General features: G+C 43.8%; 1 protein-coding gene across 1 annotated transcript; it reads right to left on the reverse strand.

The window, feature by feature from the left end:
* Positions 1–4,588: 4,588 nt before the first annotated feature.
* LOC311141314 (hyaluronan and proteoglycan link protein 1-like) lies at positions 4,589–35,770 on the reverse strand. Its single transcript, XM_084176608.1, has 4 exons — positions 35,657–35,770; positions 17,849–18,220; positions 7,596–7,898; positions 4,589–7,389 (listed from the first exon to the last, which is right to left on the reverse strand). The coding sequence occupies exons 1-4, from the start codon at positions 35,754–35,756 to the stop codon at positions 7,100–7,102; spliced, it is 1,065 nt and encodes a 354-aa protein (XP_084032734.1). The 5' UTR covers positions 35,757–35,770; the 3' UTR covers positions 4,589–7,099.
* Positions 35,771–72,089: the final 36,319 nt, after the last annotated feature.

Here is a 72,089-nt window from a genome sequence, read left to right on the forward strand (position 1 = left end):
TAGAGAAGTAAAGTATTAACAGCTGGCAGGTCTCCTATAGAGAAGTACTGTATTAACAGCTGGCAGGTCTCCTATAGATAAGTGTTAACAGCTGGTAGGTCTCCTATAGACAAGTATTAACAGCTGGCAGGTCTCCTATAGATAAGTATTAACAGCCGGTAGGTCTCCTATAGAGAAGTATAAACAGCCGGTAGGTCTCCTATAGAGAAGTATAAACAGCTGGTAGGTCTCCTATAGAGAAGTATAAACAGCTGGTAGGTCTCCTATAGAGAAGTATAAACAGCTGGCAGGTCTCCTATTGAGAAGTATATAAACAGCTGGTAGGTCTCCTATAGAGAATAACTGTATTAACAGCTGGTAGGTCTCCTATAGAGAAGTACTGTTTTAATAGCTTGTAGGTCTCCTATAGAGAAGTACTGTATTAACAGCTGGTAAGTCTCCTATAGAGAAGTACTGTATTAACAGCTGTTAGAACTCCTATAGAGAAGTACTGTATTAACAACTGGCAGGTCTCCTATAGATAAGTATTAACAGCTGGTAGCTCTCCTATAGAGAAGTACTGTATTAACAACTAGCAGGTCTCCTATAGTCAAGTATTAACAGCTGATAGGTCTCCTATAGACAGGTATTAACAGCTGGTAGGTCTCCTATAGACAAGTATTAACAGCTGGCAGGTATCCTATAGACAAGTATTAATAGCTGGCAGGTCTCCTATAGACAAGTATTAACAGCTGGTAGGTCTCCTATAGACAAGTATTAATAGCTGGCAGGTCTCCTATAGACATGTATTAACTGCTGGCATGTCTCCTATAGACATGTATTAACAGCTGGTAGGTCTCCTATAGAGAAGTATTAACAGGATGTAGGTCTCCTATAGAGAAGTATTAACAGGATGTAGGTCTCCTATAGAGAAGTATATAAACAGCTGGTAGGTCTCCTATAGAGAAGTACTGTATTAACAGCTGGTAGGTCTCCTATAGAGAAGTACTGTATTAACAGCTCGTATGTCTCCTATAGAGAAGTACTGTATTAACAGCTGGTATGTCTCCTATAGAGAAGTACTGTTTTAACAGTTGGTAGGTCTTCTATAGAGAAGTACTGTATTAACAGCTGGCAGGTCTCCTATAGAGAAGTACTGTATTAACAGCTGGTAGGTCTCCTATAGAGAAGTACTGTATTAACAGCTGGTAGGTCTCCTATAGAGAAGTACTGTATTAACAGCTCGTATGTCTCCTATAGAGAAGTACTGTATTAACGGCCAGTAGGTCTCCTATAGAGAAGTAATGTATTAACAGTTGGTAGGTCTTCTATAGAGAAGTACTGTATTAACAGCTGGCAGGTCTCCTATAGAGAAGTACTGTATTAACAGCTGGTAGGTCTCCTATAGACAAGTATTAACAGCTGGCAGGTCTCCTATAGATAAGTATTAACAGCTGGTAGCTCTCCTATAGAGAAGTATTAACAGCTGGCAGGTCTCCTATGGATAAGTATTAACAGCTGGTAGGTCTCCTATAGACAAGTATTAACAGCTGGTAGCTCTCCTATAGAGAAGTATTAACAGCTGGCAGGTCTCCTATAGACAAGTATTAACAGCTGGCAGGTCTCCTATAGACAGGTTTTAACAGCTGGTAGGTCTCCTATAGACAAGTATAAACAGCTGGCAGGTCTCCTATAGACAAGTATTAACAGCTGGCAGGTCTCCTATAGACAAGTATTAACAGCTGGTAGGTCTCCTATAGACAAGTATTAATAGCTGGCAGGTCTCCTATAGAAAAGTATTAACTGCTGGCAGGTCTCCTATAGACATGTATTAACAGCTGGTAGGTCTCCTATAGAGTATTAACAGCTGGTAGGTCTCCTATAGACAAGTATTAACAGCTGGCAGGTCTCCTATAGACAAGTATTAACAGCTGGTAGGTCTCCTATAGAGAAGTATGAACAGCTGGCAGGTCTCCTATAGACAAGAATTAACAGCTGGCAGGTCTCCTATAGACAAGTATTAACAGCTGGCAGGTCTCCTATAGACAAGTATTAACAGCTGGTAGGTCTCCTATAGAGAAGTACTGTATTAACAGCTGGTAGGTCTCCTATAAAGAAGTAATGTATTAACAGCTGTTAGGTCTCCTATAGAGAAGTACTGTATTAACAGCTGGTATGTCTCGTATAAAGAAGTACTGTATTAATAGCTGTTGGTCTCCTATAGAGAAGTATTAACAGCTGGTAGGCCTCCTATAGAGAAGTACTGTATTAACAGCTGGTAGGTCTCCTATAGAGAAGTACTGTATTAACAGCTGGTAGGTATCCTATAGAGAATTACTGTATTAACAGCTGGTAGGTCTCCTATAGAGATGTACTGTATTAACAGTTGGTAGGTCTTCTATAGAGAAGTACTGTATTAACAGTTGGCAGGTCTCCTATAGAGAAGTATATAAACAGCTGGTAGGTCTCCTATAGAGAAGTACTGCATTAACAGCTGGTAGGTCTCCTATAGAGAATTACTGTATTAACAGCTGGTAGGTCTCCTATAGAGATGTACTGTATTAACAGTTGGTAGGTCTTCTATAGAGAAGTACTGTATTAACAGTTGGCAGGTCTCCTATAGAGAAGTACTGTATTTTTCAGCTGGCAGGTCTCCTATAGAGAAGTATATAAACAGACAAGGAAGCTAAAGGGGAAATACATGTATTTTCTATAAATCAAATCAAATTGTATTTGTCACATGCTTCGTAACAAACAGGTGTAGACTAACAGTGAAATGCTTACTTACGGTCCCTTCCCAACAATGCAGAGAGAAAAAAGGATAAATAATAGAAAAATAAAAACACAATGAGTAACAGTAACTTGGCTATATACACGGGGTACCAGTACCGAGTCGATGTGAGTCAACATGATAGATAATCAACAGTAACAGCAGCGTATGTGACGAGTCAAAAGAGCAAAAAAGGGTCCATGCAGATTGTCCAGGTAGCTATTGGTTGACTATTTAACAGTCTTATGGCTTGTGGGTAGAAGCTGTTCAGGGTCCTGTTGGTTCCAGACTTGGTGCATCGTTACCTCTTGCCGTGTGGTAGCAGAGAGAACAGTCTATGACTTGGGTGGCTGGAGTCTTTGACAATTTTTAGGGCCTTCCTCTGACACCGCCTGGTATAGAGGTCCTGGATGGCAGGGAGCTTGGCCCCAGTGATGTACTGGGCCATGCGCACTACCCTCTGTACCGCCTTGCGGTCGAATGCCAAGCAGTTGCCATACCAAACAGTGAAGCAGCCAGTCAAGATGCTCTCAATGGTGCAGTTGTATAACTTTTTGAAGATCTGAGGGCCCAAGCCAAATCTTTTCAGCCTCCTGAGTGGGAAGAGGCGTTGTCGTGCCCTCTTTACGACTGTGTTGTTGTGTGTGGACCATGATAATTCCTTAGTGATGTGGACATAGAGGAACTTGAAGCTCTCGACCTGCTCCACTACAGCCCCGTTGATGTGGATGGGGTCGTGCTTGGCCCTCCGTATCCTGTAGTTCACGATCAGCTCATTTGTCTTGCTGACGTTGAGGGAGAGGTTGTTGTCCTGGCACCACACTGCCATGTCTCTGACCTCCTCCCTATAGGCTGTCTCATCTTCTTTGGTGATCAGGCCTATCAACGTTGTGTCATCAGCAAACTTAATAACGGAGTTGGAGTCGTGCGCGGCCACGCAGTCCTGGGTGAACAGGGGGTACAGGAGGGGACTAAGCATGCACCCCTGAGGGGACCCCGCATTGAGGGTCAGCATGGCGGATGTGTTGTTGCCTACCCTCACCACCTGGGGGCGACTCGTCAGGAAGTTTCAGGATCCAGTCGCAGAGGGTGGTGTTTATTCCCAGGGTCCTTAGTTTAGTGATGAGCTTGGAGGGCACCATGGTGTTGAACGCTGAGCTGTAGTCAATGAACACCATTCTCACGTAAGTGTTCCTTTGTCCAGAAAGGGCAGTGTGGAGTGCAATTGAGATTGCGTCATCTGTGGATCTGTTGGGGTGGTACGCGAATTGGAGTGGGTCCAGGTTGTCTGGGATGATGGTGTTGATGTGAGCCATCACCAGTATTTTGAAAGCATTTCATTGCTACAGATGTGAGTGCTACGGGGCGATAGTCATTTAGACAGGTTACCTATAGGCCTGGTCTTGAATGTCTTATGGATCACACAAACCTCCTCCACACTTTATAGACTATCATTAAATCAATACCAGGGTTGCACATTTTCATATCACAAAATATTGATTTGAAACTGGTTTCTGAATGAGTCTTTGCAAGTGGAATCTTTTTTATATCGATCCCTACATCTGTATCCTAGTTGTTGGTACACATGCAGTATTAAAGCCTTATATAGGCAATTTACTTTCAACAAAAAACTCCATTGTACACTGAAAATGGAGACAGGAGAGAGTGCCCTTCATTTGCCAACTCCTATGCTCCTGCCAGCAGCTTTCTACTGCACCAAGGGCAACCTCCGAAATTTATAGAAAGTAGAAACATAATCCATTTATGTTGGTCCAGATCAAACAATAACAGAAATACACAGAACTACCCTTAAATGGAGGGGAGAAAGTCACAGAGTCAAACGTTTTTTACCAAGTTTTTATTTTCAGTTCGGTCTTTTGTTCAAAAAGGTAAATGGCATTAGAATACAAAAAATACCTCCACCGAAGGTTGTGCGCATACAAAGGTGAAAAACACCAATTATGTGTATCATGCTTTAGAAAAGTCAGTCTATTTAAGAGTATTTTATGTAACTGCAGTTACTAAACCAGGTTCAACCAAATAACCACATGCTACCTGTGTCAATGCCATCTAGGAGAGAGAGAGAGAAAGGTAAGCCTAAATACAACACAAAAAGAAAATAAAGATGACCTCCATCATTTGTATGTTCAGTTTTACTGGCCAACATTGGCTCCAATAGGCTAGTGGTTGTGGCTATAGTCAACACAGCTCTCAATTGTCAACCTCCTACATGTCCAATGGGCCCATTTTAGTGTTCTAATGCTGAGAGAACACTGTAAAACATTTAACATATAGAGACATATAGAAGTCAAGTGGTATTTCTAGTCGCTCTCTTTTTTACCACTTTATATTTGCAATGCATATAAAATAACTCTGGTTACTGCCCTTGGACCATGATAATATTGTTATCATGCCAGAATAAACTTCACAGGAGGCTAATCTCAAGTCTTAGTTAAAATTGGTTGTAAATACTTTGTGATTTTTTGCTCTTTGAGTCTGGACTGGACCAACCTCTTCAAGTCAGGATTTAAGTCAGACCCTGTGTTTCATTGATTTGCGTGTGAAGACAAAAACTGCTCAACATTGTTTTTCCAAAATGATCCAATTGGAAATTCTTAAAGCGGATCTTGGGGGGCCTGGATGGATCAACCAAATCGGTCACCTGGCTTTAGGCACTGTTGCACACTAGCAACGGGGGCTTAAAGGAAGTCGGATGCCCTGAGAAGTGCAATGTAAGCCCTGTGTTTGCAGCTCATAACTTAAGTGATGTCGTACAATCAAATCTACAGTACGTTGAGATTTTTCCTTCACTGACATTTAGCTGAAATTATACCCAGGAATTGTTGCGATTTCAATCTGAGAATTTTGTCCAATATGATACGGTACACTAAGTAAGGTTTTGGTGAGGGGCAAGTGTGGGGAGTACATATTAAGATTCTCTCAAAAGAGTTACAAAAAAAAACAATTCAAAACAATTTGACCAAGCAATATGCCACACACTGACATAAAAAGAACATTAGAAAAAGGCAATGCAAACCCTTTGTAAAAAATAACAAAAAGGGTTATATTAGTTACAATAATTGCTCAGAATGACTTTTGATTATCTATTGATCTAAACTATCTATGAAGAGGGGTGACAGTCCGGGACACATACATTCATGGTATGCCTTAAACAGACGTTTTAAAAGATCGGATCACAGTTCATAAAGTTGAAAAGCACCCCAAAGGATTCTTAGTAAGAGGGGGAAGGAAGTATTTAGATGTAGAGGAGAGAAAGGTATTATTAAAGTATCACTTGCAAAAACACGTTTTTTTTCAGAGAGAAGGGTCTATAAGTTAGTAGATAAACTTTTCTGAAACTTTCTGAAACTTTGGAACAATATCATATACTCTTAGAAAACAAGGTGCTATCTAGAACCTAAAACGGTTCTTCGGCTGCCCCATAGGAAAACACTTTGAAGAACCCTTTTTGGGTTCCATGTAAAACCCTTTCCCCAGAGAGTCCTATATGGAACCCAAAAGAGTTCTACCTGGAACCAAAAAGGGTTCTACCTGGAACCAAAAAGGGTTCTCCTATGGGGACAGCCAAATAACCCTTTTGGAACCCTTTTTTCTATGGGTGTAGTTCACCGTTTCAGGACATACAGGAAAGTTAGCTAGCTAACTTGAATGTCCTTTGTGAAATGTCAGATGGAGATTCACTTGAAATGGGGATTAAAACGTGATTTTGTTGTTGTTGTTGTTATTTGTCTGTCGTAGTTTGTTGTAGCATTACTGTGCAAGTGTTACTGAAAACAGAACTGCCATAGTCAAACAGTGGTTATTATGTTAATGCCATTTAGCCCATAAATTGCTTGATATGCATGTTAGTTAGACGTGATGCATTTTGTCACAGACAATTTTTTTAAACTTAAAAACCATTCCCTCGTCAAATGGAGCATAAACACTCGAATAATTATTTCTTCACACACTCAATCTGTGGAGGACAAAACAAACGAGGATGATGTAACTCATCCAGTCCTTGTCTCTGTCACAATTTCAACCATAGTGCTGTGTTATTATATGACCAACATATTACATGACTGAAAATGTTAAGGAATATCTCTTGTTTCAGCTTACAAAATACATTTTGATAATTGCAGTATGAAAATGAGTTTTTACAATATTCATGGTTGGTAAGAATAAAAAAAAAAGGTTATCACAGTTTTGGTAAGGTAATGAGCTCATGCTAGTTCATGCAAATTAATTCCCGGCATGCATTGGTGTAATTGTTGTTGTTGTTGTCGTTGTTGTTTTTCTTTGGTGGTTATGTTGATTTTGTGCTCAGGGCTAAGTCCTGGCATTCCCTCTTCACTGCTGGCCCTTGAAGCAGTAGACACCAAAGAGCTTTTGCTTCTTGTCGGGGAATCCCACGAAGCGCACGGCCGCCTCTGTCGGGCTGCAGTTCCTGCGGGGTCTGGAGATGGGGTAGCGGACGCTGCCGTCAGCCAGCCAGCCAGAGTCGCAGCGGTCATAACTGTTCAGCTTCCAGGCAGCGTACATCTGGGCCACATTGGCGATCTCAGCCCCGTCATCCTGGCATGCCTGAACAGCCTCTGCGAACGTCAGCTTGTCGGGTTGCACCAGCCAGTAGAAACGACCTGGGGTCAGAGAGGAGAAGACGGCCAAAAGTCAACAGAAGATTTGGGTTGGGTTGGGGGCCTTCTGCCTCACTTTACAAAAAGGTCAATTAGAAATGTTGATGAACTCTGGCCTACTGTAATGTATGTCCATCTATTTCTGCTACTTGAATAATTGTGTCTTAATGACACATAACACACTGCACACGAAGGAGACACCAACTCACCCTTGAGGCCAGAGGTGAAGCAGAAGACATCGTAGTGGCTCTTGGACTTTTCACGCTGGCCGTAGTTCCTCAGGCCCGCCCCGGCATTGGCACCTCCACAGGGCCCTCTGGGTTTGGTGATGGGGTACTGCACGGACCCGTCGTTCAGCCAGCCAGCATTGCACCAGTCCATGCCACTCCTCCAGGCCTTATAGAGCTGGTCGAAGGAGGCCACCACAGAGTCCTGGTCCAGGCAAGCATGCTCGGCATCGTGGAAGTTGAGGTTGTATCGGCCCAGCCGTGGGGAGTAAGGGAACACCACACCTGGGAATGAGAAAGGAGCTGGGGTTAATGTTAGACAGTAGTGCATTTGGCTCTTACGCTGAATGGAGCTCCCACTCAGGAAAATGCCAACGTAACTCACTATTCTATTTAAGTGAAAATGCCAGAGAAGCCAGTGTTTGGAGGATATATTGGCAAGGGTGTTGTTTCGTCGAGGGCCCGGCAAACCGTGCCAATATATCCTCCAAACAACTGACTTTGAGGGCATTATCACGTTTATATAACGGGTTAACAACATATTCAAATAATGATTGACATATTTTCATTAAAAACGTTATTTTGTTTAATTTATTTGTTCGTTCTATCGGTTCGGTTGCCAGAGATGCGACCCAGTCATTAAGTATTTTTGTTCTAAATCTATGGACGAGACCCAGTCGTTTGTTCTAAATGTTCCGTTGCCATGATGGCTGGCAACGTTCTTATGCCTTGCTTGCTAGCTAGCCAACTTCGGCTAACACAGTCACGTCAAACAGTGCACCCAGAATAACAGCAAAGTAGCTGCATTTGCGTTTGTTTAAGCTGTTTTCTAGTACTTTTTTGGGGGATGCATCCATAACAATGAACTAATGATGCACGATTTCGCCTGGCATAGAACATTTGCTTTCTTGCCAGGCCACTGTTCAGAGGAGCTAGCCAACTACACAGCTAACACAATCATTTCAAACTGAAGCTGGAATGACAGCAAACTAGTTGTGTTTCGTGTTTTTTTATTGACATTCTTTGTACATATCCATGTAAATAATTTTGATTCATGATTTCAACTGGCTTGTCCCAACTCCTGACATGTTCATTACTATAGGACAGCTGGAGATCGAATTTCAATATTGAAACAATGTTGCAAATTTCGGAGAGACAGGTTAATACAAATCTCCGCTGTTGAAAACCAAATGTTAGTCCAAAAGAAATGGGAGATAACGTCTAAATACTTTTTATAGTGGAGATTAAGTGTATGAATTGCCTAGCTGGGCTGATGAGACAGAGGATTGCGCAGTCAGATAGAACAGTGAATAGGCATTTCAACGTCATAGCTTTAGCCGGGCAGTAACTTGTGGAATAGACACCGGTTGGGATGCGGTTTTAACCAATCAGCATTCAGGAGTAGACCCACCCATTGTATAATGTAAGATGAATTGTTCTCTTTTAACAAGTCAGAAAATTGTTTTTATCCTTTTTATGACATGTGCTATTTTGAATGTATCCTTACATTAATGTTTATTTTATGTCTTTAATGTAATCACCACAGTGGATAGAAACCCATTGCATAGTTACGCATGTTATATACAGTGAGGGAAAAAAGTATTTGATCCCCGGGTGATTTTGTACGTTTGCCCACTGACAAAGAAATGATCAGTCTATAATTTTAATGGTAGGTTTATTTGAACAGTGAGAGACAGAATAACAACAGAAAAATCCAGAAAAACTCATGTCAAAAATGTTATAAATTGATTTGCATTTTAATGAGGGAAATAAGTATTTGACCCCCTCTCAATCAGAAAGATTTCTGACTCCCAGGTGTCTTTTTATACAGGTAACGAGCTGAGATTAGGAGCACACTGTTAAAGGGAGTGCTCCTAATCTAAGTATGTTACCTGTGTCAACGACACCTGTCCACAGAAGCAATCAGTCAATCAGATTCCAAACTCTCCACCATGGCCAAGACCAAAGAGCTCTCCAAGGATGTCAGGGACAAGATTGTAGATTTACACAAGGATGGAATGGGCTACAAGACCATCGCCAAGCAGCTTGGTGAGAAGGTGACAACAGTTGGTGCGATTATTCGCAAATGGAAGAAACATAAAAGAACTGTCAATCTCCCTCGGCCTGGGGCTCCATGCAAGATCTCACCTCGTGGAGTTGCAATGATCATGAGAACGGTGAGGAATCAGCCCAGAACTACATGGGAGGATCTTGTCCATGATCTCAAGGCAGCTGGGACCATAGTCACCAAGAAAACAATTGGTAACACACTACGCCGTGAAGGACTGAAATCCTGCAGCGCCCGCAAGGTCCCCCTGCTCAAGAAAGCACATTTACATGCCCGTCTGAAGTTTGCCAATGAACATCTGAATGATTCAGAGGAGAACTGGGTGAAAGTGTTGTGGTCAGATGAGACCAAAATCGAGCTCTTTGGCATCAACTCAACTCGCCGTGTTTGGAGGAGGAGGAATGCTGCCCCACACCATCCCCACTGTCAAACATGGAGGTGGAAACATTATGCTTTGGGGGTGTTTTTCTGCTAAGGGGACAGGACAACTTCACCGCATCAAAGGGACGATGGACGGGGCCATGTACCGTCAAATCTTGGGTGAGAACCTCCTTCCCTCAGCCAGGGCATTGAAAATGGGTTGTGGATGGGTATTCCAGCAGGACAATGACCCAAAACACACGGCCAAGGCAACAAAGGAGTGGCTCAAGAATAAGCACATTAAGGTCCTGGAGTGGCCTAGCCAGTCTCCAGACCTTAATCCAATAGAAAATCTGTGGAGGAAGCTGAAGGTTTGAGTTGCCAAACGTCAGCCTCGAAACCTTAATGACTTGGAGAAGATCTGCAAAGAGGAGTGGGACAAAATCCCTCCTGAGATGTGTGCAAACCTGGTGGCCAACTACAAGAAACATCTGACCTCTGTGATTGCCAACAAGGGTTTTGCCACCAAGTACTAAGTCATGTTTTGCAGAGGGGTCAAATACTTATTTCCCTCATTAAAATGCAAATAAATGTATAACATTTTACATTTTACAGTTTCGTCATTTAGCAGACGCTCTTATCCAGAGCGACTTACAAATTGGTGCATTCACCTTATGATAGCCAGTGGGACAACCACTTTACAATATTTTTTATTTTATTTTTCGCTTTGGGGTGGGGTAAGGGGGGGGGGGTAGAATGATTACTTTATCATATCCCAGGTATTCCTTAAAAGGGTGGGGTTTCAAGTGTCTCCGGAAGGTGGTGAGTGACTCCGCTGTCCTGGCGTCGTGAAGGAGCTTGTTCCACCATTGGGGTGCCAGAGCAGCAAACAGTTTTGACTGGGCTGAGCGGGAACTGTGCTTCCGCAGAGGTAGGGGGGCCAGCAGGCCAGAGGTGGATGAACGCAATGCCCTCGTTTGGGTGTAGGGACTGATCAGAGCCTGAAGGTACGGAGGTGCCGTTCCCCTCACAGCTCCGTAGGCAAGCACCATGGTCTTGTAGCAGATGCGAGCTTCAACTGGAAGCCAGTGGAGTGTGCGGAGGAGCGGGGTGACTTGAGAGAACATGGGAAGTTTGAACACCAGACGGGCTGCGGCATTCTGGATGAGTTGTAGGGGTTTAATGGCACAGGCAGGGAGCCCAGACAACAGCGAGTTGCAGTAATCCAGACGGGAGATGACAAGTGCCTGGATTAGGACCTGTGCCGCTTCCTGTGTAAGGCAGGGTCGTACTCTGCGAATGTTGTAGAGCATGAACCTACAGGATCGCGTCACCGCCTTGATGTTAGCGGAGAACGACAGGGTGTTGTCCAGGATCACGCCAAGGCTCTTTGCACTCTGGGAGGAGGACACAATGGAGTTGTCAACCGTGATGGCGAGATCATGGAACGGGCAGTCCTTCCCCGGGAGGAAGAGCAGCTCCGTCTTGCTGAGGTTCAGCTTGAGGTGGTGATCCGTCATCCACACTGATATGTCTGCCAGACATGCAGAGATGCGATTCGCCACCTGGTTATCAGAAGGGGGAAAGGAGAAGATGAATTGTGTGTCGTCTGCGTAGCAATGATAGGAGAGGCCATGTGAGGATATGACAGAACCAAGTGACTTGGTGTATAGCGAGAATAGGAGAGGGCCTAGAACTGAGCCCTGGGGGACACCAGTGGTGAGAGCACGTGGTGCGGAGACAGATTCTCGCCACGCCACCTTGTAGGAGCGACCTGTCAGGTAGAACGCAATCCAAGAGTGAGCCGCACTGGAGATGCCCAACTCGGAGAGGGTGGAGAGGAGGATCTGGTGGTTCACAGTATCAAAGGCAGCAGATAGGTCTAGAAGGACGAGAGCAGAGGAGAGAGAGTTAGCTTTAGCAGGGAGGAGAGCCTCCGTGACACAGAGAAGAGCAGTCTCAGTTGAATGACCAGTCTTGAAACCTAACTGGTTTGGATCAAGAAGGTCATTCTAAAAGAGATAGCAAGACTCAAGAGTTTTTTAGAGAAAAGAAAGAAGGGATACTGGTCTGTAGTTGTTGACATCGGAGGGATCGAGTGTAGGTTTTTTGAGAAGGGGTGCAACTCTTGCTCTCTTGAAGACGGAAGGGACATAGCCAGCGGTCAAGGATGAGTTGATGAGCGAGGTGAGGTAAGGGAGAAGGTCTCCGGAAATGGTCTGGAGAAGAGAAGAGGAGATAGGGTCAAGCGGGCAGGTTGTTGGGCGGCCGGCCGTCACAAGTCGCAAGATTTCATCTGGAGAGAGAGGGGAGAAAGAAGTCAAAGCATAGGATGTCGTCAACCTTCTTTTCAAAATGGTTGATGAAGTCATCCACAGAGAGGGGGGAGGATTCAGCAGGGAGGAGAAAGTGGCAAAGAGCTTCCTAGGGTTAGAGGCAGATGCTTGGAATTTAGAGTGGTAGAAAGTGGCTTTAGCAGCAGAAACAGAGGCAGAAAGATGCCAGGTCCGCAGGGAGTCTAGTTTTCCTCCATTTCCTGTTCTGTGAGCTCGCAATGATTCGTCAAGCCACGGAGCAGGAGGGGAGGACCGAGCCGGCCGGGAGGATAGGAGACATAGAGAGTCAAATGATGCAGAAAGGGAGGAGAGGAGGGTTGAGGAGGCAGAATCAGGAGATTGGAGGGAGAAGAATTGAGCAGAGGGAAGAGATGATAGGATGGAAGAGGAGAGAGTAGCGGGATAGAGAGAGCGAAGGTTGCGACGGCGCATTACCATCTGAGTAGTGGCAGAGTGAGTAGTGTTGGAGGAGAGCGAAAGAGAATATGATACAAAGTAGTGGTCGGAGACTTGGAGGGGAGTTGCAGTGAGATTAGTAGAAGAACAGCATCTAGTAAAGATGAGGTCAAGCGTATTGCCTGCCTTGTGAGTAGGGGGGGACGGTGAGAGGGTGCGGTCAAAAGAGGAGAGGAGTGGAAAGAAGGAGGCAGAGAGAAATTAGTCAAAGGTAGACGTAGGGAGGTTCAAGTCACCCAGAACTGTGAGGGGTGAGCCATCCTCAGGAAAGGAACTTATCAAGGCGTCAAGCTCATTGATGTACTCTCGAAGGGAACCTGGAGGGCGATAAATGATAAGGATGTTAAGCTTGAATGGGCTAGTGACTGTGACAGCATGGAATTCAAATAAGGAGATAGACAGATGGGTCAGGGGAGAAAGAGAGAATGTCCACTAGGGAGAGATGAGGATTCCTGTGCCACCACCCCGCTGACCAGATGCTCTCGGGGTATGCGAGAACACATGGTCAGACGAGGAGAGAGCAGTAGGAGTAGCAGTGTTTTCTGTGGTAATCCATGTTTCTGTCAGCGCCAAGAAGTCGAGGGACTGGAGGGTAGCATAGGCTGAGATGAACTCTGCCTTGTTGGCCGCAAAACGGCAGTTCCAGAGGCTGCCGGAGACCTGGAACTCCACGTGGGTCATGCGTGCAGGGACCACCAGGTTAGAGTGGCAGCAGCCACGCGGTGTGAGAAGGTTGTATAGCCTGTGCGGAGAGGAGAGAACAGGGATAGACATACAGTGAGGGAAAAAAATATTTGATCCCCTGCTGATTTTGTACGTTTGCCCACTGACAAAGACATGATCAGTCTATAATTTTAATGGTAGGTTTATTTGAACAGTGAGAGACAGAATAACAACAAAAAAATCCAGAAAAACGCATGTCAAAAATGTTATAAATTGATTTGCTTTTAATGAGGGAAATAAGTATTTGACCCCTCTGCAAAACATGACTTAGTACTTGGTGGCAAAACCCTTGTTGGCAATCACAGAGGTCAGACATTTCTTGTAGTTGGCCACCAGGTTTGCACACATCTCAGGAAGGATTTTGTCCCACTCCTCTTTGCAGATCTTCTCCAAGTCATTAAGGTTTCGAGGCTGACGTTTGGCAACTCGAACCTTCAGCTTCCTCCACAGATTTTCTATGGGATTAAGGTCTGGAGACTGGCTAGGCCACTCCAGGACCTTAATGTGCTTCTTCTTGAGCCACTCTTTTGTGGCCTTGGCCGTGTGTTTTGGGTCATTGTCAGGCTGGAATACCCATCCATGACCCATTTTCAATGCCCTGGCTGAGGGAAGGAGGTTCTCACCCAAGATTTGACGGTACATGGCCCCATCCATCGTCCCTTTGATGCGGTGAAGTTGTCCTGTCCCCTTAGCAGAAAAACACCCCCAAAGCATTATGTTTTCACCTCCATGTTTGACAGTGGGGATGGTGTTCTTGGGGTCATAGGCAGCATTCCTCCTCCTCCAAATACGGTGAGTTGAGTTGATGCCAAAGAGCTCAATTTTGGTCTCATCTGACCACAACACTTTCACCCAGTTCTCCTCTGAATCATTCAGATATTCATTGGCAAACTTCAGACGGGCATGTATATGTGCTTTCTTGAGCAGGGGGACCTTGCGGGTGCTGCAGGATTTCAGTCCTTCATGGCGTAGTGTGTTACCAATTGTTTTCTTGGTGACTATGGTCTCAGCTGCCTTGAGATCATTGACAAGATCCTCCCGTGTAGTTCTGGGCTGATTCCTCACCGTTCTCATGATCATTGCAACTCCACGAGGTGAGATCTTGCATGGTGCCCCAGGCCGAGGGAGATTGACATTTATTTTGTGCTTCTTCCATTTGCGAATAATCGCACCAACTGTTGTCACCTTCTCACCAAGCTGCTTGGCAATGGTCTTGTAGCCCATTCCAGCCGTGTAGGTCTACAATCTTGTCCCTGACATCCTTGGAGAGCTCTTTGGTCTTGTACATGGTGGAGAGTTTGGAATCTGATTGATTGATTGCTTCTGTGGACAGGTATCTTTTATACAGGTAACAAGCTGAGATTAGGAGCACTCCCTTTAAGAGTGTGCTCCTAATCTCAGTTCGTTATCTGTATAAAAGACACCTGGGAACCAGAAATCTTTCTGATTGAGAGGGGGTCAAATACTTATTTCCCTCATTAAATGCAAAACAATTTATAACCTCCTTTTTGACATGCGTTTTTCTGGATTTTGTTGTTGTTATTCTGTCTCTCACTGTTCAAATAAACCTACCATTAAAATCATAGACTGATCACTTCTTTGTCAGTGGGCAAACGTAAAAAATCAGCAGGGGATCAAATACCCTTTCCTCTCACTGTACATACAGTAGATAGAAATATACTGTAAATGAAAGCATACAGATACACATAAAACATACTGTAGGTGACGTATATTACTCTAAACTGAATACAGACCATTCTTCCTTTCAACCAGTGGCACTGTGTTTGTAATTCCAGTTTCAGAATGCGTATGGAAGAGAGAATTTTGGATTTCTGTTTTACACACTCGTCCTACTGTCGGTTTACAGACCCAGACATCCAGTGGGATGAAGAATGTGTGTGGTCCTGGGTCTAGACCGGACCAGTGATGAGGGAATGGGGGTTTCTGACATATGATCTGATAGTATAAGTTAGTGAGTGTAAGCCATTACTCTTCTTGGTCTTGCGGCTCCTGGTGAGCGTTAAAAGAGCAGCCATCTCCAGAGAGACAGAGAAATTCCAGACTTCGCTAACTGCCTAATTTTGTGGCTGTCTGCCACTCAGCAGGGAAGGGAGATTCATCTCACGCAAGGTAGGTGTGATCTCTGCTGTTTTTACCAAACAAGATGTTCATGTTTTAATTAGCCTGCAACTGCCAAGCTACAGATGCAGGACCTTAATTTGATCACCCTGTTGCTGGAGATATTTCCTGCAATGCAGGAAATCTAAAACATGTAGTGTATTTGAGGTTTAAAAGGGCCTCTGAAGTTTGTGATTTCTACTTTGAAATGTCAGACCTGATTTTTCATTACGAAAAATGTATCAACCCCTACAAAAATGTCCATTAATTAAAATCCACATCATAATTCACATTTCCTGTTGCTGCAGGATTATTTTCCTGCTGTAGCAAACTGGCTCAAATTAAGATGTATGTAAGTATGTTAGACCAGAACAACTTGTACATTCCATTATATTGATCAACTGTGTCCCGCAAATGGAACTTCTGGTGTCAATCATTGGGTGGTTCAGTTATGTCATTAACAGCTGTAAAACAGCACCTTGAGTGGGATGGTTCTGTAATGGAATTAATTCCCTTGACTCAGACTTTGCTGGTCTATTGTCCTGTTCAGTATTTTATGTGTCCAGCCTCCACCCAAATGTGAAAACCCTGAGGGGAAGGTGGCTATCATCAGGCTCTGGTGATTGTTGACATGTTCTTGGAGAGCACAGAATTGGACCTCAACAGCACTTCTTCAGCCTTCATGAATGTACTTTGTGTCAGAGACGTAAGAGGAAGCGAGACATTCCACTCCCAAATTTTTTCTGGTTCATGTACAGTCAATGAACTAAGTAGACCAGACCCAGATGCTATTGCATTGATGCCTATGGGAGAGCCACCCCTTAATTTCTTTCAATCGTAAATGGCCTGAGTAAGACATTTGCATTCAACCCCCGTCTTTGCTTTGTGTCACTGCTACTGTAGCTAACAGAGAGGATGGTATTTGACCACTGCCTGTTTATCCCAAGACAAATCAGCAGCTTGTCTCTTTACCCTTTGGGAATGGTTAAGAAACGACTAGGAGCCGATAAAGCAGGAACCATTACATTTACATTTGAGTCATTTAGCAGACGCTCTTATCCAGAGCGACTTACAGTTAGTGCATACATTTTTCATACTGTAAGACAGTAGATTAGCCTGGCATTGCTATATCAGCATCTGTAGTTGCATCTGTTACAAAACCCTGCATCCCATGGTAGCCTAAGTACGAGAGTGCTGGACTGTCAGATGTGTACAGCCGACACCAAGATAACATTTGATTTGATAACCGGTACTTTGAGGAAAATCACAACCAGCATTGAGGTTTTTTATTGGACTATTTTGTTCCAATGTTAACAATGGCTAGTTGTACCAGCATGTTTTCATTATGGCTAGCGAACTAGTTTATTTCTGTTAAAGATCCCTTTTCTTACCCAAGAGCCAAATCTGCTCAGGCGTTCTTGGCGGTCTTGGCCCAGATAGGAACGAGGACCATGTAATAGTATTGGATGCATTTAGGCTGACTCAGTTTAACCGATAGATGATTTGCCATGTGGTTGTATTTGTTCCACATGTTAAAAGGAAGAACAGGACTTATTTCATCATTATACAAATGGTATGAGTAAGGAGGATGTCTGGATAGATGTGGAGTGGTATTAGTTCAGACGGAAAATGTCTTTTAGTTTACTGCAGTGTAAGACTGCGTGAATGTACTCAGCAGAAAATTTGAATAAATGAACAAAAGATGTCTTTCGTCTTTTGTCTCTCTACAAAGAAATCAATAATGTGGTGGTGAGGTGTTGAAAATAAGGGAACAGCCAGTCCGTGAAATATATTTATTGGCTCTGGTCTTGAAACCATTAATTTCCACCAGAGAGTAGTTCATGGGTAGGACTAGGGCGGCAGGGAGCCTAGCGCTTAAGAGCGTTGGGCCAGTAACCGAAAGGTCGTTGGTTCAAATCCCAGAGCCGACTAGGTTGGGGGGGAAATCTGTCGATGTGCCCTTGAGCAAGGCACTTAACCTTATAAGAGCGTCTGCTAAATGACCCCTGCAGGTCAGGCCACTTGGTCTGGAAAAACTCCTCTCTATTTACAAGGTAAAGTATAACATCAACAAAAAGACAAGATAAAATGGAGGGGGGTGATGAGGAAGTGCAGGATGATGAGATGACGGCCATCGCAGAGCTGGTGGCAGAAGTAAAGATAGAAGGATTTACCATCGCTGTAGCCTACACTACCTAGCACCTCCAAGGTAACCTCATGGATGACATCATCAATGCCATCAATGACCTCACAACGGAACTTTCCCATGTCGTCTAGGGACACATCGCTGAGGACCAGTGAGGCGTCGTCATCGTTGGCCTCCAGCAGGTGGACGCGGCCCTGGAAGCTGCCGTAGCTCTTTTTGTGGAATCCCATGGACACCAAGATATCCTCCTCCAGAGACTCGTCCGCAGACAGCTTGGTCCATTTGATTCTCATGCCCACGCTGCCGAAGGATATCCCATGCTGGCGGTGGAGCCGGCATGGTAGAGTGACGTTGGAGCCATGGCTGGCAAGCACCCGGTTCTGATCACCAAGTTCAGTCTCTGTGAAAGACAAGAGAAGGGGTAGAGTGAGTTAAGTTAACCCTCCCGTTGTCCTAGGGTCAAAATGACCCGTCACTGTGTTGAACCAACTTTATTTAATTTGTATATTTTTTGGATCATTTGTGAGAAGGAGGCAGTGATACTTTCTTTAAAGTCTCACTGCCTCCTTCTCACAAATGATCCCAAAAATATAAAAATTAAATAAAGTTGGTTCAACACAGTGGCGGGTCATTTTGACCCTAGGACAACGGGAGGGTTAAGTTAAGATTCAATAAGGCATCAGAACAACAGGGTAGAATACTGAACAATGTTGTATTAATTACTGGTGTCAGTTCAGAATGGACCGATTCACAGAAGCAGACTGACACGTCTGGTAATGTTTTGGGTGAGTAATGGGTTTGTGCATACGTTTTAATGATTGACGTGCGAGGACATTCCAGTGTACCAGAATAAAGATAGTCCACAAGAATTGTGGCTTTGCATGTGGTTGGTTGGCAAGCAATCAAATATTAAAGGATCTCTGAAAAATGGCCCTCTCAACATTGCCTATAAACACGCTATAATTTTCCACTTTTTAAAACCCATAATGACTGTGGCTTGGAGTTTGTGGCATGGCTCTGTCACCCTTGCAACAATTTGCAGAGCAATTTGCCATGTTCCTGGCACTAGTGGTTGGGTGGGGGAATGGGGGGCAGTTTACATGGACTTTACTGTATAAGCTTATCTGTATAGTGTCTTGTGGTAGGGGTGTACCAGTGCAGGAGTGAAACTGACTGCCACCAAAGATTCCTTAGCACTCTCTGGGTCTTACAGTAGGTAACATATTGCTTGTTACACAATTGGGTCACACTATATACTGTAGACGTATTATTTAAATAATTGATGGTGTCTGTGTGTTATGAAACACATTCACATTCACAAGCACACACACACACACACACACACACACACACACACACACACACACACACACACACACACACACACACACACACACACACACACACACACACACCCTCCTTTCTGTAGGGGCCAGTAAGCTCCATCATCAAAGTGGGCCTCCAGTCCTGATTAGATTCTGCTTTGGGGCACCAGCCAGTCTCCCGCCTCTGGAGCGAATCATCAGCATCTGGCTTTCACCAAACTGTATACCACCGCCAGCTCTGGCAGTTATTCCGCATTAACCCCCGAGATTAAATGTTTATCTTTCATCCGGCCCAGCTGACTTGTGTAAAAAATAAGTTGGCCATCCCGCCAGGGCAGGAAACAAAGTCCTTCATTCATCACTTTACAAAAAAAAGGTGACAACTATTCGGTTTGCAAACAGACAAGTTTTCCCTCACGTTATGGCCGTCATCATTCCCTCCCTCACCTCCCTCCCTCCCTCCCTCCCTCACCTCCCTCCCTCCCTCCCTTCTTCCCGGCCTCCCTCCTAACCAGGCCAAATCATGGGCATTAAAATGGGGTGGTCCCCCCCCTTTGCTGTTATAACAGCCTCCACTCTTCTTGGAAGGCTTTCCACTAGATGTTGGAACATTGCTGCGGGGACTTGCTTCCATTCAGCCACAAGAGCATTAGTGAGGTCGGGCACTGATGTTGTTCTTCCACAACAATCCCGACAAACCATTTCTGTATGGACCTTGCTTTGTGCATGGGGGCATTGTCATGTTGAAACAGGAAAGGTCCTTCCCCAAACTGTTGCCACAAAGTTGGAAGCACAGAATGGTCTAGAATGTCATTGTATGCTGTAGCGTTAAGATTTCCCTTCACTGTAACAATGGGGCCTAGCCCAAACCATGAAAAACAGCCCCAGACCATTATTCCTCCTCCACCACTTTACAGTTGGCACTATGCATTTGGGCAGGTAGCGTTCTCCTGGCATACGCCAAACCCAGATTTGTCCCTCGGACTGCCAGACGGTGAAGTGTTATTCATCACTCCAGAGAACATGTTTCCACTGCTCCAGAGTCCAATGGCGGCGAACTTTACACCACTCCAGCCGACGCTTGGCATTGAGCATGGTGATCTTAGGCTTGTGTGCGGCTGCTCGGCCATGGAAAACCATTTCATGAAGCTCCCGACGACCAGTTCTTGTGCTGACATTGCTTCCAGAGGCAGTTTGGAACTTAGTAGTGAGTGTTGCAACTGAGGACAAACTATTTTTACACATTACGCGCTTCAGCACTCGGTGGTCCGTTCTGTGAGCTTGTGTGGCCTACCACTTCGCGGCTGAGCAGTTGTTGCTCCTAGACGTTTCCACTTCACAATAACAGCAATTACAGTTGACTGGGGCAGCTCTAGCAGGTGGCATCCTATGACGGTGCCATGTTGAAAGTCACTGAGCTCTTCAGTACGGGCCATTCTACTGCCAATGTTTGTCTAAGGAGATTGCATGGCTGTGTGCTCGATTTTATACACTTGTCAGCAACGGATGTGGCTGAAATAGCCAAACTCACTAATTTGAAGGGGTGTCCACCTACTTTTGGCCATGTAGTGTACATGATTTAGTAAATTAAAGTGTATAAATAACACAATGCCGACATACTGTAATTTAATAAACTATAGAAACGTGTAAAATAAGCATCTACTGTACTGTTATACCCACTTTATATGTATACATTGTATTCTAGTCATGGCTCATCCTATATAACTATTGCTGTACACACCTTTTCTATTCTATTCATATACTGTCTATATAAACTATTCACATACATATACATTTACAGTGCCTTCGGAAAGTATTCAGACCCCTTTACTTTTCCCCACATTTTGTTAAGTTAAAGCCTTATTCTAAAATGCGTTAAACAAATAGAAGTTCTCAGCAATCTACAGACAATACCCCATAATGACAAAGCAAAAACAGGCTTTAAGACATTTTTGCAAATGTATTAAAAACAAAAAACTGAAATAGAGCTCCGAGACAGGATTGTGTTGAGGCACAGATCTATGGAAAAAATTCTGCAGCATTGAAGGTCCCCAAGAACACAGTGGCCTCCATCATTCTTAAATGGAAGAAGTTTGGAACCACCAAGACTCTTCCTAGAGCTGGATGCCCTGCCAAACTGAGCAATCAGAGGGAGAAGGGCCTTGGTCAGGGAGGTGACCAAGAACCCGAGGATCACTCTGAAAGAGCTCTAGAGATCCTCTGTGGAGATGGGAGAACCTTCCAGAAGGACAACCATCTCTGCAGCACTCCACCAATCAGGCCTTTATGGTAGAGTGGCCAGACGGACGCCACTCTTCAGTAAAAGGCACATGACAGCCCGCTTGGAGTTTGCCAAAAGGCACCAAAAGACTCTCAGACCATGAGAAACAAGATTCTCTGGTCTGATGAAACCAAGATTGAAATCTTTGGCCTGAATGCCAAGCGTCACTTCTGGATGAAACCTGGCACCATCCCTACGGTAAAGCATGGTGTTGGCAGCATCATGCTGTGGGGATGTTTTTCAGCGGCAGGGACTGTGAAAAATTTATAAAAACCTGCTTTTGTTTTGTCACTATGGAGTATTGTGTGGAGATTGATGAGGGGGGAAAAAACAAGGCTGTAACGTAACAAAATGTGGAAAAAGTCAAGGGGTCTGAATACTTTCTGAAGGCACTGTATATTCCGGACTCTGACATTCAGGGGCATCATTCACCCCAAAAGTCTGAGGGGGCACAAAGTACGCGAGGATGGCTAGACCCCCCGACCATAAAGGTGTCAGCATGCTTCAGTTCGGCTACCGCCTAGCCGAACTCATCTAGTGTGCTCGCATACTCCCTTAAAAGACCTTCGCTTGAATAAAATAAAAATAAAAGGCAAAAGTACTGTTTGTCCATTTTGAGACGCTGTAAGGATAGAGGGAACAATTAATGGAGCCAAATACAGGCAAATCAATGATGAGAACCTGATTCAGAGTGCAAATGACCTTAAACTGGGGTGAAGATTTATGTTCCAACAGGACAATGACCCCAAAATAATCTGAATTAATCAAAGATATATCTGTCATTCATTTTTACGTTTTTTGTCGAGGAGATCTTAGTCACGCAATTTTACATCTAACTAAGATGTTTGGTGAAGTATTTCTCAATACATTTTTTTGCATGAAAACGAATTGTCTCTAGGTGAATGACAACAAATACTTTATTGAAGAATCACTACTGTTGACCAATCACCGATTTAGGCTTGTCTCCAGAAAATGTTGTGTGCCTGAACAGCCTAAAAAACCCTCACCGAAGTCATAAACGAACAAAAACGTCACAAAATGTCATCATAATATATGCACAAACTCTTCCAAACTGTTTCGGCTGGAAAGCATGCAGATGAAATATGCTTCTCTGCGTCTCTGCTCAAATCTGGGTAAAAGATTGAATGGAATGTGAGTCTAATTCTGTAAATTTAGTTATTGCTTGCTATTCTAAATACTACCAACCACTACCAGCCAGCAGGCCTGCCGGCTAAGATAGTTAGACAAGCTAGCTACTCTAACCTGATTGATAGCCTGAAATGTTTCCTAGCTGCAGTGCCTTCAGAAAGTATGCATACCTTTTGACTTATTCCACATTTTGTTGTGTTACAGCCTGAATTCAAAATATATTAAATAGATTTGTTGTTACACATCTGAACACAATACCCTATTATGACAAAGTGAAAACATGTTTTTAGACATTTTTGCAAATGTATTGAAAATGAAATACATAAATATCTAATTTACATAAGTATTCACGCCCCTGAGTCAATATTTTGTCGAAGCACCTTTGGCGGCGATTACAGCTTTGAGTCATCTTGGGTATGTCTGTATCAGCTTTGCACATCTGGATTTGGGGATCAATGGGATTCAAGTCTGGGCTTTAGCTGGGCCACTCAAGGACTTTCACATTCTTGTTCTAAAGCCATTCCAGCGTTGCTTTGGCTGTACGCTTGGGGTCATTGTCCTGTTGGAACATAAATCTTTGCCCCAGTTTAAGGTCATTTGCACTCTGAATCAGGTTCTCATCATTGATTTGCCTGTATTTGGCTCCATTAATTGTTCCCTCTATCCTTACCAGTCTCCCAGTCCCTGCTGCTCAAAAGCATCCCATAGCATGATGTTGCCACCACCATGATGTTGCCACCACCGGTACTGATGGTGTTAGACGGTGATGAGCTGTGCCTGGTTTTCTCCAGACATAGTGCTTTGCATTCAGGCCAAGGAGTTACATTTTTCTCAGGAGTGCCTTCTGTCTGGCCTCTCTCCCATAAAGCCCAGATTGGTGAAGTGTTGTAGAGACTGTTGTTCTTCTGGCAGGTTCTCCCATCTCAGCCAAGGAACTCTGTAGTTTTGTCAGAGTGGTGATTGGGTTCTTGGTCCCTGACCAAGTTCCTTTTTGCTCGGTTGCTCAGTTTGGTCGGACGGCCAGCTCTAGGCAGAGTCTGGGTAGTTCCATATTTTTTCAATTTCGCAATGATGGAGACCACTGTGCTCTTCGAAACTTTCAACACTCTAGAAATTGTGTTATACCCTTCCCCAGATATACACTAAGTACACCAAACATTAGGAACACCTTCCTAATATTGAGTTGCACCCCCCCCCCCCCTTTTGCCCTCAGAACAGCCTCAATTTGTCGGGGCATAGACTCTACAAGGTATTGAAAGCGTTCCACAGGGATGCTGGCCCATGTTGACTCCAATACTTCCCACAGTTGTGTCAAGTTGGCTGGATGTCTTTTGGATGGTGGACCATTTTTGATATACACGGAAAACTGTTGAGCGTGAAAAACCGAGCAGAGTTGCAGTTCTTGACACAAACCCGTGTGCCTGGCACCCACTACCATACCTCGTTCAAAGGCACTTCCATTTTTTTCTATTGCCAATTCATCCTCTGAATGGCACACACAAAATCCATGTCTCAATTGTCTCAAGACTTAAAAATCCTTCTTTAACCTTTCTCCTCCCCTTTATCTACACTGATTGAATTGGATTTAACAAGTGACATCAATAAGGGATCATAGCTTTCACCTGGATTCACCTGGTCAATCTATGTCATGGTGTCCTGAATGTTTTGTACACTCGGTGTATATACTGCATATATTTTTTAAACAGGACAAATCTATGGGCATCATGCCTCTGCTGACATTGCTCGTTCTGATATTGCTCCAGTGGAGGCTGCTGAGGGGAGGACAGCTCATAATAATGGCTGGAATGGAGCGAATGGAATGTGTTTGATGTATTTGCTACCATTCCACATTCTGCTCCAGCCATTACCACGAGCCCATCCTCCCCAATTAAGGTGCCATCAACCTCCTGTGTATTGCTCGTTCTGATAGGTCTTCATTTCTTGTCTTCTATTTGGATTAACTTTCTTATTATGTGTGTATTGTTATTGTATTGCTAGATATTGCTGCATTGTTGGAGCTAGAAACATAAGCACTTCACTGCACCTGCGATAACATCTGCAAAACTGTGTACACACCAAAAAACGTTGATTTGATGCAAAGCAGACTTTTCACATCCCCATCCCTTAGAGCAGAATATGCCTGGAGAAATAATCAGCAGCATTTGGTAAAAAAACAAGTCCCCTTTTGAGTCATAGATCAAATGATGTCAGTACTAACTGGTGTCCCCAGTGGCATCCTAGCCAGTATCCCTTCCTCCCTCTCCTTCTGTGCCTGACTGTCTCCTGGTGCCTCTTTAATTTGCTCTAAATCTCTCTACATCTGTCTCTTTCTCTATTTCTCTTCCTCTTTTGTATCTCTCTCGGGTTCTGTTCCGCATCTGTCTGGCGGAGGCTCACTCAGAGAGTCGTATAACCGCAGGCTCCTTGAGCCACACCAAAGCCATGACTGGAAAACGGTTCCGCTGGCTCTTCAACGGGAAAAATACTTCTCTACATGGATGCAGGAATTACTACCAGGCTCTCCAGGTTAACTGCCTCCCGGTCCAATCATCTCTCCCCCCACCACTGTTTCTCACCCCAACCTCTCTAAATCCCAGAATCCAATTCTCACATGCGCACAGAGCACATAGTCGACGCGTGGCTGGATTGACTAGCATGTCCTATACATTATCAGTCGCAAGCTATCTTGCAGACAGATTTAATGAACAGAAGTGGTGCTGCCTGACACATTTGATCTCCCCCTATAGCCCTAACTCCAACCGCTCTTTCCTTCGCTCTTTCCTCATTACCCACCAAACTCACGCCAAAGGGTACCAACTAATGAAAACAATGGGGTATGGAGTGTTTTGTTTTTAAAAGCCCAGTATTTAACATATATTTGGATGAGCTCCTCCTCTGTCACTGGGTTATGACTCACGGCTTCTCTCTGCCTCATACATTTTGGACTTGGGAAGCCGTTGACTGAAGTTTGATTGGAAAGTGAAAGCCCAAATGACACAATCGCTCCTCATCAAAATCACTAGGTGTGCATGACGCCAGCATCCCTGTGGAACACTTTTGACACCTTGTAGAGTCCATGCCCGACGAATTGAGGCTGTTCTGAGGGCAAAAGGGGGCGCAACTCAATATCAGGAAGATGTTCCTAATATTTTGTCCACTCAGTGTATATCAAACCTTAGCTTATTTATACAAGGTTATTTCTATGAGGTTGGCAGGTAGCCTAGCAGTTAAGAGCATTGGGCCAGTAACCGAAACGTTGCTTGTTCGAATCCTCGAGCCGACTAGGTGAAAATCTTTCAATATGCACTTGTGCAAGGCACTTAACCTTTATTGCTCCTTTAAGTCGCTTGTGATATTGGTCTGCTAAATGACTAAAATGTAAATGTACGTATACAAACCGTTCATTAAACCATTACCAACCATTTACCCCCCACATATTTTGTTAGGCTGAAGTGGATGGGGAAGTTAATGAAGTGAATGGGGCATTTCCACATCAAAGGTATACGGATAATTCCACCATTTTTTTTTTTTTTTTATCCTGATCTTTCTTATATCACTCAGATATAGGACAGACACTTCAAAACATACCTCCCTTTGATTTATTTTTGGAATATCAGTTTTTCCATGTATGAATCTGTTATTCAAATCAAATGAAATTGTATTTATCACATGCGCCGAATACAACTGGTGTAGACTTTACAGTGAAATGCTTGCTTACAAACTTTTCCATGCTGAGTAAAAATAAATAAATAATAATTGTAACTAACACAAGAGGAATAAAATAAAATACACAAGAATGGAGCTACAGTTGAAGTCGGAAGTTTACATACACCTTAGCCAAATACATTTAAACTCAGTTTTTCACAATTCCTGACATTTAATCCTAGTAAAAAATCCCTGTCTTAGGTAAGTTAGGATCACCACTTTATTTTAAGAATGTGAAATGTCATAATAATAGTAGAGATAATTATTTCTTTCAGCTTTTATTTCTTTCATCACATTCCCAGTGGGTCAGAAGTGTACATACACTCAATTAGAATTTGATAGCATTGCCTTTAAATTGTTTAACTTGGGTCAAATGTTTCGGGTAGCCTTCCACAAGCTTCCCACAATAAGTTGGGTGAATTTTGGCCCATTCCTCCTGACAGAGCTGGTGTAACTGAGTCAGGCTTTTTCAGTTCTGCCCACAAATGTTCTATAGGATTGAGGTCAGGGCTTTGAGATGGTCACTCCAATACGTTGACTTTGTTGTCCTTAAGCCATTTTGCCACAACTTTGGAAGTATGCTTGGGGTCATTGTCCATTTGGAAGACCCATTTGCGACCAAGCTTTACCTTCATGACTAATGTCTTGAGATGTTGCTTCAATATATCCACATAATTTTCCTTCCTTATGATGCCATCTATTTTGTGAAGTGCACCAGTCCCTCCTACAGCAAAGCACCCCAACAGCATGATGCTGCCACCCCCGTGCTTCACGGTTGGGATGGTGTTCTTCGGCTTGCAAGTTTCCCCCTTTTTCCTCCAAACATAACGATGGTCATTATGGCCAAACAGTTCTATTTTTGTTTCATCAGACCAGAGGACATTTCTCCAAAAAGTACGATCTTTGTCCCCATGTGCAGCTTTTTTATGGCGGTTTTGGAGCAGTGGCTTCTTCCTTGCTGAGCAGCCTTTCAGGTTATGTCGATATAGGACTCGTTTTACTGTGGATATAGATACATTTGTACCTGTTTCCTCCAGCATCTTCACATGGTCCTTTGCTGTTGTTCTGGGATTGATTTGCACTTTTCGCACCAAAGTACGTTCATGTCTAGGAGACAGAACGCATCTCCTTCCTGAGCGGTATGACAGCTGCGTGGTCCCATGGTGTTTATACATGCATACTATTGTTTGTACAGATGAACGTGGTACCTTCAGGCGTTTGGAAATTGCTCCCAAGGATGAACCAGACTTGTGGAGGTCAACATTTTTTTTTCTGAGGTCTTGGCTGATTTCTTTTGATTTTCCCATGATATCAAGCAAAGAGGCACTGAGTTTGAAGGTAGGCCTTGAAATACATCCACAGGTACACATCCACTTGACTCAAATGATGTCAATTAGCCTATCAGAAGCTTCTAAAGCCATGACATCATTTTCTGGAATTTTCCAAGCTGTTTAAAGGCACAGTCAACTTAGTGTATGTAAACTTCTGACCCACTGGAATTGTGATACAGTGAATTATAAGTGAAATAATCTGTCTGTAAACAATTGTTGGAAAAATTACATGTGTCATGCACGAAGTAGATGTCCTAACCGACTTGCCAAAACTATAGTTTGTTAACAAGAAATGTGTGGAGTGGTTGAACAAATAGTTTTAATGACTCCAACCTAAGTGCATGTAAACTTCTGACTTCAACTGTACCAATACCAGATCAATGTGAAGAGGTACGAGGTGCTCTCTTTTTTCATTTCCCCCCCCCCCCAATTTCGTGATATCCAGTTGGTAGTTTCAGTCTTGTCCCATCGCTGCAACTCCCGTACGGACACGGGAGAGGCGAAGGTCGAGAGCCATGCGTCCTACAAAACACGAACCTGCCAAGACGCACTGCTTCTTGACACACTGCTCGCTTAACCCGGAAGCCAGCCGCACCAATGTGTAGGAGGAAACACAGTACAACTGGCAACCGTGTCAGCGTGCATACGCCCGGCCCGCCACAGGAGTCGTTAGAGCGCGATGGGACAAGGCTGGCCAAATTCTCCCCTGACCCAGACGACGCTGGGCAAATTGTGCGTAGCCACATGGGTCTCCCGGTCGCGACACAGCCCGGGATCAAATCCGGATCTATGGTGACGCCTCAAGCACTGCAGTTCCTTAGACCGCTGCGCCACTCGGGAGGCTTCTTTTTCATATAGTCCACGATCAGCTCCTTGGTCTTACTGACATTGAGGGAGAGGTTGTTGTCCTGGCACCACACTGCTAAGTCTCTGACCTCCTCCCTGTAGGCTGACTCATCGCCGTCAGTGATCAGGCCTATCAACGTTGTGTTATCAGCAAACTTGATGTTGGTGTTGGAGTTGTGCCACACTGTTGTGGGTGAACAGGGAGTACAGGAGGGGACTAAGCACACACCTCTGAGGGGCTCCGTGTGAGGGTCAGCGTAGCGAAGGTGTTGTTGCCTAACCTCACCACCTGGGGCCGGCCTGTCAGGAAGTCCAGGATCCAGTTGCAGAGGGAAGGGTTCAGTCCCAGGGTCCATAGCTTGGTGATGAGCTTGGAGGGGACTATGGTGTTGAACACTGAGCTGTAGTCTATGAACAGTATTCTCACATAGTTATTTCCCCTCTTGTCCAGATGGGAGAGGGTAGTGTGAAGTGCAATAGATATTGTGTCATCTGTGGATCTGTTGGGGCGGTATGCAAATTGGAGTGGGTCTAGGGTGTCTGGGATGATGGTGTTGATGTTGATGTCATGACCAGCCTATCAAAGCACTTCATAATTACAGATGTGACTGCTACAGGGTGATAGTCATTTAGGCAGGTTACCTTCGAGCTCCTGGGAACAGGGACAATGGTGGTCAGCTTGAAACATGTTGGGATTACAGACAAGGACAGATTAAAAATGTCTGTGAAGACCCCTGCCAGCTGGTCTGCGCATGTTTTGAGAACGCACCCTGGTATTCCGTCTGTCCCGGCAGCCTTGTGACTGTTAACCTGTTTAAACGTTTGGCTCACATCGGCCACGGAAAGCGAGATCACACAGTCATCCGGAAAAACAGGGTTTTTCAAGCAAGGCACAATGTTATATTACTCGAAGCGAGCATGAAAGACATTTAGCTCATTTGGGAGTTCTGCATCGCTGGACAGCTTATGTCTGGGCTTCCCTTTGTAATCCGTTATCGTCTGCAAGACGAGCATCGTAGCCGTTGTAATAGGATTCCACCTTCCTCCTATATTGTCCTTTTGAATGTTTGATGTCTCATCGGAGGTCGTAGTGTGATTTCTTGTATGTGTCCATGTCCGTTTCCCATTCATTGTAAGCGGTAGCTCTAACCTTTAGCCCAGTGCGTCTGTTGCCTTTAATTCATGGTTTTTGGTTGGGATACGTTCTTATAGTCACTGTGGGGACGACATCATCTATGCACTTATTGATGAAGCCCATGACTGTTGTGGAATCCTGGAACATATCCCAGTCTGTACTAGCGAAACAGTCTTGTAGCCTCGCATCTGCTTCGTCTGACCACTTCCGTATTGAACGCATCACTTGAACGCATTCTGTCTGAGCTTTTGTTTGTAAACAGGAAGCAGGAGAATGGAGTCATGGTCAGATTTGCCAAAGGGAGGACGAGAGAGGGCCCTGTATGCGATTCGGTTGGTAGAATAAAAGTGGTCTAGAGTTCTAGCGCCCCTAGTGGCGCAGGACACGTGTTGTTAGAAGTGAGGTAGGATGGTATCAGGTGAGCAAAAGCTTGAGATTTCCTTCACACTTGAAGTAGCACACCAGTTGTTATTCATTTTTAAAAACACACTCCGCCGCCTTTCATTTCCCCGAAGCCACCGACCGATCCTGCTGCTGGATGGAGAATCCACAGAGTACTACGCGCATAGCGTCATCATCCAGCCACGTTTCAATAAGACATATAATATTGCAGCTCATCCATCTTATTCTGGAGTGACTGGACATTTGTCATAGAACGGAGGGGATCGCCGTTCGGTTTTCTCTTCGCCTCAATTTCACCAGGACTCCACCTCGTCTCCCGCGTCTACACCTGCAGCGTTTTGGTAGCCCATGGATCAAAGGAATAGGGTCTGGTATGAACAGTGGAACAGCTGAGTCGGAGTTGAAGTCGTATTTGAAGTTGAAATCAAGGTTAGTAACTGACGATCTGATGTCCAGAAGTGCTTTGCGGTCATATGTGATAACAGCATGAACTTACCGTACAAAAAACACAATAGAATTCACTATATTGGAACTCGTAAGATGTCGCCCTTCTCCGTCAGTGCCATCTTCAATGTGTTTCTATGGGCTAATAGCAATAAGGCCAAATTCAGTGCTTCATCAAATATATTTTTAAAATGTATTTTATATACAGTGGGGAGAACAAGTATTTGATACACTGCCGATTTTGCAGGTTTTCCTACTTACAAAGCATGTAGAGGTCTGTAATTTTTATCATAGGTACACTTCAACTGTGAGAGACGGAATCTAAAACAAAAATCCATAAAATCACATTGTATGATTTTTAAGTAATTCATTTGCATTTTATTGCATGACATAAATATTTGATACATCAGAAAAGCAGAACTTAATATTTGGTACAGAAACCTTTGTTTGTAATTACAGAGATCATACGTTTCCTGTAGGTCTTGACCAGGTTTGCACACACTGCAGCAGGGATTTTGGCCCACTCCTCCATACAGACCTTCTCCAGATCCTTCAGGTTGCGGGGCTGTCGCTGGGCAATACGGACTTTCAGCTCCCTCCAAAGATTTTCTATTGGGTTCAGGTCTGGAGACTGGCTAGGCCACTCCAGGACCTTGAGATGCTTCTTACGGAGCCACTCCTTAGTTGCCCTGGCTGTGTGTTTCGGGTCGTTGTCATGCTGGAAGACCCAGCCACGACCCATCTTCAATGCTCTTAATGAGGGAAGGAGGTTGTTCGCCAAGATCTCGCGACACATGGCCCCATCCATCTTTCCCTCAATACGGTGCAGTTGTCCTGTCCCCTTTGCAGAAAAGCATCCCCAAAGAATGATGTCTCCACCTCCATGCTTCATGGTTGGGATGGTGTACTTGGGGTTGTACTCATCCTTCTTCTTCCTCCAAACACGGCGAGTGGAGTTTAGACCAAAAAGCTATATTTCTGTCTCATCAGACCACATGACCTTCTCCCATTCCTCCTCTGGATCATCCAGATGGTCATTGGCAAACTTCAGACGGGCCTGGACATGCGCTGGCTTGAGCAAGGGGACCTTGCGTGCGCTGCAGGATTTTAATCCATGACGGCGTAGTGTGTTACTAATGGTTTTCTTTGAGACTGTGGTCCCAGCTCTCTTCAGGTCATTGACCAGGTCCTGCTGTGTAGTTCTGGGCTGATCCCTCACCTTCCTCATGATCATTGATGCCCCACGAGGTGAGATCTTCCATGAAGCCCCAGACCGAGGGTGATTGACCGTCATCTTGAACTTCTTCCATTTTCTAATAATTGCGCCAACAGTTGTTGCCTTCTCACCAAGCTGCTTGCCTATTGTCCTGTAGCCCATCCCAGCCTTGTGCAGGTCTACAATCTTATCCCTGATGTCCTTACACAGCTCTCTGGTCTTGGCCATTGTGGAGAGGTTGGAGTCTGTTTGATTGAGTGTGTGGACAGGTGTCTTTTATACAGGTAACGAGTTCAAACAGGTGCAGTTAATACAGGTAATGAGTGGAGAACAGGAGGGCTTCTTAAAGAAAAACTAACAGGTCTGTGAGAGCCGGAATTCTTACTGGTTGGTAAGTGATCAAATACTTACGTCATGCAAAAAAATGCAAATTAATTACTTAAAAATCATACAATGTGATTTTCTGGATTTTTGTTTTAGATTCTGTCTCTCACAGTTGAAGTGTACCTATGATAAAAATTACAGACCGCTACATGCTTTGTAAGTAGGAAAACCTGCAAAATCGTCAGTGTATCAAATACTTGTTCTCCCCCACTGTATGTACCTATAGGGGTCCAACATTTTTTAAATAAAATAGCTAAATTATCCTTGGTATGACCATCCATATGTTAGCTTAGTAGAAACACAGCCCTGGGCCCTTAGACCTAAGTGTTTTCTTAAGGTTGGGGGTTAAATGAAAAAGAGGAGAGAATAAGTCAATTACCACATGGCAATAAAAAGTACCGTAGTAGCCAAGACCTACTGCCATTTTACCATCATATACAATTCTCTCTCACTCCATAAAAGGTTATAGTACTGAGTGATTTAAAACTGCTGTGTCTTTGAGAAAGTAGCAATGTAGGGTAATAAATTGACAGTAACATCATAATGGTCCAACGTTGCCATGTGACATATATGTTCAGAGTCGACAGGCACTTCATAATGTTATCCTAACCTTGTGTTATTAACTTTGTCTTATTGTGGTCTTTGAGACGTTGAAGGAGCAACTGAGCAAGTTGATTAGTCACATATTAGCCTATAAGCTTGAATCAGTATGTATACAGAGAGTATGTTACACAGCTGTAACTACATGTGTGTCATCCAGTGTAAAACCACACCCACCCCGACCAGCTAGACATCCTTTACAACATCCTGCAGCAACAGGGAGCTGTGACCAAGGTACACGCCTACACACACACGTGCCCAAAAAACGTGCACTCACTCTCATACACGGACACAGGCGCGTACGCACACATGCACACACATACACACATGTCAACTCTCTTAAACACACACATACTCTGGGAATGATACTATGATGTCAGCATGACTTCTTGGCTGTTGCCATCGTCTTCTAAATCAGAACTCTCTTAAAGTAACAGTTCAGTGAAAATCTCACTTTTAAATATTCTCTTAACTCATACCCAAATAATGTTGTTGACTCATCCTATACTGGTATTTGTGGCCAAAGCATAAATAAAACATTTATTAAAAAACACCTCAAACTTGTATCTCAAACAGACCGTTTCAAAAATGCTTGCTATTTCCTCATAGAGAATGATGTCTTCCTGCCTCATTGGCTGAGCTGGACAATCAGCGGTCTACTCCCAATAATATATGACCGGTGTACGTCCACACCATTCTGTTGTTGGGGTACGCCCACACCATTACAACACAGAAAATCTGCTTTTTAACATACTTAATTACAATTTTGGGGAAGGAAATATTTTCACTCATATAATTTAAAAATGTGGAAAAACTGGACAGTTACTTTAAACTTTCACTTCAAACTTCACTTGCTGTACCAACATCACAGCCCCCTCCTGACACAGCCCCAACCCCCTCCCAAACTAGCCCAATCCCCCTCCCAGGCACCAACTATGTCAAAGCCACAGCCTCACCCCCAGCCCAACCCTGCCTGAGTCCAAGGCCAAGCCCCAGTTCCAGCCAAATCCTACCTAAGTCCAAGCCCCAGCCCTGTCCAAGCCCCAGCCCTATCCAAACCCCAGCCCCAGAAAGCCCCAGCCCAATCCCAAGCCCTGTCCCAGCCCCAGCCCTGTCCAATCCCCAGCCCTGTCCAAGCACTAGCCCCAGAAATCCCCAGAGTTAACAGACCATTACCTCAGTGGGAAAAGGAGAGTCATTTGGCCAGAGTTCAGCTCTATACGTTTTGCTGTGGCTGTTAATCTTAACTCTGTTCCTGTCAAAATGCATGTACTGTACCGCTTAGGATTTCCACAGGCTCAGAGGCCTGGGTGAGTCAGTTGAGCAGGCAACGCCCCTGGCATAAGTGTACATTAAAGCTTATTTTCCATAGGGTTAGAATAAAGATCTACTGTATAGAGTTGGGCTGGGTGCCGCCAGAGCCAAGGTTCTGACATCATGGGGCTACACACACATACACATACACACACACACACACATTTCTGACATCATTAGGCCACAGGAGTCTAACAAACTTTTGCACAGACAGGACAGCATGCCATCTACAGACTCTGAGAAAGTGCATTTTTCCTGTTGGCGGGATTTCTCTGTCTGCCATGATAGAGCTAGCACATGCTGGAACTCAAATCCCCTAAAGGACTGAAGAAATTACATTTGATATTACTCTTCACTTTGTAAACTGAGACTCTGGTTTGAGCTAGAACAATGTGTTTCTTAGTGGCAGTGGTGAAAAGTACTTAGGTAAAAATACTTGAAAGTACTACTTAAGTAGTTTTTTGGGGTATCTGTACTTTACTTTACTTTTTAACTTTTACTTTGACTTCACTACATTCCTAAAGAAAAGTATGTACTTTTAACTTCATACATTTTCCCTGACACCCAAAAGTACACTTTGAATGCTTAACAGGACAGGAAAATGTTCTAATTCACACACTTATCAAGAGAACATCTCTGGTCATCCCTACTGTCTCTGATCTGGCGGACTCACTAAACACTTGCTTCATTTGTAAATGATGTCTGAGTGTTGGAGCGTGCCCCTGGCTATCCGTAATTTAAAAAAAACTAGAAAATGGTACAGTATGGTTTGCTTAAGATAGGGAATTTGAAATTATTTATACTTTTACTTCTACTTTTGATATTTAAGTATATTTTAGCAATTACATTTACTTTTGATACTTAAGTATATTTAAAACCAAATACTTTTAGAATTTTACTCAGGTAGGATTGTACTGGGCAACTTTCACTTTTACTTGAGTAATTTTCTATTAAGGTATCTTAAGCAGTTGGGTACTTTTTCCACCACTGCTTAGTGGTATTTGACTATTGCAGTAAGATATCCCACAGTATTTCATTTAGGATACAGGTGCTATTTTAAATAATATTAAAGGATGTAGCTTGAGCAGGTGCAGTCTGAAAAGTGTTCTTCTCACTCCCTCCTAATAGAAGGAAAACAAACAAACAAGTGGTCTGATTGAACCTTATTAGACATAATAAGCAATTAGCTACAGTTTATCTGTACACAATTTTGACCAATTCTGACCTATAACTCAATTTGAGCTTCAATGGAAACAATGACTCATTTTCAGAGTAAAAAGAAGGGTTTGGTCTATATTTTAATTCTAAAAATAATAGTTTGGTCCAAATATATAGAGTAAAACCAGTAGATTGTGATGTGTGGACAGCGAGCCCTGTGGGTGACAGGCTGATTAATTCTCAGGCGGTGGCCAGCAGTAAGCAGTTAATAAGTCAGTGGTGAGTTAGACTGTGTATGGCACCCCAGAGAGGGTTCCATTACCAACCACTACAATTACCCTGCTGTTATAAGTCTATGGTACCACTTTACTGTGGCCTCAAAGCACACGTACACAGACATTACAGACACACCCCTATACGCGCACACACACACACACACACACACACACACACACACACACACACACACACACACACACACACACACACACACACACACACACACACACACACACACACACACACACACACACATTTCCATCTTACCTGCTGTGTAGGCTGGTGGAGAAGCAGGGCTGTTGGTCTCACTGTACACACTGCTGGCCAGGGTCAGGGAAAGAAAAACGCTGCAAAGCTGGATGATCATTTTCTCGTTCTTTTTTTTTCACACCAAGGGGCCTCTTCACTGGAAATGCAAAAAAAAAAGGCAAAAAGAAAAGGCACACTAATTAGCAAGGTAACGAAGGAATCAGAATCAAGAGTTCTTGGTTTGTTTTCTGTCTTTCTTTCTTATTTTCTTTCTTTCTTTCTTTCTTTTATGAGGTGTGCCAGTCACCCTGGAGCAGCAGCCACCGGTAGTGCTACTGGAGAGTTTGGGTTCCTCAGATATGAGGTCCCTTTTATTGCATCCCAGCATGGCTGAGACCACTCCCCCTCCCCTCCCGCTCTACACAGCTCTGTATAGGCTTCCCTCAGCCACGTCATTTATGAACAGCTCTCCTCAACCTCCCCACAACGTTATGTTCCTCCACGCAGGCCTCCCAGAGGAGCAGAAAAGGTACACTGTATTGGCCTCAAAGTGTTCCCTTTGTTGATGTGACACCTCCAGGACTTAGTCCACTGAACAAAGAAACACCTCCAGAACTTAAGTCCACTGAACAAAGAAACACCTCTAGGACTTAAGTCCACTGAACAAAGAAACACCTCCAGGACTTAAGTCCACTGACCAAAGAAACACCTCCATGACTTAAGTCCACTGAACAAAGAAACACCTTCACAAAGAATTATATACAGTGTCCATTCAGATTCAAAGCACAAAAATACTGTATCTTCGTCCACAATTTTTTATTACTTTCTGCTTTTTGGTGATACTTTGGTTCCTGTGCCCTCAATGGTAATGTTTCTATGTTCAGCAGCAGCTCAGCTATTAGAGTAATTTTCCTGTGGCTGTTAGTCCTGTTGTAACGTTTACCTCCGCAACTGAATGCCGACCACCTTTCCGGTTGAGGGGGGAACGCACCATCTTAAATAGAGGCTGCACCTGCCTGGGGTGTGTGGTGGGGTGTGTGGTGGGGTGTGTGGGGACCTCCATGTGATGGAGTCGAACCCACAACCTGAGCCACACGGGACCTAAATTGGTGGTAGTGGTGGGATTCAGTTGAGATTTACCTAAAATGCAAGGGAATTCAATGTATGGTGCATGAGTTGCAATATCGCATAGATTAATGCCTGATGCTTATTCTTTCAACAGACTCTGGTGCTGTGGTAGATTACGTTTCAGCAATCCCAAAGTATTTACAGGTAGAATGTTTGGCAGTTTGTACAGTATGAGAACTTCAATCCTGCTCTGGGCTAGAAAGTAGCTATAACATATGACTCTGTAATCACTGGGGGATTTTACCACAACATAGTGTTCTCCTCTTATGAAAAAGCTAGCTAGCTAGCACAGCTATGATTGAGATACTTTTCACCCACAGTGAAGGAAACACTTACAGACAAATCTCAGGGGCAAACATAGATCCAGGAAACACAGCCACCATTCTGCAGCCAAACGTACCATTGAACCAGTTTATCTTGGATGTGAGCAGATTTCAGCAGTATTGATTTACTAGATTAATGCTGCAAAAAATGTTCTATTGGAAAAATTGTGTAACTATATTTGGACATACAATCAACGTTTAAGGACGTACTGTAACTGATTACTTCTGTTCCCAAAACACTGGCGTTCTCGGTTACTTTATCATTTCATGAATTTAAATAAGATCAATGCTTTCTGTTGTAATGATTTGGACACTCATCACCTCTCAAGTTCCATCTTTTCCATACATATTATTTTTTTTTGCATCAACTTTGAGCTTCATGTGAGTGTCCAAGCCAAAGATCACTGACCATGAAACAGGTCCCTCCCTAACAGTGCAATGAAAACCAATTTATTGTGTAGAAGTTCAGCCCTGGTGAATTGACCTAACACAGACCTGATGAAAGACTGTTTAAAAGCCGCCCTTTTAAGAGATAAACTCACAGCTAGGCCAACATGACAACAGCACCAGTAATGTAAATGTCCTGCAGTGTCTATGTGACGTGACATGACCCAAATGATGTAATCAGCAGAGAATATGTATGGGACTGCAGAGGAGAAAACTATACGTGAAGAACCACAAACGGGATAACGCATTAATTTGGCTGGATGAATAATGCTGAATGCCCCTGATTTAATAGAACTGCTTAGCAATGGGAAAGAGTCCAACGGAAACACAATTCAACCAGCCCTAGTCCAAGTTGCAATAAAGGCTGCAATGGAAAGTAGTCATCAGCACTTTGACAAATGGGGTAGCTATATACAGTGCATAGGCAGAGTCATTTGTGTTGTTGAGTACTGGGTATGTGTGCATGTGAATGTGTAGGTATGTATGTGTGTGTGCGACGTGTGTGTGTGTTTATGACTATCTGCAATAACTCAGTGTGCGTGCATACGTAAGTATTTCTTAGTGTGTCCATGAGCTTGTCCATCTGTGTACTTGTGGGAGTGTTTGTGTGGGAGAGTACAGGCTGAGCTGTATGGATTATTATGGAATGTCCCAGCCAAAGACCCTTCGCCTAGTGTCAGGGATTCCCAGCTTGCTTGCTGAGGTCTATGCTTCCTGCACTTGGCAGGGTGGTATGGTTCCCGTTAACATAGAGCAGCTCCCTGGGCTCCTTCCATCTGGGACCGCGGGACAATGGTCGTATCAGACCCCTGGTGTCCCTTTATATAAACCTCCACACAGAACTGAGGAGAGCAGGTCAAGGCTGCACTAGGAGAGGGTGTCCATGTTAGCCACATTAGCCACCGCCAAACATGTGTTTCTAATAATCTTCAAAGACACAACATGTGATTGGGGACAGGAATATTGCTGGTTAATGACGCTCAGACAACGTGCTGTTTTTGGCAACATGAGGACGTGACGGGGGCAAAGAGGGGAGGATGAGCTTGGTGGGTTCGGAGAGGGCTGGACTCCACACAGATGGTGTATCATGGTTTCAGCCTCGCTTCAGGTCAGGGACCAACAAAAAAAACACTGTGTTTTGTTACGCCATGTTATTATGGACGTACTTTGTCATCTGATCCGTATTAATGATGGCTCGACTCACGGTAGAGTTGCCTTGGCACTGCGTCCCCATTCATGTGCCATCTGTGCGCAATGCCTGGCGTCCAGGGTGGAAATAGCAGGAGTGTCCTTTGCCCATGCCAGCTCCTTGTCACTGCACATCATATAAAAACGCAACAAATGCTAAAGATTCGTTTGGCTCATCTGTTTGATTTCAGATGGAAACAAAGACGTGCAATGTTACATTAGAGTCATAAAAGCACCACTCCATGAACAAAGAAGTTGCCACCGTGAAGCAACCATCATGTGAGGAACAAAGGCAAATGGATGGAGCGCAAGTACCCAGAACCCCCTCCAAGAACAGCACGGATCAGTCTACACAGCTTGTAATTAAGCAATAAGGCCTGAGGGGTGTGGTATATGGCCATTATACCATGGCTAAGGGCTGTTCTTATGCACAACGCAACGCAGAGGTGCCTTATTATAAACTGGTTACCAACGTAATTAGAGCAGTAAAAATAAAGGTTTTGTCATACCAGCGGTATACGGTCTGATATACCATGGCTGTAGGCCAATCAGCATTCAGCGCTTGAACCACCCAGTTTATAATATACAGTACACATCACACACAAGGCATAAAACACACCTATAAGATCCCAGTGTAAAGTCCCTTTCTTTTTCCCTGCCTTTCCCAACCCCTTCGCTCTCTCTTGCTCTCTCTCTTTCTCTCTGTCTGAAATCCTGTCTCTTTCCCTTGGCCACTGTGAGTTCTCTTTGGTGGGCATGGAAATATATGGCTCCACTTTGGCCACAGATGTCGACCATTCTGGCCAAGGACCGTGGGAGTGTCACCATAATTGATAAGAGCCCAACATGAGTTATTACACCTCGTATGACTGATTAGGATAGTAAATCATGATGTTCACTGCAGGGAGCTATTGGCAAGAGCCATTTACAGTCTGTGGTGTTTTGTTGTTGCCAGAGTTGATCTTAACGGCGTTGGATAAACATAATGGGAAAAATCTGATCAAAATCTGATCTTTACATTTTCTTGTAACCCTTTGATTGTTTAAAGAGCCAAACTTAAAATGATTACACTGCTTAAGACTACTACATATAACAGTAAATCAGGTCATCATTGGATGGAGACTCAACACTGGGTGATCAGCTATTGACAAGGTTCACTCTGTCTGTGGCTCTTTCTTTTGTTATTCTATTTGATTAAACAAATATTGGCTAAATATGTGGGGGTTGCAATGGAAGAGATCGGCCTTCACATATTATTGAGATGTTATTTGTTGCAAAGACTTGGTTATTTGTGTTGGTGCCTAAACTGGCAGTCAAGGGTGCAGTGAACTTTCTTTCATGCCAGCTACTTGCTGGCTGTAACCCCACAGCTGGTGTAGAATAGAGACATTGAGAGTGCAACTGTGATGGAAACAGGAAGTTTCGGTACAATTTAATAATTGCAGACAAATAATTTGTTTGTTCGACAGGGTGGGAAACCATTCAGTATATTAGGCTACAGATGAAATAAGTTACGATGAACTTCACAGGGTGGTGAGAGTGCACTGTGATCTTAATGCTCCTTTCCAATAAATATGGCGGGTCTTATTCCGGGGACATGATGATTGATGCTTGACTGCCATTTGACAAATAAAAATATTCTCGCTCTTATCCATAATAATCTCGTCATGTAGAATAGCCTACCCACACAGCCTACCCTCACTGTATCTGGGAGCTGTTGGCTAAAGCGCAAGTGCCAAGACCAGAGTAGGCACATTTGCTATTTAATGTAACCGTTTTTGCGACAAAACTATCGGTAGAGTTAAAAATGCAATGGAAACATATTGAACTTTTTATTTTTATTCGGTACATGAAAACCTAACCAAAAAAGTACATTTTGTGTGCACTATGTCATCATGCATTGAACTTTATCCCCAACTTTAGTCCATTTGGTGGAAACACACCATTGGTGGGAAAATGCGCATATTTTCATTATGCAGATTCTAGAATATTCGCATGTAAATCTGTTGCCAATTGGATGGAAACCTAGCTACTGACGTGTTGTAAAACAAATTACCAATGGTCTGAATGCATAGCGGGGAATAATTAGGGTTGCCATATAGGGTCAGCCATGTTGGATTAGGACACAGGGCGAGGCTCTGAAGTGGGCATACCCTCCCCATCATTTCCAGTCAGGCTCTGGTAGAACCAGTATGGGGAGGAGGAAGTGGTGGTCTGTAGCCTGTACATAAGAGTTGGCAGGCTTCCCAACGTGTGTCAGGATGGAGACAGACATGTCTATGTTCCTTAATAGTCCGGGGAATTCACTGGTGAGGGACAATTAAACACTATGTTTTTCTCTTCATCCGTTTCAGTTGCTTTTGTAAGCGAGGGCTAAGCATCGGACAATTATGTCTCATTATGAGTTCTGAATGTATGGCATCTGAAAGGAAAACATTGAAACCCAAAACAATTATTCCTCATAAAATATCTCTGAAGATAAAGAAAGTGTGCACTCCATAGAACCCAGATGTGATTACAGTACAGCGTCAGTCTCAGAGTTGTGTTTAAGTTCACTGGCTGTCTTCACTGAGCACACTTGTGTAGTTAAAGCACATTTGCTTATGGTTTCCTTGAGCGGTACAGCATTGTACAGTACAGTCATCATTAACGAGAAACCGAGCTACATTATTAACTGTTGTTATATTCCTGTATGTAATCATACCTTTAACATGCCAGCCGCACAAACGTGTCACCAATCAGTTGTGGTGGTCTAGCCTATACAGTGGCCATTAAGTCTCACTCTCATGCCCTCAACACCCCCCTTCACCCTAAACCATATTGTGACGTCTGCTGAAATATCACACCCTATTGCAGAAGTACAGTGGGGAAAAAAAGTATTTAGTCAGCCACCAATTGTGCAAGTTCTCCCACTTAAAAAGATGAGAGAGGCCTGTAATTTTCATCATAGGTACACGTCAACTATGACAGACAAAATGAGAAAAACAAATCCAGAAAACCACATTGTAGGATTTTTAATGAATTTATTTGCACATTATGGTGGAAAATAAGTATTTGGTCAATAACAAAAGTTTCTCAATACTTTGTTATATACCCTTTGTTGGCAATGACACAGGTCAAACGTTTTCTGTAAGTCTTCACAAGGTTTTCACACACTGTTGCTGGTATTTTGGCCCATTCCTCCATGCAGATCTCCTATAGAGCAGTGATGTTTTGGGGCTGTCGCTGGGCAACACGGACTTTCAACTCCCTCCAAAGATTTTTTATGGGGTTGAGATCTGGAGACTGGCTAGGCCACTCCAGGACCTTGAAATGCTTCTTACGAAGCCACTCCTTCGTTGCCCGGGCGGTGTGTTTGGGATCATTGTCATGCTGAAAGACCCAGCCACGTTTTATCTTCAATGCCCTTGCTGATGGAAGGAGGTTTTCACTCAAAATCTCACGATACATGGCCCCATTCATTCTTTCCTTTACACGGATCAGTCGTCCTGGTCCTTTTGCAGAAAAACAGCCCCAAAGCATGATGTTTCCACCCCCATGCTTCACAGTAGGTATGGTGTTCTTTGGATGCAACTCAGCATTCTTTGTCCTCCAAACACGACGAGTTGAGTTTTTACCAAAAAGTTATATTTTGGTTTCATCTGACCATATGACATTCTCCCAATCCTCTTCTGGATCATCCAAATGCACTCTAGCAAACTTCAGACGGGCCTGGACATGTACTGGCTTAAGCAGGGGGACACGTCTGGCACTGCAGGATTTGAGTCCCTGGCGGCGTAGTGTGTTACTGATGGTAGGCTTTGTTACTTTGGTCCCAGCTCTCTGCAGGTCATTCACTAGGTCCCCCCGTGTGGTTCTGGGATTTTTGCTCACCGTTCTTGTGATCATTTTGACCCCACGGGGTGAGATCTTGCGTGGAGCCCCAGATCGAGGGAGATTATCAGTGGTCTTGTATGTCTTCCATTTCCTAATAATTGCTCCCACAGTTGATTTCTTCAAACCAAGCTGCTTACCTATTGCAGATTCAGTCTTCCCAGCCTGGTGCAGGTCTACAATTTTGTTTCTGGTGTCCTTTGACAGCTCTTTGGTCTTGGCCATAGTGGAGTTTGGAGTGTGACTGTTTGAGGTTGTGGACAGGTGTCTTTTATACTGATAACATGTTCAAACAGGTGCCATTAATACAGGTAACGAGTGGAGGACAGAGGAGCCTCTTAAAGAAGAAGTTACAGGTCTGTGAGAGCCAGAAATCTTGCTTGTTTGTAGGTGACCAAATACTTATTTTCCACCATAATTTGCAAATAAATTCATTTAAAACCCTACAATGTGATTTTCTGGATTTTTTTTCTCAATTTGTCTGTCATAGTTGACGTGTACCTATGATGAAAATTACAGGCCTCTCTCATCTTTTTAAGTGGGAGAACTTGCAAAATTGGTGGCTGACTAAATACTTTTTTCCCCCACTGTATAGGAAAAGGTCCACTGCTCAAGGGACAAGTCCCATATACAGCATTTGTTCTTCCCTGAATAATTTAAGCATGATGAAACGAGGCCTCTCTAAGGTCCAGGTTCAGATGCTGAGGTGGCGCCGATATAAATATAATGAATAGAACGGGCATCCCCATTCAAGTCAATGATGGCATAATGGGTTTTCCTACTAATTATTTGCCTTCTTTAGAAATGTCATCGTGTTTTCAAACCACAGTAATGCACTTTAGACCAAATCTTCATCAGCGCCCAATGAGGATGCATTGAGTAGAATGCTCAGTTGGGCATCAGTCCTAAAACGAACGTTCAAAACAATATTGTGATGCAACGTGCAACCCATCAATAGAGTGTTACAGTTCCATCACATATCACCTAGCAACCACACTAGGCACCATGTTGGAAGACCAGAGTCAGTCTGGTGGAAGTCCTCCAATCGTCCACATGGCTGACTGCGTTTTGCTACCACCGGAAACATTGGGAAGATTGCCTATTATTTTCTTTTTCTAAGGACCCAGAAAATGGAGGCAGTGGGAGAACCGATTCAAGTAAGTAAATATATTTTGAAAATGAGTTTAAAAAACATGTATTATTAGCTAACTAGTTTGCTACAGGAACTTAATGTGCAGGCTAACTCAAATGAGCTGCTAATGTAATGTTAGCTTGCTAGCTAGCTAACTTTACATACTGTATAGCTAGATAATTGAATTAAATATCATCAGAGCGCTAACTTCATATTAGCTAGTTAGCTATCTTGATGTATTTATCATTGTAAATTAAAAACACAAACTCAAAATGCATGTGTAACTAGGTAGCTAGCTAGCTAATAGCCATGGAAGAGGGTGGAAGGATTAGTAACTCCAGCTGTCAGAGAAGGGAGAGAGGAGTGCTGGTGCCTTTGTGGGAGGACATTATGAAAATATTCTCTAGTTCCAGTCCCTAGTGAGAAACACTATGAGGACAGAGAGATATAGCAACATAATATTCAGCGCTGTCTAGTTTGAGTAATGATGAAGCCTGTTTCTTTGTGATGTTTTCTGTCCTCATCAGGGCCTAAAACAAACTTTTTTGTATACCAGCCACTGTGGCAGGTAGATAAAAAAATATGTTTTACCAGTCCAAATGTTTTTTGTGTGTCATAATTACACAAAGAAACACAAAAAACGGATGAGCATGTTTAGTAATGTTTCTAAAACAAGAAATGTATTACTGGTAAGAAGTAATGTGGTATGTTGCTCGATGTAATTTAATATTCTGTGACTCAGTATTTTAACAAAAATCAGACAACAATGTTTAGCTGCCCCTTTAAGGTTACTTGGCAACAGGACCACTTTAGTTTTCACATGTGCCTGTGAGGATGTTACTAGTAGAGGCCAATGCTGTCTCTTTTTGCTAGCAGTGGGAGAAAACTCAAACATTGAAAAGCCACCTAGCTTGTGAACAAAACAATGTAAATAGCCAAGAAAGAAGAGGAGAAAGTCTCACTTTAGACTAGTAAATTAAATCAACTTTTATGCCTGTGCCCATTGCTTCTAAAAACAAATCTTTCAGCACTCACAGTGCTTACAGCCCCCCAGACAGGCAGTGTTGCTGCGCGAGGTGGGATAGCTATAACATTACGATTCAGATTTCTTTGTGCATTACCAGATATTAAACAAAATGGCAAAAATACTTTGAAAACAGCTACTGCAGCATTTATTTTGCTATAAATAACAGCTCGCAATACTTGACTATTTTTATTAAATGCTCATACTGTAGAGCCCGGAGTGGCTGGTGAATTAGACATTCTTACCCGACAATGCCAAAATCTACCCGCGTTTGGCAGGTGGCAGGTGTTCATTTTAGGCCCTGGTCATCAGATACAGAGAGCTGTGAAACCCTGTATGCAGATGAAGAGGTCCCAATGAATGTCCCAAGAGAATAAGGGTACATCCTTGTATACCATGGGTTATACATGTACCTATTTTAGCAAATGTTTTAAACAAAAATACAGTTTACAGGTTAGGAAGCATGAGGTTTTTACTTACCAAAGAAACAACAGAATGTGGTCAAAGACAGTAACATATTTCGTAACTTATTTTCGGATATCTTCGGAACTACCCACAATGCACTATTTCTCAACGTCATATGGAGAACCGGTGCTACCTAGCTAGTTCCAGACATAGACATTAAAACCAGGTTCCAGATGGCTAACATTAGCTACTAGCCTTGCTAAATGTAATTACATTCCAAACCGAGTTTTGGCGCTGGTGAGATACTACAGTGTGGAGAACAAGTATTTGATACACTGCCGATTTTGCAGGTTTTCCTACTTACAAAGCATGTAGAGGTCTGTAACTTTTATCATAGGTACACTTCAACTGTGAGAGACGGAATCTAAAACAAAAATCCAGAAAATGACATTGTATGATTTTTAAGTAATTCATTTGCATTTTATTGCATGACATAAGTATTTGATCACCTACCAACCAGTAAGAATTCCGGCTCTCACAGACCTGTTCGTTTTTCTTTAAGAAGCCCTCCTGTTCTCCACTCATTACCTGTATTAACTGCACCTGTTTGAACTCGTTACCTGTATAAAAGACACCTGTCCACACATTCAATCAAACAGACTCCAACCTCTCCACAATGGCCAAGACCAGAGAGCTGTGTAAGGACATCAGGGATAAAATTGTAGACCTGCACAAGGCTGGGATGGGCTACAGGACAATAGGCAAGCAGCTTGGTGAGAAGGCAACAACTGTTGGTGCAATTATTAGAAAATTGAAGAAGTTCAAGATGACGGTCAATCACCCTCGGTCTGGGGCTCCATGCAAGATCTCACCTCGTGGGGCATCAATGATCATGAGGAAGGTAAGGGATCAGCCCAGAACTACACGGCAGGACCTGGTCAATGACCTGAAGAGAGCTGGGACCACAGTCTCAAAGAAAACCATTAGTAACACACTACGCCATCATGGATTAAAATCTCGCAGCGCACGCAAGGTCCCCCTGCTCAAGCCAGCTCATGTCCAGGCCCATCTGTAGTTTGCCAATGACCATCTGGATGATCCAGAGGAGGAATGGGAGAAGGTCATGTGGTCTGATGAGACAAAAATAGAGCTTTTTGGTCTAAACTCCACTCGCCGTGTTTGGAGGAAGAAGAAGGATGAGTACAACCCCAAGAACACCATCCCAACCGTGAAGCATGGAGATGGAAACAACATTCTTTGGGGATGCTTTTCTGCAAAGAGGACAGGACGACTGCACCGTATTGAGGGGAGGATGGATGGGGCCATGTATCGCGAGATCTTGGCCAACAACCTCCTTCCCTCAGTAAGAGCATTGAAGATGGGTTGTGGCTGGGTCTTCCAGCATGACAATGACCCGAAACACACAGCCAGGGCAACTAAGGAGTGGCTCCGTAAGAAGCATCTCAAGGTCCTGGAGTGGCCTAGCCAGTCTCCAGACCTGAACCCAATAGAAAATCTTTGGAGGGAGCTGAAAGTCCGTATTGCCCAGCGACAGCCCCGAAACCTGAAGGATCTGGAGAAGGTCTGTATGGAGGAGTGGGCCAAAATCCCTGCTGCAGTGTGTGCAAACCTGGTCAAGACCTACAGGAAACGTATGATCTCTGTAATTGCAAACAAAGGTTTCTGTACCAAATATTAAGTTCTGCTTTTGTGATGTATCAAATTCTTATGTCATGCAATAAAATGCAAATTAATTACTTAAAAACCATCCAATGTGATTTTTAGGATTTTTGTTTTAGATTCTGTCTCTCACAGTTGAAGTGTACCTATGATAAAAATGACAGACCTCTACATGCTTTGTAAGTAGGAAAACCTGCAAAATCGGCAGTGTATCAAATACTTGTTCTCCCCACTGTATGTACAGTACCAGTCAAAAGTTTGGACACACCCGCTCATTCAAGGGTTTTCTTTATTTTTACTATTTTCTACATTGTAGAATAATAGTGAAGACATCAAATCTATGAAGTAACACATATGGAATCATGTAGTAACCAAAAAAAAACAATTCATAATATATTTTATATTTGAGATTCTTCAAAGTAGCCACCCTTTGCCTTGATGACAGCTTTGCACACTCTTGGCATTCTCTCAAACAGCTTCATGAAGTAGTCACCTGCAATGCATTTAAATTAACAGGTGTGCCTTGTTAAAAGTCAATTTGTGGAATTTCTTTCCATCTTAATGCGTTTGAGCCAATCAGTTGTGTTGTGACAAGATAGGGGTGGTATACAGAAGATAGCCCTATTTGGTAAAAGACCAAGTTCATATTATGGCAAGAACAGCTCAAATAAGCAAAGAGAAACGACAGTCCATCATTACTTTAAGACGTAAAGGTCAGTCAATCCGGAAAAGTGCAGTCACAAAAACCATCAAGCGCTGTAATGAAACTGGCTCTCATGAGGACCGCCCCAGGACAGGAAGACCCAGAGTTCCCTCTGCTGCAGAGGAGAAATTCATTAGAGTTAACTGAACCTGATTGCAGCCCAAATAAATGCTTCACAGAGTTCAAGTCACAGACACATTTCAACATCAACTGTTCAGAGGAGACTGCGTGAATCAGGCCTTCATGGTCGAATTGCTGCAAAAAAATACACTACTAAAGTACACCAATAAGAAGAAGAGACTTGCTTTGGCCAAGAAACACAAGCAATGGACAACAGACCGGTGGAAATCTGTCCTTTGGTCTGATGAGTCCAAATGTGAAATTTTTGGTTCCAACCGCCGTGTCTATGTGAGACGCAGAGTAGGTGAACGGATGATCTCCCGCATGTGTAGTTCCCACCATGAAGCATGGAGGAGGAGATGTGATGGTGTGGGGGTGCTTTGATGGACCACTGTCTGTGATTTATTTAGAATTCAAGGCACAATTAACTAGCATGGCTACCACAGCATTCTGTTACATCTGCTCCTGCAACCCCCTCTACTGCTCATCCTGTGTCTCCTTGACCTGCCGCCACTCCCCCAGTACTCTCTCCATTTTCCCTCTCTCTGTGTGTGTGTGTGTGTGATTGTGTGGGCAGAGACAGGTGTGCTGGGGTCAGAGCAGATCCCCACCAGCTGCAACTTGTTCCATAATCAAGTCCTGCCACTTCCATACTGCCAGATCGTAATCTCTGCTCAGTCAGTCTACGGTTCTAGCCATTTGTTACTATTCAGATCCTGTTGTGCCTGTTTTCCTTGCCTGACGCTGTTTTCCTCTCCGTTACAGTTCTGCCCGCTCCGACTCTGGTCCCTGTCTCCAGTTCCACATCTCGTCATCCTGCTACTCTGTCCTTGATTACCCACTCTACTACTCCCTTGGATTCCCCTCCGGACCTGCTCACCCTGTCTCAACCCCACTCGCTCCAGCCTCAGCCTCCGCACCTGGTTTCCAGCAATTTCCCCTGACCTGCACTCCATCGTCCCCCTGTGTTTCAATAAATACCTTGGTTACTTCATCCCAGTCTCCTCGTCTGAGTCTGCTCTTGGGTTCCCCTGTTCCACTCCGCGTAACAGTACGATCTGGCCAAAGAGATGAACCCAGCAGACTCTGCTACTCTCCACCAAACCCTCGTCGGCCAAGGCGCCCTGCTCGAGCAACATCACCAAGCCCTGAAGACCCTTCTGGAGCACATCAAGGAATTTTCACAGAGCCTGTCTGACCTACACGGCCGACCCATCGCCCAGAGCTCACAACCAGTTCCAAGTCCTTCTCCCCCGCTCCGGAAGCCGTTTGTTCCGACTCCCGAGCGTTACGATGGCAACCTCGTAGCTTGCAGAGCATTTTTGGTACAATGTTCACTAATATTTGATCAACAGCCCTACTCTTATGCTAGCGAACGGGCCAAGATTTCCTTTCTGATTGGCTGCTTCCATGGAGCAGCGCTTTCCTGGGCCACGGCGGTGTGGGAGAGACAGTCCCCCATCTGCTTCTCTTACTCCAGATTCACGGAGGAGATAAAGAAAGTCTTCGACCACCCGGTCTGAGGTAAGGATGCCGCTAAACGACTCCTGTCCCTCCGTCAAGGCCCCCATAGTGTTGCTGAGATGGTATGTGAGTTCCGCACCCTCGCCGCTGAGAGCGGCTGGAATGAGGAGGCCCTTCAGGGAGCATTCCGGAACGTGCTCACTGAGACCCTCAAGGACGAGTTGGTGTCCAGGGATGAGCCTGATGGACTTGATGAACTCATCTCTCTCGCTATCCGCATCGACAGTCTTCTCCGTGAGCGTCGGCGGGAGAGGGTAGGTAGGGTTGCATGTCCCATAACATCTGCTTCAGTGCCTTGTCCTCCTTCTTCGACTGCATTACATCCCCAGGCTCGTCCAGATCCTGAACCCATGCAGCTCGGCCAGGCCCGTCTCTCTCCAGAGGAGAGGCAATGACGAATCGGCACTAGGAGCTGCCTATACTGTGGCCAGGTTGGTCACTTTGTCTCCACTTGTTCCCTGCGTCCAGCAAAAGAGGGGGCTCGTTAGTAGTGAGGGATATACTGTTGAGCCAAATCGCCTGCCCATCTTCCCCCAGACCCCTGCTTGAATGCAACCTTGTGTGGTAGAGCCAGGCTTTTCCTCTGTCTGCTCTCATCGATTTGGGCGCCGACGAGAGCTTCCTGGACAGAGGTGTCATAACCCAGTTGGGCCTGGTCACTGGCCACTCGATTCACCCCTCGATGCCAATGCTCTCAATGTACAGCTTCTCGCCCGTGTCTGTGAGAGAACCATCCCTGTCATCCTGCGTCTCTCTGGAAATCACCAGGAAAATATCAGTTTCCACATAATCGACTGTCCTTACTCTCCCCTGGTTCTTGGCCATCCATGGTTAAAGCTACACAACCCACAGATTGACTGGACTGCCGGAAAGGTAACCACTTGGAGTTCATTTTGTCACTCTAATTGTTTACATTCTGCCCCTCCCCCTGCCTTGTCTGTGTTCCAGATTGGACGCTTCGTTTTTGTCTATTTAGAAGACATCCAGATTTTTCTCAAAGGACCCTGAGGCTCATCAGCAACACGTTCGCCAAATTCTTCAACGGCTGTTGGAGAATAAGCTTTTTGTTCAAGCTGAAAAATGTGAGTTCCATGCTGCCACAGTGTCTGTCCTGGGTTATATTATTGCACAGGGACAGTTACGTATGGACCCCGCCAAGGTCATGGCAGTCACAGAGTGGCCTGCGCCCTCCAACCTGAAGCAGCTACAGTGTTTCCTGGGGTTTGCAAATTTTTACAGATGTTTCATCCGGAGCTACAGCCGTCCGGCAGCACCTCTCACTACTCTCACCTCCACCTCCACTCCATTCCACTGGACTCCTGAGGCAGAGGCAGCATTCCTGGAACTCAAGCGTCGCTTCACCTCCGCTCCAGTCCTTACTCAGCCCGACCCAGAACTCCAGTTCATCGTTGAGGTGGACGCCTCTGATACAGGGGTAGGTGCTGTTCTGTCTCAACGTTCCCCCTCTGATCAGAAGGTCCACCCATGTGCACTTTTTTCCTGTAAGCTCTCACCTGCAGAGAGGAATTTGGACATCGGAAACCGGGAACTCCTGGCAGTTAAGCTGGCTCTGGAGGAATGGCGTCACTGGCTGGAGGGCTCTGTAACCCCCTTCATCGTGTGGACTGACCATAAAAACCTGTCCTACATCCAGACCGCCAAACGTCTGAACTTCCAGCAAGCCAGGTTGGCCTTGTTCTTCGGTAGATTCAATTTCACACTCACTTATCGCCCGGTTTAAAGAATACCAAGCCTGATGCCCTCTCTCGTCAGTTCACCACCGACAACACGGGTACCGAGCCAGAAGCCCTTGTGCCATCCACCTGCATCGTTGCCGCCGTCACCTGGGAGATCGAGTCCCGTATCAGCCAGGCTCAGCAGAACCAGCCTGATCCGGGTAACGGTCCTAGTAATGCTCTGTTTGTCCCAGATTGTGTTCGCTCTGTTCTTCAGTGGGGCCATTCTACCCACCTCACCTGTCATCCTGGTATGAACCGGACCGTCACCTCCTGCGTCAGCGCTTTTGGTGGCCCACCATGGAGAGGGATGTCCGGGAGTTTGTCTCAGCATGTTCGGTTTGTGCACGGAACAAAACCTCCACTAAACCCACTTCCGGTCTGCTCTGCCTTCTTCTCATACCCAGTTACCCCTGGTCACACATAGCTTTGGACTTTGTCACTGGCCTTCCCCCATCTAACGGTAACTCTGTCATTCATTATTGACAGGTTTTCCAAAATGGCTCACTTTATTCCCCTCTCCAAGCTCCCGTCCTCCAGGGAGACTGTGGACCTGTTAGTATCCCATGTGTTTCGTCTGCATGGCATCCCCACTGACATCGTTTCCGACAGAGGATCCCAGTTTACCTCCCAGGTATGGAGATTCTTCTGTCCAGTTCTTGGTATCAATGTCAGTCTTTCTTCTGGATATCACCCCCAGACCAACGGCCAGACCGAACGGGCCAACCAAGAGATGGAGACTGCCCTACGCTGCGTGACTTCTGCTAACCCTTCAGCCTGGAGCACTCAGCTACCCTGCACTGAATATGCCCACAACACCCTCACCAACGCCTCGTCAGGTATGTCACCCTTCGAGTGTGCTCTGGGTTACCAACCCCCCTTGTTCCCCGCCCAAGAGCCAAGAGGTTGAGGCTGCGGTTCCCTCTGTCCAGGACCATCTGCGCTGTTGTCACCGTACCTGGAGGAAAGCCCAGGCTGCCCTTCTTCGTGCCTCCGACAGGACCCAGTCCCAAGCCAACCATCGCCGGATCTCCGCTCCAGTCTACACCCCGGGTAAAAAGGTATGGCTCTCATCGAAGGACCTACTGTTGAAGGTGGCATCGAAGAAACTTTCCCCCCGATTCATTGGTCCCTTTGAAATTGACCGTGTCATTAACCCATCTGCGGTGCGCCTGAAACTCCCAGCCTCTCTCAGGATCCATCTTCCACGTATCCCTGATTAAACCTGTCTGTTCCAGTCCCCTGTCTCCTCCTGCAGCAGCTCCTCCACCCCCTCGGCTCATCGATGACCATCCTGCCTATACCGTCCGGTGGATTCTGGACGTGCGCAGTCGGGGTCGTGGCTGGCAGTGCCTGGTGGACTGGGAGGGATACGGGCATGGGGAGCGCTGCTGGGTTCCCCGCCATCACATTCTGGACCCCTCCCTCTTACGGGATTTCTATACCTCACACCCAGATAAGCCTGGGGGGGGGGGGGGGGGGCGCACAGCACATGGAGGGCTGTGCGGCCCCCCAAAGAAATGCCACCCCACACCATGACTGACCCACCGCCAAACCGGTCATGCTGGAGGATGTTGCAGGCAGCAGAACGTTCTCCACGGCGTCTCCAAACTGTCACGTCTGTCACGTGCTCAGTGTGAACCTGCTTTCATCTGTGAAGAGCACAGGGCGCCAGTGGCGAATTTGCCAATGTTGGTGTTCTCTGGCAAATGCCAAACGTCCTGCACGGTGTTGGGCTGTAAGCACAACCCCCACCTGTGGACATCGGGCCCTCATACCACCCTCATGGAGTCTGTTTCTGACCATTTGAGCAGACACATGCACATTTGTGGCCTGCTGGAGGTCATTTTGCAGGGCTCTGGCAGTGCTCCTCCTGCTCCTCCTTGCACAAAGGCGGAGGTAGCGGTCCTGCTGCTGGGTTGTTGCCCTCCTACGGCCTCCTCCACGTCTCCTGATGTACTGGCCTGTCTCCTGGTAGCGCCTCCATGCTCTGGACACTACGCTGACAGACACAGCAAACCTTCTTGCCACAGCTCGCATTGATGTGCCATCCTGGATGAGCTGCACTACCTGAGCCACTTGTGTGGGTTGTAGACTCCGTCTCATGCTACCACTAGAGTGAAAGCACCGCCAGCATTCAAAAGTGACCAAAACATCAGCCAGGAAGCATAGGAACTGAGAAGTGGTCTGTGGTCACCATCTGCAAAACCAGTCCTTTATTGGGGGTGTCTTGCTAATTGCCTATAATTTCCACCTGTTGTCTATGCCATTTGCACAACAGCATGTGAAATGTATTGTCAATCAGTGTTGCTTCCTAAGTGGACAGTTTGATTTCGCAGAAGTGTGATTGACTTGGAGTTACATTGTGTTGTTAAGTGTTCCCTTTATTTTTTTGAGCAGTGTATATATATAATATTGCTTTTATGACGTGATAAAATGATAGCTAATCTTTATGAATACATTACGCGTTAGGCTGATATATTACTCTGTGAGATAAGATATACTGAGGGATAACAATTACCTAAGCCTAATTAAAAACATTCACATGAACATTCAAATCATAGATCACATAATGTAAAATAGAAATCATTGTTGTGAAAATAGGCAATAAATGGATGTTGAATGATGATTAAATCTAACTACTGGTCTGACATCTTTAGATAATTGTACATATTTACTACATTTTCTCCCCTCACATCTTGTGTCTAGCACCCAGTGTCCAGGATGAGCCTTTTCTTATTGAGGGACTTTCTTGTGTAGTCTCTGTACCTCTCTAGTCTGCATTGCCGGTTGCATCACATGCATTGGGACCAACTGGACCGTGTCATAAAGGCACACAGGTGTCATTTCTAATGCCACATACAACAAGCATTGGTGAGTCATCATCTTATATATCTGCCCTAGTTACTTTGGATTTGATATTATGTTCCTTTGTCTTCTCATATGTCACATTTTATACTGCTCACCTCACCTCATGACCAGGCAGTTATTGTGAAAAAGCTGTCAATACCAATAATTTATTATCATAATAATATAATATTTAGCAGACGCTTTTATCCAGACCGACTTACAGTTAGTGAGTGCATACATTTTCATACTGGCTCCCCGTGGGAAACGAACCCACAACCCTGGCGTTGCAAGCGCCATGCTCTACCAACAGAGCTACAGGGGAAATCTATGTCAATGGAGATGACATGGAGGATGAGGACTACATCCCAGCTGAGGATAAGGTAGATGATGTGATCATTGGGTGAGGAGTGGTGTGGATATTTTGAACTGTGAATACAACTTTGTTTGCCCTACAGGGTCTGTAAAAATGTCTGATGTTATGATAATGTCTGACATATTTTATTCACTCTCAGGGAGCCTGAGGCTTCAGCCAGTCTGGACAAGGAAAATAAGTTGATTGTGTTCCAGTCCCAACTGATGAAGCTTTTCCAAGTCTGTGTTGGGTGTGGTGCGGAGAGTCCAGGGACTATGTCAACAGCCAGAGGAACAGCGCTCAACATCACACATATCTCCAGGTATTGCAACCATTTGAGGGAATGGTACAGCCAGCCTGTGATCGGGAGGGTGCCAGCAGGCAATCTGCTCCTTTCTGCTGCCATTTTGGTGTCAGGTTGTATGCCAACCAAAGTCCTCCGAATGCCACCATTCACCGCAGCACATTCTTCCGTCAACAGCATAACCACCTTAAGCCAGCAGTTCTCAAGACATGGGATATTGAGCAGAGTGGCACCATCGAAACCCTCAAGGAAATGGGTGGAGATCTGGTCTTGGAAGGAGATGGAAAGAGTATTAGTCCCGATCATTCTGCGAAGTTTGGGACATTCACTTGGGACATTCACTGTTGAACAGGAGAGAATCAACATGAAATTGTTCAGATAAGACATTTACAGTGCATTCGGAAAGTATTCAGACCCCTTGACCTTTTCCACATTTTGTTATGTTACAGCCTCATTCTCAAAATGGATTAACTTGTTTTTTTCCTCAAATCTAAACACAATACCCAACAATTACGATGCAAAAACAGGTTTTTAGAAATGTTAGCAAATGTATTACAAATAAAAATAGGAAATATTACATTTACATATGTATTCAGACCCTTTACTCTGTACTTTGTTGAAGCACCCTTGGCAGAGATTACAGCCTCGAGTCTTCTTGGGTATGACGCTACAAGCTTGGCACACCTGTATTTGGGGAGTTTCTCCCATCCTTCTCTGAAGATCCTCTCGAGCTCTGTCAGGTTAGATGGGGAGCGTTGCTATTTTCAGGTCTCTCCAGAGATGTTAGATCGGGTTCAAGTCCAGGCTCTGGCTGGGCCACTCAAGGACATTCAGAGACTTGTCCCGAAGCCATTCCTGCGTTGTCTTGGCTGTATGCTTAGAGTCGTTGTCCTGTTGGAAGGTGAACCATCGCCCCGGTCTGAGTTCCTGAGTGCTCTGGAGAAGATTTCATCAAGGGTCTCTATGTACTTTGCTCCGTTCATCTTTCCCTCGATCCTGACTATTCTCCCAGTCGCTGCCACTGAAAACATGCCCACAGCATGATGCTGCTACCACAATGCTTCACCGTAGGGATGGTACCAGGTTTCCTCCAGACGTGACGCTTGGCATTCAGGCCAAAGAGTTCAATCTTGGTTTCATCAGACAAGAGAATCTTGTTTTTCATGGTCTGAGAGTCCTATAGGTGCATTTTGGCAAACTCCAAGCGGGCTGTCATGTGCCTTTTACTGAGGAGTGGCTTCCGTCTGGCCACTCTACCAAGGCCTGATTGGTGGAGTGCTGCAGAGATGGTTGTCCTTCTGGAAGGTTCTACTTCTGGAAGGTTCTACCATCTCCACAGAGGAACTCTGGAGCTCTGTCAGAGTGACCATCAGGTTCTTGGTCACCTCCCTGACCAAGGCCCTTCTCCCCCGATTACTCAGTTTGGCTGGGCGGCCAGCTCTAGGAAGAGTCTTGGTGGTTCCAAACATCTTACATTTAAGAATGATGGAGGCCACTGTGTTCTTGGGGATGTTCAATGCTGTAGAAATATTTTGGTACCCTTCCCAAGATCTGTGCCTCCACACAATACTGTCTCGGAGCTCTATGGACAATTCCTTTGACCTCATGGCTTGGTGTTTGCTCTGACATTTACTGTCAACTGTGGGACCTTATATAGACAGGTGTGTGCCTATCCAAATCACGTCCAATCAATTGAATTTACCACAGGTGGACTCCAATTAAGTTGTAGAAACATCTCAAGGATGATCAATGGAAACAGGATGCACCTGAGCTCAATTTCGAGTCTCATAGCAAAGGGTCTGAATACCTATGTAAATAAGGTTTTTCAGTTTTTTACTATTAATACATTTGCAAAAAATTCTAAAACCGTTTTTTGTTTTGTTTCTTAGAGCAATGAGCGCTACGTGGTGTGAGCTGGAGGGGTTGAAGAGGTCTAAACAGTTGGTTGACAGTGCTGAGCTGGTGGTTGGAACCCTCATCTCTGACCGAAACTGGCAGATCGCTAAATGGATCCGGGAGTACATGCCAGATACAAAGCACCACTCTAATATTTGGCATTTAGCTAAATGTTAGAAATACTTCGCTTTGTGTCATTATATTACTGGGTATGGTTATTCAACTCATCCATGTGTACATTTTGTATTACCTGTTTTCTACTGTAATTAGCTCTACGCAATAAAATTGACGCACTGGCACTCAAGCGAGGTTGTGCTGATGTTGGGCTGTGGCAGAACTACTGGTCATGTGACTCCTAAAGAAAGCAGGGAAATGATTGTGCCAAAATAGAAAGTTGCACTGTACGACATACAAAAACAACACACCAACCTACCGATGCCACTCTGCCTTCATGTCCTCATACACCACTGCAAACAGAGGAACAGACAAAGGAGTGGCTGGAACCAAGTAAGTGTCCATATCCTACATGTAGTACATTTTGTTTTTACAGAACAGCCACTCTTAGAATATAATGGTTAATTCTGTTTTTAATTTTAATTCCAGACTCTGGCACCTCAGTGGTGTTGGAGAAGATTCTAAATGGTGCCTTGATCCTGAAGGACATCTCGCAACTATACTCTGACTACCAGACATCAGGGCTAGAGGCGTACCACTCTCTGATGCTGCGCTTCTTGCTGAAGCACACCGCCTAAGGTTGGTAAAGCCATTTGAAAGTAAGAGTGTAGTCAAGTTTAACAAAGCCCTTTTTCCATTGTGTGTCTGTCAATTGTCACCAACACATCAAATGTATCTTGTGCTTCTTTTTTAAATATTTTTGTATTTTAGATCATACCTTTCAGCCTTGCATTATAATGAGAACAGTGGACGGATGCAGGTTGTGAGAAAAGATGACCTGGTTAGGTACTCCCTCTGCTTCTCAAAGGCCAAGAAGTGTGGATACACAATTAGGCCAGTGAAGACCAAACCCACCTACGGTAAGATTTCTTCATATTTTATCAAGTCAAATTATATTAAAACTTTTTATTTATTTAAAGTATTTATTCCTCTCTCTTTGTCTAGGAATCTGATACCACATCAGCCTTCTAATGTCACGCTGCCAGGTGATTTCTGTTTGCTAGGGTAGAGCTGTACCTGTCATTAGTTTTTTTTTTACACAGAGTTGTTCCCTTGTACCCTCTACCCTTGTTTACTTCCCATTACTGAGCTGAGATAATTGGATAAGTGTAAGCAGCACTTTGAGCCGGTAGCAAGCCTAACTCCACACCTACAGTACACACCCGCCCGCGGTCTATGTTCATCGGATGTTGGGTTCCTTGACACTCCTCAGACCAAGCGCTGCACGTCTCTGTTGCTGCCGCCAAGCTTTCAGAGTGGAACTCAATCATCCATAAAGAAATGTATGAAAATATATACAATTATTTATTGTATTTCAAAATGTTATTATTATTGTTATTGTATATTAACTATCATTATTATGGGGACTGTGACCACAAAGTGGAATGTGACAACAACAACAAAAAGACCCATGACAAAGGTGGTGTACCAGTATTGGTATAACATATACTTGTATAATTGTTAATAAAAAGGTAAAAAACGTGTTTGAATTATTTGAAGCCTGTGTAGGGCATGTTCTCCTTGTTTGGTAACCTATTTCTTATCCCATTGACTGCACACGCTGTAATTGGCACACGGCTGTACCGCCCCAGATAGACCCAAATCCAGCTGATGAACTGCCAATAGGCAACGTGTCTGAACTTTCTAAAAAGAAAGGGACAAAGTTTATTACTATTGGTAGGGTGAGTGGTGTAACATTATTTAATTTCATTATTGCATTAAATTAGTGAGGATTCTATTTATAGGATAACTAACTCGTGTTGACTATGGACTCTGTCAGCATCCTGGGCGTAGTCTTGCCGGTAGATATTGTGCGCAGCACATTAATATCCAGGCACATCGTGGGGAAGCCAGAATGTTGCATTATATAACCCATTCCTTCCTCTATCAACTTGGACATTGTTGGCTTATATTCCTGACAGCACACAGAATACATGGCTGTCGACATGGGAATACACCTGCTGCACAAGCACATACAACAAGTTATTTGTACATGGTTCAGACCTAGTTATGAAGGGAGTGACATTATATGGTGTATTTTCAGTAGGAAACTAGCTAGCCATATTACCAATCAACATTCCCTACGTGGAGCCGCATCCTGCACTACAGGTTCAGCCCCAGTGCGCTCTCAGTGCTTTGCTTCGGGCTCAAATTGAAACGGGAAAGTGATCCCTGCCTCAGCTGCCTGCTCTAACGTTAACACCACCTCGTCTTCATCAGATTCTCCAAAAAGGTCAGGCCCAGTAGAAACAGAGTTCCTGCTATGCTCAGAGTCGCTGCTTTTGTCTGACATTTTGACATTTCATATCTGGCAGAAGTTTCCTCTGCAAGGCTAGTTAGCCGGCTAAAATAGCTAGCTAATTATTTCACATCGGAAGTGCCTCGCTCCCTGGCTCTCCCTTTGTTTGGTAGCTAACTCAGCCTACAGTCCTTACCATGATGGGCGCCAACTGTCAATATTTAAGTCTCCGCACTCTCTTTGCTTTTTTTTATCTGCTGGAGGGTTTTTTAGTTATGTTCTGTGGGTTACTGCCTGTGCTCGCTGGTCTTCATTGTTGTAACGTTGGCTGGCTAAGCTAGTTTGCTGGCTAACTGCATATAACATTCTTTGATAAATGGTTAGATATGGTTATGTATTTCAAAAACGTTGGTTTACTTTAATGCAGCTGTAAGCTAGGTGTTGATAGCAACTGGCTGACTCAGGAAGTGCTAACGTAATGTTAGCAGGCTGGTAGGGCTAACATTAGCTAACATTAGCAGGCTAGTGTAGTAGGGCCAACGTTAGCAGGCTAGTTGGCTAGCAACCTTGCAAGCTGATTTGTAATATATTCATAAAGTATTTGCTTGTAAGTTGGCTGAAAATTTAATTGAAACCAGAAGTCATGAGTACAAATTACTTGGTTTAATTTACATTATAGGGAATAGGCTGGCTTGCCTGGTCCTCCATATTACGTCACACCCCGCAAATCAGTTTAATGTAATAATTCAACAAATTGAAAAGTGAGGTGTAACTTTGCATTGGGACTTTTAATACGTATTCTAATTCAAATCCATATGTCACATGTGGTTACATTTATGCTGCCTACCCTTTAACAGTCACACACAATGAAAAACCTATAAAAACTGGAGCAGGCCAACCCTGCTGGGTGTGCAGGCTTCTGTTCCAGCCCATCATTAACACACCTGATACAATTTATTAAACCTAATTAGTGAATAATCAAGGGTGCTATTGCTGGGATGGAATAGAAGTCTGCTCACCCAGTAGATCAGGGATCAGTGGAGCGAGGGTGGCCACCTCTGATAATGACTTTTTTTTGTTCACCTGAAATAATGCTTTAGTAATAATAGCCTACTTGTTACTAAGACATATGAGTTAACTGACTTGTACAGTTAAAGATTATATGAAATAAAGTGTGATTCTTTGAAGTGAAGTGTTTAAACTTGTTTAAATGTTTTACTTAAACTTATTATTCAAGATGAACTACTGTCAATGTTGATTAATCACAGATCACAATCCTGCAATAAAGAGGGGAAGGGAATCTGTCTCTAATTTGTCTATATTTATGTGTTGTATTCGCAAATGAAAATTGTTCAGTTGTTAGCTCTCCAATTCGTTTTATTTGATTGTCACTCTTTCTTAGGATATCAGCCATGTGAACACATTTTGCAGCTGATGATAATTGCATGCAACGCCAATTCCAAATTACATTTTATATATTCATACAAGTGTACATCAATTACTGTGAAACTGTGTTTCTGTTTAATCAGCAGTTATTGCTACACCCTTCATTGGGTTTAAGGGGGCACTTTTGTCATGACAGATTGACCAAGGCACAGCAATGTCAACCATTTTGAATAACTGAGGGAGGTTCTTCTTTCATGTCTGGAAAAGGACGAAGTAGTAGAAGTAGAAGTTGATGCTGCTGCAGCATTGCTCATCTTCACAGGAGGAATCCAGTCGTCATGGGTGTCTTGATAGAGGTCAGCTGGTGAAGCTACAGTACATGAACAAATGAGAAGCACACCTTATGTTAGAATATCGCTTCTTCAGGTCACCTATAACACCAGAGCTCTTGAATGTTTCGTTGGGTTTAATTCATTCAGGTGTTTAAATGCCATATAAAGATTAAATCTATTGTTGGGCTGGAACAACCAATCACCAACACATCAGGTTTTCCTTATCCCATTGAGGCCTTTGTCCTATGCTGTAATGTCCATACATTTCCCCTCCTCTTATGAATAAAGTTATCAAATTATCATTGGGTCTGTGCCACTGGAGTTTTTTTGGGACAATAATGTCCTCCTCTAGGCTAGATCAACATCATATTGTATAATTTGTGTCTCCCCTTTTCGTAGACCTAGATTAGATGGTTGCATTCAAGACAAGGTCATTGTTATTGATCTGTTTGTCAGTGTCAGCAGAGTAGGCCTAGGCTACCCTGTGATTTGTCATATTAAAAAAGATTTTGTTAATGTCTCCATTCATATAAAGTGTAATAGAATTGCATGAAATGTGTTTATCAAAGGCCACATTTTCTGATACAGCCTATAGGCCTATGCCACTACACGATAAGCCATGCATAGTGATTAGATTGAGTTATATTAATAGCCTAATAAATTATGACTATCCAATCTACTCATCACATTAGGAATAGTAGGCTTACATTAGTCAGCAAATGTGATGATAGATGGATGCAATGCTTTATTATAAAGGTGCATTTTTATGGTGAAAAATAGGATCCCCAAAACTTGAAACTCACACACCGCCTCTGAGAGAGACGCATGCTAATAGCTAGAATACAAGCTATTTACAAAGCTAGCTAATGTTGGCTAATTTAGTGTTGTCAACACCTGGTTAGCATAACAGTTTAACTAAACTCGAAATCGATCAGACTTACCAGTGATTAAATGATTGGAGCAGACCCTGTAGTGACAGCTGTCTGGGTTCAGGTCTTGACGGGCCAAAAGGTTTCTTCACTTTACTGACAGTTATTGAGTGTTATCTCCTTGGTGTTTCCTGATTTCGGGTAATCTGTAAAAATAAAATTTTTCCCAGTTGTCTTTCCTGCCTTGTTAGAGCAGCCAAATACTGGACAGAAATTGACCATGGTGATGATCAACTAGTTGTAGGCACTGTTATCATGCAGCTTGGGGTAGCCTCTCAGCTGTTGTCGGAAGAATTGATGCGGTGGGTGGTCTTCCAACATGGCCACCAGGAGGCGTTGTATGTCACCTGGCAACCCTCTATTAGATAGAACGTTGCAGCCCCGACCACCTGTGGGGAAAGCAACCTGTGGTTACCCCATTAGCTCACAGCAAAAACATACAATGGGGGTCAATGGGAAATAATGTTTGGTTTCCCCAATTTGTTGGCGTGGTCGAGGGGAATTCCTTCTTATGACGCGAATATCGACTCGGATTATAGTCCCAGTCGGTATTAGATAGAACGTTGCGGTCCTGCCCACCTGTGGGGAAAACAACCTGTGGTTACCTAGGTTTACCCCATTGGCTCACAGAAAAAACGTAACCTTTTTCAAACTTAATTTTCTTGTTGTCTGCTTCTTTTAGTCAATTACAAAACTACATTTAAGAAAAGTACAACATGTCTAAAGATTACTTTTCAACATTGCCTGCTCCCGAGCGTTCTCACTACTTAGAAAAATTTAACATTCTAGGGCTTCCCTCATGCCCCTTTTCATTTTAAGCAGATGTTTTCTTTTCTGTCTCATCCTCACCCTCTGAATGACGATTATTGTAAGGAATTATTTCCAAATAATACGAAAAATGGAAAATTAACAAATATACAAAAAGATCAGTGTGAAGGCCAAATTACAGATAACCTTTTGAGGCTATTTAATCAATCAATCAATCAATTTTATTTTATATAGCCCTTCTTACATCAGCTAATATCTCGAAGTGCTGTACAGAAACCCAGCCTAAAACCCCAAACAGCTAGTAATGCAGGTGTAGAAGCACGGTGGCTAGGAAAAACTCCCTAGAAAGGCGAAAACCTAGGAAGAAACCTAGAGAGGAACCAGGCTATGAGGGGTGGCCAGTCCTCTTCTGGCTGTGCCGGGTGGAGATTATAACAGAACCATGCCAAGATGTTCAAAAATGTTCATAAGTGACAAGCATGGTCAAATAATAATCAGGAATAAATCTCAGTTGGCTTTTCATAGCCGATCATTAAGAGTTGAAAACAGCAGGTCTGGGACAGGTAGGGGTTCCATAACCGCAGGCAGAACAGTTGAAACTGGAATAGCAGCAAGGCCAGGCGGACTGGGGACAGCAAGGAGTCACCACGGCCGGTAGTCCCGACGTATGGTCCTAGGGCTCAGGTCTCTCAGTTGGCTTTTCATAGCCGATCATTAAGAGTTGAAAACAGCAGGTCTGGGACAGGTAGGGGTTTCGTAGCCGCAGGCAGAACAGTTGAAACTGGAATAGCAGCAAGGCCAGGCGGACTGGGGACAGCAAGGTGTCATCATGCCCGGTAGTCCTGACGTATGGTCCTAGGGCTCAGGTTCTCAGAGAGAAAGAGAGAACGAGAGAATTAGAGAGAGCATACTTAAATTCACACAGGACACTGGATAAGACAGGAGAAGTACTCCAGGTATAACCAACTAACCCCAGCCCCCCGACACATAAACTACTGCAGCATAAATACTGGAGGCTGAGACAGGAGCGGTCCGGAGACACTGTGGCCCCATCCGAAGAAACCCCCGGACAGGGCCAAACAGGAAGGATATAACCCCACCCACTCCGCCAAAGCACAGCCCCCGCACCACTAGAGGGATATCCCCAACCACCAACTTACAATCCTGAGACAAGGCCGAGTATAGCCCACAGAGGTCTCCACCACAGCACAAACCAAGGGGGGGGCGCCAACCCAGACAGGAAGATCACGTCAGTAACTCAACCCACTCAAGTGACGCACCCCTCCCAGGGACGGCATGAAAGAGCACCAGCAAGCCAGTGACTCAGCCCCTGCAACAGGGTTAGAGGCAGAGAACCCCAGTGGAGAGGGGAACCGGCCTGGCAGAGACAGCAAGGGCTGTTCGTTGCTCCAGCCTTTCCGTTCACCTTCACACTCCTGGGCCAGACTACACTCAATCATATGACCTACTGAAGAGATAAGTCTTCAGTAAAGACTTAAAGGTTGAGACCGAGTCTGCGTCTCTCACATGGGTAGGCAGACTGTTCCATAAAAATGGAGATCTATAGGAGAAAGCCCTGCCTCCCGCTGTTTGCTTAGAAATTCTAGGGACAATTAGGAGGCCTGCGTCTTGTGACCGTAGCGTACGTATTGGTATGTACGGCAGGACCAACTCGGAAAGATAGGTAGGAGCAAGCCCATGTAACGCTTTATAGGTTAACAGTAAAACCTTGAAATCAGCCCTTGCCTTAACAGGAAGCCAGTGTAGGGAAGCTAGCACTGGAGTAATATGATCAAATTTCTTGGTTCTAGTCAGGATTCTAGCAGCCGTATTTAGCACTAACTGAAGTTTATTTAGTGCTTTATCCGGGTAGCCGGAAAATAGAGCATTGCAGTAGTCTAACCTAGAAGTAACAAATGCATGGATTAATTTTTCTGCATAATTTTTGGACAGAAAATTTCTGATTTTTGCAATGTTACGTAGATGGAAAAAAGCTGTCCTTGAAACAGTCTTGATATGTTCGTCAAAAGAGAGATCAGGGTCAAGAGTAACGCCGAGGTCCTTCACAGTTTTATTTGAGACGACTTTACAACCATCAAGATGAATTGTCAGATTTAACAGAAGATCTCTTTGTTTCTTGGGACCTAGAACAAGCATCTCTGTTTTGTCCGAGTTTAAAAGTAAAAAGTTTTCAGCCATCCACTTCCTTATGTCTGAAACACAGGCTTCTAGCGAGGGCAATTTTGGGGCTTCACCATGTTTCATTGAAATGTACAGCTGTGTGTCATCCGCATAGCAGTGAAAGTTAACATTATGTTTTCGAATAACATCCCCAAGAGGTAAAATATATAGTGAAAACAATAGTGGTCCTAAAACGGAACCTTGAGGAACACCGAAATGTACAGTTGATTTGTCGGAGGACAGACCATTCACAGAGACAAACTGATATCTTTCCGACAGGTAGGATCTAAACCAGGCCAGAACTTGTCCGTGTAGACCAATTTGGGTTTCCAGTCTCTCCAAAAGAATGTGGTGATCGATGGTGTCAAAGGCAGCACTAAGGTCTAGTAGCACGAGGACAGATGCAGAGCCTCGGTCTGACGCCATTAAAAGGTCATTTACCACCTTCACAAGTGCAGTCTCAGTGCTATGATGGGGTCTAAAACCAGACTGAAGCATTTCGTATACATTGTTTGTCTTCAGAAAGGCAGTGAGTTGCTGCGCAACAGCTTTTTCTAAAATTTTTGAGAGGAATGGAAGATTCGATATAGGCCGATAGTTTTTTATATTTTCCGGGTCAAGGTTTGGCTTTTTCAAGAGAGGCTTTATCACTGCCACTTTTAGTGAGTTTGGTACACATCCGGTGGATAGAGAGCTGTTTATTATGTTCAACATAGGAGGGCCAAGAACAGGAAGCAGCTCCTTCAGCAGTTTAGTAGGAATAGGATCCAGTATGCAGCTTGAAGGTTTAGAGGCCATGATTATTTTCATCATTGTGTCAAGAGATATAGTACTAAAACACTTAAGTGTCTCTCCCGATCCCAGGCCCTCGCAGAGCTGTGCAGATCCAGGACAGCTAAGCCCTGGAGGAATACGCAGATTCAAAGAGGAGTCCGTAATTTGCTTTCTAATGGTCATGATCTTTTCCTCAAAGAAGTTCATGAATTTATCACTGCTGAAGTGAAAGCCATCCTCTCTTGGGGAATGCTGCTTTTTAGTTAGCTTTGCAACAGTATCAAAAAGAAATGTTGGATTGTTCTTATTTTCCTCGATTAAGTTGGAAAAGTAGGATGATCGAGCAGCAGTGAGGGCTCTTCGGTACTGCACGGTACTGTCTTTCCAAGCTAGTCGGAAGACTTCCAGTTTGGTGTGGCGCCATTTCCGTTCCAATTTCCTGGAAGCTTGCTTCAAAGCTCGGGTATTTTCTGTATACCAGGGAGCTAGTTTCTTATGACAAATGTTTTTCGTTTTTAGGGGTGCAACTGCATCTAGGGTATTGCGCAAGGTTAAATTGAGTTCCTCAGTTAAGTGGTTAACTGATTTTTGTCCTCTGACGTCCTTGGGTAGGCAGAAGGAGTCTGGAAGGGCATCAATGAATTTTTGTGTTGTTTGAGAATTTATAGCACGACTTTTGATGCTCCTTGGTTGGGGTCTGAGCAGATTATTTGTTGCGATTGCAAATGTAATAAAATGGTGGTCCGATAGTCCAGGATTAATCCTTTCAGTCTGATGGCATACCGGTAGAGGTATATCTAGCCTTTTTGTTATGTACTCAAAGCTCCATTATTAGCTGGTTTTAACTACTCCTATAGAAATGGTAGTCTGTCAGGGACTCAGCAGGAAGGTCTGATTTCACTATTATTAAAACAAAACCCAGATGGCAAATATAAAGATCCAGTCTACCTAAAAAACTGGAGGCCTCAAACACTTCAACGTATTGATGCAAAAATACTAGCGAAATGCATAGCACTCAGAATTAAAAAGGTTTTACCAGGTATTGTTCATCCTGATCAGACAGGTTTTTTACATGGACGATACATTGGAGATAATATAACAACTACTAGAAATAATAGAACAACATGAAACATCTAAGAAGCCAGGCCTGGTATTTATAGCAGATTTTGAAAAGGCGTTTGATAAAATAAGACTGGATTTTATTTATAAATGCCTGGATATTTAAAATTTCGGTGAGTCTCTTATAAAATGGGTAAAAGTAATGTATAGCAACCCCAGGTGTAAAATAGCAAATAGCGGCTACTTCTCAGAGAGTTTTGAATTGTCAAGAGGAGTTAGAGAAGGGTGTCTGCTGTCACCATATCTATTCGTTATGGCCATCGAAATGCTAGCTATTAAAATCAGGTCAAATAACAACATTAGAGGATTAGAAAGCCAAGGCTTAAAAACAAAGTTGTCCATGTATTCCGATGACTGAAGTTTTATATTAAATCCGCAAGCTACACTACAGGTCAAAAGTTTGGACACACGTATTAATTCAAGGGTTTTTCTTTATTTTTACAGTTTTTTACATTGTAGAATAATAGTGAAGACATCAAAACTATGAAATGACACATATGGAATCATGTAGTAACCAAAAAAATAAATAATCATAATATATTTTATATTTGAGATTCTTCAAATAGTCACCCTTTGCCTTGATGACAGCTTTGCACACTCTTGGCATTCTCTCAACCATCATTCCATCAATTCTGACCAGTTTCACAATCCCTGCCGATGAAAAACATCCCCACAGCATGATGCTGCCACCACCATGCTTCACTGTCGGGATGGTGTTCTCGGGGTGATGAGAGGTGTTGGGTATGCGCCAGACATAGCGTTTTCCTTGATGGCCAAAAAGCTACATTTTAGTCTCATCTGACCAGAGTACCTTTATCCATATGTTTGGGTCTCCCACATGCCTTTTGGTGAACACCAAACTTGTTTGCTTATTTTTTTCTTTAAGCAATGGCTTTTTTCTGGCCACTCTTCCGTAAAGCCCAGCTCTTTGGAGTGTACAGCTTAAAGTGGTCATATGGACAGATACTCCAATCTCCGCTGTGGTGCTTTGCAGCTCCTTCAGGGTTATCTTTGGTCTCTTTGTTGCCTCTCTGATTAATGCCCTCCTTGCCTGGTCCGTGAGTTTTGATGGGCGGCCCTCTCTTGGCAGGTTTGTTGTGGTGTCATATTCTTTCCATTTTTTAATAATGGATTTAATGGTGCTCCGTGGGATGTTCAACGTTTCGGATATTTTTGTATAACCCAACCCTGATCTGTACTTCTCCACAACTTTGTCCCTGACCTGTTTGGAGAGCTCCTTGGTCTTCATGATGCCGCTTGCTTAGTGGTGTTGCACACTCTGGGGCCTTTCAGAACAGGTGTATATATACTGAGATCATGTGACAGATCATGTGACACTTAGATTGCACACAGGTGGACTTTATTTAACTAATTATGTGATTTCTGAAGGTAATTGGTAGCACCAGATCTTATTTAGGGGCTTCATAGCAAAGGGGGTGAATACATATGCACGCACCACTTTTCCATTCTTAATTTTTTATACTTTTTTGAAACAAGTTATTATTTTCATTTCACTTCACCAATTTTGACTATTTTGTGTATGTCCATTACATGAAATCCAAATAAAAAAATTAAATTACAGGTTGTAATGCAACAAAATAGGAAAAATGCCAAGGGGGATGAATACTTTTGCAAGGCACTGTATTTCCCTCAGATTACACAGACCCACATTTGAAAACAAACCCAATTTGGATAAACTCCCATATATATTGGGTGGAATACCACAGTGTGCCATTTTATTGTTTATTTCACTTTTGTTTATTATCTATTTCACTTGCTTTGGCAATGTGAACATATGTTTCCCATGCCAATAAAGCCCTTAAATTTAATTTAATTTAATTTAATTGAGAGAGAGAGAGAGAGAGAGAGAGAGAGAGAGAGAGAGAGAGAGAGAGAGAGAGAGAGAGAGAGAGAGAGAGAGAGAGAGAGAGAGAGGTGAGAAGGGTGTCATGTCTGTGATACCTTTCTCCATGCGTCCATATGGTGATGTTAATCTTCCCACATTGAATGCAATTTATTCACTTAGGCCTGTGACACTCATATTTTCCTATTGAGATAAGCGTCAACACTGTGATGCTTGTATTTTCCCATTGACTGCAATTTAATGTCATAAAATTAAATTGGTTGAAGCTTATCTTTTCCCATTGACTGCTATGTAGTGACATAAACATCAACCCTGTGACACTCATCTTTTCCCATTGACTGCAATGTATTGACGTAAATGTCAGCCCTGTGACACTCACCTTTTCCCATTGAATACAATGTATTGACATAAACGTCAACCCTGTGACACTCATATTTTCCCACTGACTGCAATGTATTGAGAAAAACATAAACCCTGTGACATTTTGCTTTTTGCAAAAGCGTGCCAGGATGACATTTTCAGTATGATAATATTGTGAGTGTACCAATGAGTTTACCAGTCAGTTAGAGGTTCCAAGTCCGTTCTATTAATTATATTTCTATGGTTGCGCCATGAAGAAACATGGCTTTAGGGAGACGTCTAACCGATAACATATTAAGATCCCTAATGACCGTGGAGAAACACGCCTCCCTTCCCCATATTGAACTCCGGCACTAAGTCACAGATCCAACCCAACCCAAAGGACATTATTATGACAATGGTGGTGAATCATTAGGTCTGCAGTCTGGTTCATGGTTTGGTCTGTGAAAGGACAGGAGAAGATGGAAGGCAGGGGGCTTGGAGTGCTGGAGACACAGTGTCATTACAGTGCCATTATGATACAGATGAGCTTCTGTCCTCATCCTGCAAGCCCTTGGATGATGGGTTGGATGAGAGTTTTTCCTCGTATTTTTGATAAGGATTCTGTGGTCCTATTAAAACAAATTGATTAGTCTGGGAGTGCTTTCACAGAGCTTTGCTGAGGCTGGATTCCAGATGTAGCTGAAGTCAGCTTCAATGGATGGGAAAAAGATGAAGCTGAAGACAATTGGAATTTGAAAGGGGTGTGTCTTGGAGTAGTGGGTAGGGAGGTGGATTCATGACTATCACTGTGCTTCTAGACGATTCAATGAATGACCAAAGAGTTCGGACAGGACAGCCACATGTTTTTGATTCATAATAGATTTAAGCGTCGTAAAAAGTAACACTATCTTTTGGAGTCCAGGGTCCCTTGCCAAGGACATGGGTGTGGCTAGGCAGAGCCACCTGGCATTGTGAACAAAATACAAACTTCAAATGTCTTCTGCGCGCCATGTCAGTTGTTTAATGTTTGTTTTCATTTGAGTTTAATCAACATCATATGTTATTGTCAGTGAATAGCTTATACATCATGGATGTACTCTAACTCTCTAGTTCCAATCGTTAAAGAGGGCTTTTAGGTATCCACTTGCAGATTGAAAACACATGGCCAGTGAACAGTGCTGGAGCTTAATCAGAACTGTGTGCATTGATAAAAGGAAGCCGTAAAGGGACTGGAGGGATCACACTAGATTACATACTGGGAGCCAGAACATGCTGACAGTGACCCTAGCGATCTCCTTTAGATTAATTTAAGAATTACCCCGTCATAGAACAGCTGGAGAGGACCAGAGAACAGATGTAGAACAGTGTGTGGCTAAGATGAATCACATGACTAATCTAATAGAAAGAAAAAGAGCTCTCAGATGAAAGGGTAACTGTGGAAAGTAAGTTCTTACCACGTTTGTTATTATGAGAGAGGAAAGGAAAACAAGGATATGAAATGCAGTGGTAACAAAGCCTGGGTTTAGTAAAGATTTGTCAGTCATTTCCCCCACAGCTGTTGATCTTCTTTCACATCACATTTAATTAGGTCTCTGTACAGCACAGGGAGCCACACACGAAGCAGAACTGATCAGTAGAGTCACCCCTGGTCTAGGTTGTCTCTGCTCATAGCAACATCACTCAACATCTCTCAGTGCCATTTGACCATGACCAAACCAATACCAATGCAGACCAACAAGCAAAATAGCCTCCATGCACAGCTTTGAAGATGAGTGAGGAAGGGAGACCAATAGTTGCTAACAATTTGTCATTTCAGCTGGGAGGTTCAAAGCAATGTCCACATTTTTTCTCATTGATTATCTCACATAAGATCTTCTCCATCATTCATCAGCTCTTCCTACATTAAAAAGGTTGCCACTCACAGACCCAGATTAGTAATTTTCAATGGAGATTCTTCATTGAGTATGCTTTTTAGTCCAAGAGCAGGCATAATCTGGCTCCAGCAAACCTGCCCTATATGTCACTATTTTGCAACCTTAAAGATCTGCTTCTGCCCAAATAATGTCACAGACCCTTGTGTCCTATTCTGGGACAAAATACTATCCTCAACAATCACCCAACATTTACACTGGGACAGCTCTAAAAATGGGATTGGCCAAAGTGAGAGCAAGCTAGGGTTTGGGAAAGACTGCGGGTAGCTATCGAGTCATCAGGGGACAAACAGTTCTGAAGGTTGTGTATTTTAGTTTTATATCTATGCTCAAGGGGCTCTGAAAAGCCATGTCTCTCGTTGGAGCTAAGAGAAATAAAAACAAGGCATTGCAAGAAAAGTTGCTACTTGTTGTGTGTGTAATCTCTCACGTAATTGGTCAGCTGCTCGATGAAGTTCTGGGTTCATACATGTTAAGAGAAGAGCTCAAGAAATACTAGAACCAGGACCGGAACCGGAACGAGCAGCTTCATTGGCTCATGTTATTCATTGGTATTGTGTTTATACCTAGGCTTTAGCTCAGTGGGCTGATGCGCTTTTCGGGTGCATAGAAGATTTAAACCCAATTAGTTAAATGTACAATTCTGGCAAAGGAATTTTTTCGTAATCACTTTGCTGGGAAATTGTGATTAGTGTGATTGTTCAGAGGGCATAGTCTAAACCATTTTGGGCCAAGATATATACTAATTTTTGCTAATAGATGGTTAATTTGCCTAAGAAAATAAGCATTGGTAACAACATCGGTCTTCTTAGCATTAAAAGGCAGTTACTTCACTCAATCATACTCACTCATCTGCATCATGCTGGCTGATGAGTAGGGCTCCAACAAACAATTACTGTAAGTACCTTACTGTAATAGATTTCCAATTAAAATGAGCAAAAAAAGCTTTTTAGCAAAAAACGATTTCTCAAGTAAGAATTTTGCAGGGACTGTCTGGGAGTGGTCTTGGGTGGGGAAGGGAAAACTAAAAACTAGCTGTTATTGGCAGAGAGGTTTGGAACTCTCTTTGTTATTGGTCTATCAACCAATTTACTGCATGGTGATGTCGAAAAAGTATGCACTCACTACTGTAAGTCGCTCTGGAGAAGAGCATCTGCTAAATGACTAAAATGTAAAATGTACAAATATAATGTCACCATGGAAAGCCAAAACTCCTGCCCATGCAAGCCTGCTGATTAGAAGGTCCTTTGTAGATTGTATTATCAACCAGGAAATAACACTGATTTAAAAAAATCTCACTTTTACAGTGTTAGTTTCATCAGCTGTTGTACAATATGATATTAAACACAGGAACAACAGAATTTTGACTGCACTGGGCCTTCAACATAGGCCCATTGTTAATGCAAATATTAAAGTGTCAATCCCCAAAATTGTTATGCAACATGTTACTGACTGAGTGTAACCAATGCGTGGTTAACTACTCTGCTGTGACACCAGATCTGTCTTAACCACATCCTAAACAAACATCCTCTTTTGACAGAGGACCCTTTGTGTACCTGGAACAATCCATGCAAACAAGGGCAGAGAGCATAGTATCCCTTTCCTTATTTACACCTTGCTCCTTTCCTGGTCCCCCTGAACGGACCCCTGTTTGAAGTGGAATGTCCTTACATGAGTCTTGTGGCGGCCATTACAAACCCAATCAATCCCTCAACATCAGTGACCCA

Source organism: Coregonus lavaretus (assembly GCF_964263955.1).
Source record: "Coregonus lavaretus genome assembly, chromosome: 14".
Taxonomy (NCBI): domain Eukaryota; kingdom Metazoa; phylum Chordata; class Actinopteri; order Salmoniformes; family Salmonidae; genus Coregonus; species Coregonus lavaretus.

Coding starts and splice junctions, on each gene's coding strand:
- LOC311141314 (XM_084176608.1), bottom strand. CDS start 35,756: ATGATCATCCAGCTTTGCAGCGTTTTTCTTTCCCTGACCCTGGCCAGC. Junction 18,221..35,656: donor TCCACCAGCCTACACAGCAG/GTAAGATGGAAA, acceptor TGTCTTTCACAG/AGACTGAACTTGGTGATCAG. Junction 7,390..7,595: donor CTTCACCTCTGGCCTCAAGG/GTGAGTTGGTGT, acceptor CTCTGACCCCAG/GTCGTTTCTACTGGCTGGTG.